At 35.9% G+C, this 72,089-nt stretch overlaps 3 protein-coding genes across 3 annotated transcripts in view; 1 reads left to right on the plus strand and 2 right to left on the minus strand.

The window, feature by feature from the left end:
- Window positions 1-1,203, minus strand: part of LOC114165212 (telomere repeat-binding factor 4-like) — a gene marked incomplete at its 5' end in the record, with an annotated part of 2,131 nt that extends 928 nt beyond the window's left edge. The window contains 3 exons of the mRNA XM_028049872.1: window positions 262-346; window positions 578-804; window positions 892-1,203. Of these exons, the coding sequence (XP_027905673.1) occupies window positions 262-346; window positions 578-804; window positions 892-1,203 (624 nt within the window). The remainder of the gene's footprint in view (window positions 1-261; window positions 347-577; window positions 805-891) is intronic.
- Window positions 1,204-27,928: 26,725 nt separating this feature from the next.
- Window positions 27,929-28,237, plus strand: LOC114165213. The gene has a single exon (XM_028049873.1). The coding sequence runs from the start codon at window positions 27,929-27,931 to the stop codon at window positions 28,235-28,237; it is 309 nt and encodes a 102-aa protein (XP_027905674.1).
- A 17,572-nt stretch (window positions 28,238-45,809) lies between these two features.
- On the minus strand, window positions 45,810-48,164 carry LOC114165763 (cytochrome P450 81E8-like). The gene is made up of 3 exons (XM_028050332.1): window positions 47,601-48,164; window positions 46,974-47,340; window positions 45,810-46,591 (listed from the first exon to the last, which is right to left on the minus strand). The coding sequence occupies exons 1-3, from the start codon at window positions 48,113-48,115 to the stop codon at window positions 45,986-45,988; spliced, it is 1,488 nt and encodes a 495-aa protein (XP_027906133.1). The 5' UTR covers window positions 48,116-48,164; the 3' UTR covers window positions 45,810-45,985.
- Window positions 48,165-72,089: the final 23,925 nt, after the last annotated feature.

Consider the following 72,089-nt stretch of genomic DNA (forward strand, 5'->3'; position numbering starts at 1 on the left):
ACTTCTCCAATAAGACTGCTCTGGTAAGTCAGAAACCTTAGAAAACAACTGGAACTAAAATCTCAAGATCTACAAAGCATGATAACGATAACAGGCATATGGAAAGTGACATGCATTCCCATTCTAGGTTTTCAAATGTAAAACCCTTATCATATATAATCTCAAAAATAAGTATTCTTCTAACCACTTTACGAATTATATATAGAGTAATATCATTGACAAATATTATCGAAACATTGGTAACAAAGATCTTCATCTGACCTCGATGAAACTAACAATGGCATTTAGATCAGATCCATTATTATCTTTTAGTGCTGATAAAGCTTCAAAAACCATTGCATTATACCTGATAAAAGAACAAAAGTATCGACAGACAGCTCCTCAGATTATGATCTTAATTGGCAGAATAAATAGCCACTCATTTTTCATATTCATAACAAAAGAATTCGAATTTGTAATTGGGGGGTCAATGAATGTGAACAACAATGATTGCAAGACTGCTAATACAACATCAAACACCTGCTAACCGGCGCAAATTAATAAAGAGCACAATACATACATAGTGTTACTTTCATACCTCGGGGGTTTTTTGACATCTTGGTCATTCAGAGAAGAATCAAGGGCAGCAACCTCGACCTGTGCGTTTAGAGGAGTAGGAGGGGCGTTTTGAGGAGCGGTGGTGGTGGTGGAGGAGGTGGCAGAAGTAGGAGGTGGAGGAGGAGGAAGAGCCTTGAGCTTGGGAACCCTAGGTTTGTCTTTGGAGCCTTGAGAACCGTTATTGACGCTCAAATTCCGCCATTTGTCCTGAAAGAGGGGGAGTTTTAAGAACCCTAACCCAATTGTAATAGGATTGAAGAAAAGAAAAAAAGTGTTGGTTGTTAAAGGATTTACCTTGAGGTCGATGTTGGAACGAGAAGTGAGAAAAGGGGCGAATTGGGGATCTTTGAGAATGTTCTTCCACTTTCCGGGACTGTGCTTTTCAACTCCGGCGATGAGCGCGTCTTCTTCGTCTTGCGTCCAATCGAGCAAATGAGAACGGCGACAATCGTGGACTGAGGCGCAAATGGAGGTGCAAATGGAGGCGAAGGAAGGAGAAAGGAGAAAGAGGTGAAACGAAAGAGGGGAAACGAAGAGGAGAAAGGAGAAAGGAGAAACGGAGAGCGAACGAAGACGTGAGGGAACGTTCTGAGAGAGTGAAGTGATTTAGGGTGAAATGAAGGATAAAGGAGAAAGAAGAAAGAGGCGAACGGGGAGAGATTGAACGCAGAAAGAAGAAAGTGGCGAACGGGTAGAGAGTGAACGCAGAGAATGAAGTGAGAGTGCTGGGTTTCAGTCATTTGGGTCTGTGATTTTGGAAACTTAAAATTTTGTTGAAAAGTTAAAAAAATATTAAATTGTTGAGTGGGAAAATGAAATAGAAAAGAGAGGGAATAAAGTTTTACAAAAAAAAAGTAAGTATCGAGACAAAAATGGGACAGGAAATAATTTCATAAAATTATAAAAATAATATTTTATATAAAGTGGTATTTCAAAATGACACAATTTTAAATATAATATGATAATGTAAAAGATGGTGGTTAGAAACGTCATATTATACATGTACATTATGGCTGTTATCAAACTAACGTATTATACTGCAAAAAGCGACAGTTTTAATTAACTGTCGTATTAAAAACATCGTTATATACATGATTTTTTGTAGTGTTATATGCCTCTGTTGGCCAGGGCCGGAAGCATATAATAGCGCGGTGGGATTTTTGCAATTTTAGACAAGTTTAAGGCCTCGGTTCAACTAACACCCGAAGCCAAAGAGTGCTATAGGCTTTGGTTCACCCAAAACCGGTGCCAAAGGCAATTATATGCCTCGATTCAAGAAGACCCGAAGCCAAAAAGGGACTGCATTTTTGAAAAATTGCACTAGCCATTAGGGGTGTATGGCCTCGGTTGTTAAAGGAACCCAAGCCATAGGGTTTATTTAGGGTTTTAATTTTGCGAACCCCCTTCTTCTTCCCCGCGCCTCTACAACTCTTTCCTCTCTCTCTCTCTCCGCTGCAACCTCTGCCACCAAAGTCTCCGACCACCTCAGGCCACCTTCGACCCTGCAACCACGCTAAGGCGCACACGAACGTGAACCCTCTCTGTGTTGCACCTCCCATCACCGTCGCGTCACTCTTTCGTGGCACCGTCGCTGCCATCACCCTCCTCCGTCGCTACCACCACGCTCCTCCGGCCATCGTCGCGACGTCACCCTCGCTAGTGTTGCACCTCCATTTCGTGCATGACTTTCTCGTGCACCTCCTTCTCGGTTTTTTCAACAATTGTCGTACCGCGGTTCTTCCCAGGTAAGTTTCTAACTCGTTTTTATTTAATTTTCCTTTTTTTATGTATTAATTTTCAATTTTGATTATTGCAAGTATTGATTTTCATTGGAATTGAAATTGTTTGGATTGTTTTTATATACTATGAGTTAGCCTTAGTTTCCTGTTTGAGATTCAATACGAAAATTATGTATTGTCCCCGAGTTTTCATTCTAAAGAAACCACATTTTTTTTAAATTAGATATAAGGGGATACAATACTAATAATTTAAATGTATTGAATCCTGAATTGTCTTATTGGACAGTTTAAGAAGATTAATCACTTTCTAGTAGTTTATTAATGTCTTTCATGAATATTTGTCAATTGTGTTTGTATTGATCTTCAGGTGCATATTTGATTATGGTTTATAATCACTTTCATTTCGTGTATCTTGAAGGCCAATGCGAAATGCTGGCAAAATTTCGTGAAATTTAAGATATGTATTTTAAAAGTAATATGTACCAATAAAATAAAGAAAGTGAATCTTCTTAAATGGGATAAGGTCACACCTTGATTACGACGTGAGCATTGATTCAAAGATTACTGAAATTGTTCACGCAATTTCAGTACGGATCGAGATTGGATTAATTTACCACGTATCAACGCTGAGTATGAGAATGGAGTAGAAGAATTTATAAAATTTGCGCAACGTTATGAGGGGAGAAGTGATGATGAGGTGAAGTTCATATGTCCTTCTGTCAATTTTTTGAATGAAAGAAAATTGAATGCAACTCAAGTTAGGGAACATCTTATTTGTGATGGTTTCCTTAGAAGTTATACAATATGGAGATGGCACGGCGAATTAATAGACATTCCAACTGTTTCTCGAATTGAACATGTTGTCCATTCCACCATGAAAGAGCGACGGCAAGAGCGATGTGAAGAGCGAGTAGAAGAAGACAATATGGAGGACATGATATAGGATGTTGGCGTAGAAGCTTTTGCACAAGCACATGTGTATGAGATGATGTCTGCTGATGCGAGAACTCCGTTGTATGTCGGTTCAACAAAGTTCACGCTTATGAATTTGAAAGCAACCAATGGTTGGACAGATAAAAGCTTCACAGAATTGTTTGTGCTCTTGAATGAAATGCTTCCCGAGGGAAATACTCTACCCATTCGAAACTATGACCCAAGAAAATTCTTTGTCCAATGGGTATGGAGTATAAAAGGATACACACATGTCCTAATGATTGCATATTATACAGAAAAGAATTTGAAGATTTGAAAAAATGTCCAAAGTGTGAGTCATCACGGTACAAGCAAAAAAGAAATAGTGAAGAGAGTGGTCAAAAAGAGAAGGTAGGATCTGCTTTGAAAGTAGTCTGGTACCTTCCAATCGTGCCCAAACTTAAGCGTTTGTTTGCAAATCCTAAAGATGCTAAAAACCTTAGATGGCATGCAATTGAGAGAAGATGTGATGGACTCCTTCGTCATCCAGCTGATTCAATGCAATGGAAAAATATTGATCAGGAGTTTCCCAAGTTCAGTGAAGAATGTAGAAATATTTGTTTTGACTTAGCTACCGATGGAATGAATCCATTTGGTAATTTAAGTACAAACCACAGTTGTTGGCCTGTTATATTATTCATTTACAACTTATCTCCTGGACTCTGCATGAAGCAAAAATACATGATGTTGTCTATGATGATATCTGGTCCAAAGCAGCCTGGAAATAACATAGATGTATATCTCAATCCTCTAGTTGAAGACTTGAAGTTGTTGTGGGTTGATGGTGTTGAAGTATTTGATGTTATTGCTTCTGAAACTTTCATGATGCATGCAATGTTATTTTGCACCATTAATGACTTTCCAACTTATGGTAATTTGTCAGGGTATAGTGTGAAGGGTCATAAAGCATGTCCTATATGTGAAGAAAACACTACATCTCATCAATTGAAAAACGGAAGGAAGACCGTGTATCTGTGCAAGACCCGTGGAATTTAATTAATTAAATAATTAATTAATTAATAAATGCGGGTGGGAAAATCATTTATGACATTAAATTATGATTGGTATGACATGGAAAAGTACTAGCTCAAATGGCTGAGAGTACTTTGATTGTGTGAGAGGACTTGGATTTAAGTCCTATGTATGCTAAATTTGTGTTATTGATTGTTATTATTTTAAATATAGGTTAATCATGCGGTGGATAAATATGATACTTGAATTATGTTTGTTTGCATGAAATATGAATTGGCATGATGGTTTGGTATAGACTTGGCATTGCATGGTTAGGGGTTCAAATCTTGGTAAACCCAAAGTAAACTTTCTCTTTTTTGCCAAGAATTCTTTTAGCATAAAGGTGGAAGGACATAGAAAACCTAGATGGTTAAGGGGCAGCCGTGGGTAGTTGAAAAACATATTATAAAGGCCAAATAAATGGTAATTAACATTATCATTATGTAATTTTCGTTTTTGAGCAATTAAACTCTACTAAAGTCAAGTTTAAAAGGGTAAGAAATGGTCACAGTGAGGGTTTTGGCAAGCTGAATTAGAGCACGAAAATCACAGAGATTGGTGAGGTTCTGGAGTCAAAGTGAAAGCACATCAAAAGGGGGAACATTGCTGATCATTGGAGTCTCTCAAGCAAACCAATTATAAGCAAAAGGATCCACGTTAGGGGAGTTTGACTCGCTAATATATATGTGCATAAATATATGTATGATTGAATGTTTATTTGGATGTCTCTGTTGGGTTAAAAACTATACAACTTCACGTTTCTGGAAATTTTCCAGAAACTGCCTGGTGGGTCTTCAAAGCCGCCAGGTGGCTCATACCTTTTTGCGCAATTCTGGGTTCTTGGAGAAGGAACCGCCTGGCAGCACATACCTGGCCGCCAGGCGACACATAGAAATTCTTCAGTTTTCTGGGTTTGGATGGAGCGCACGGCGGTAGCAAGTGAACAGCTAGGTGGCGCGAGCAGGTTATGGCTCGAATCAATGTTTTTGGGGTCTGGGCTGTTTCTGATCGGTGGGAAAGCTACTCGTATTTATTAACGAATGATTTTGATATCGTATGATGTACATTTTTAAGCATTAGTAGGTATAAGTGAATGAAACAGTGGTTAAATGCCAAGGGTCAGAACGTGGGGTACAATTGAGGTGTAATTGTTGTGATCCTTGCTGGGTACAGTAGTATTGAATTGGAGGGCTGTATTGTTGGATTTATTGTGCCAAGATGGGAGAGATTGGATCGAGAGAGGTGAGAAAGAGTGAAAGGGAATGTTGGCAGGGGTGATAGAAACCATGTTTTTTCCAGGTCTTATACACCGCCTGGCTGAAGACAGGTTACCGCCAGGCGACAACGTTGCACCAGTGGTGTTCTGGGGTTTGGTTGGATTGGTTTGGGCTGGGTGTGTGATAGTTCGTGCTGATTGTGTAATAGTTCGTGGGCGTGAAGAAATTGGGGAATGAGATAAATTGGACACTTAAGAGAGTGGAGACTTAAGTATGGTTAATGAGATAAGGTTTGAACTATAGTGTAGATAGGGAAAAGAAATCTGTCAGATAAGGTTTATGACTGAAATACGCATGCAGTGGTGTTGGGTACACTTTGATCAGGTTAAGTATCAAAATAGGGTCACATGCTTGTGAGAGCTTAATGGATGAATTACTCATAATATGGTCAGGTTATGATATATAATGTATATGAGTTGTATTTGGCTGTTTGGTGAATTGCTAATTAATCTTAATTAGAGTAACTCACTGGTAAGATAGGATAAAAGGGCTCATATTCGTATAAACCAATCTTAGTGTTCTAATATTCATTGAAAACGTGTACTATGGGAAGTACAAATGCATGTATTGAGACTTAACAGTGGAGTGGAGTGTAGAGAAATCAGTACCTGACGAGCTTCTGGTATGGCGCCTGGCGGCGGGATTCAACCCGCCAGGTGATAGCAACAAAATAGGGAATCTGCATGGCGGGAGGCGCCTGGCGATGAGATGTATTCCGCCAAGCGGTAGCGAGAATATCAGTGGGGTCTAGAGCGTTGGCACCTGGCGGTAGGGGCTAACCTGCCAGGCGGTGGCTACTATGTTTGGGTGTTTTGAGGGGCTTGGCGCCTGGCGGTACACGTCCCCTGCCAGGCGGTCTGGAAGCTGATAGCGCCTAGCGATGCGTGTCCCCCGCTAGGCGATTTGGTTGTTGTAAGTCCTAGTTGTTGGACTTTTTAGACGAGATCTACAAGGCTTCTAGTAATACTTTAAAGGTGGGATTGCTGGTGTTCCTTGAGTTGTGTCTCGGAATAACATCTCTTGAGTTGTGGCTTGGGATGGCGGATGAACACAAGGAACCCTTGAGTTGTGGCTCGGGTTGGCAAGTGTTGCCGGTGTGAGTGTGCTGGTTGTGGCCAGTACGGATGGGTCCAGATAGATTGCCCTCCTCAATTGTTGGCTGACGAGTTTGGTAGTCTTGGGATGATGTAGACTATGTTCGTTTATGGGAAATTTCTCGGATTTATGTTAACCTAGTGCGGTATAGAAGCCAATCCCAAAAAGTGCAAGGCAATTATTGAAATGTGCAGTCCCACTACCATCAAAGAGGTCCAATGCCTCACAGGCCGCCTTACAGCCATTTCCCGCTTCCTACCCAAACTGGCTGAAGAAACCCAACCCATAGATTGCCCTCCTCAGTTGTTGGTTGACGAGTTTGGTAGTCTTGGGATGATGTAGACTATGTTCGTATATGGGAAATTTCTCGGATTTATGTTAACCTAGTGTGGTATAGAAGCCAATCCCAAAAGGTGCAAGGCAATTATTGAAATGTGCAGTCCCACTACCATCAAAGAGGTCCAACGCCTTATAGGCCGCCTTACAGCCATTTCCCGCTTCCTACCCAAACTGGCTGAACAAACCCAACCCATAGTCCAACTCCTCAAGAAATCCGCCCGGTTCACGTGGACAGACGACTGTGAACAAATATTTCAGAAATTAAAAACCACTCTCACCTCACCACCTATCCTCCACAAGCCGGACACTCACCAACCCCTGCTAGTGTACATCACTACCACCAACCACACTGTCAGCGCCACGCTTGTCCAAGACATAGAGGGCACGCAGCATCCTGTCTACTTCGTTAGCAGGACACTACAAGATCCTGAAACCAGGTATCAAATGGTGGAGAAGTTAGCCCTATCCCTGGTCCACGCCGCTCGCCGCCTACGCCCATACTTCCAAAACCACAGCATCACCGTCAAAACCGACTACCCAATCCAAAAAATATTGCAGAAACCAGACCTAGCAGGACGGATGTCATCCTGGGCCGTCGAGTTGTCGAAATTCAACATTCATTACGAACCCCATGGCCCCATCTAAGCCCAGTGCCTCCTAGATTTTGTTAACGACCTCCAGCAAACACCTATAGAGGACCAGTGGACACTTCATGTAGATGGTTCCTCAAATCTGAAAGGTGTTGGTGCTGGCATCGTGTTAGAAGGGCCTAACGATATCCTCATTGAGAAATCCCTCCATTTTGCCTTCAAAACATCCAACAACCAAGCCGAATACGAAGCCATCCTCGCCGGCCTTTTCCTTGCCCGCGAAGTTGGTGTCAAAACGTTAACGTGCAAAACCGACTCTAAGCTTACTATAGGACACCTCAATGACGAATTCTAGATTAGAGACCCCATCTTTCTACAATATTACCATCTGGTCCGCGTAGTCATTCAATCCGCCTTTGAACGAGTCCGCATCGAACACATCCCAGGATCGACAACATCAGAGCCGACATACTCTCCAAATTAGCCAACACCAAATTAAAAAGCTGCCACCGATCCCTATTACAGTAGACATTATCTACACCCTCCATCACAAATACATGTCAAAACCTAACATACTCTGCAACCGACAATACCACCCCTCCACAAACCCACAATTGGACCACCCCCAATATCCAATACCTCCAAACCGGCAACCCACCCCAAGATGCTGAAAAAATTTGGCTGGCTAAGGCCGCCAGGTATATCATGATAAGCGATGACCTCTACAAACGCGGATACGGCCAACCGCTTCTTAAATGTGTCACTGCAGATCAAGCGCAATATATCATTAAGGAGTTACACGAAGGCATTTGCTGCTACCATTCCGACACACGCACTATGGCCACTAGAATCCTTCGAGCCGGCTGCTTCTGGCCGACTATAGAAGCAGACTGCCAGGACTACGTCAGAAAGTGCAAACCATGCCAAAAACATGGCAACCTTATCCACCAGAAACAAGAACAACTCCATTCCATACTATCCCAATGGCCCTTTGCTAAATGGGGAATGGATATCCTTGGCCCCTTCTCCCCCGGCAAGGGGCAAGTGAAATTCCTAATTGTAGCCGTTGACTATTTCACCAAATGGATAGAAGTCAAGCCGCTGACCACTATCACGGCCCAGCAAGTTCAGCAGTTCGTTTGGAAAGATATTATATGTAGATATGGTGTTCCGCATACTATCATCACCGATAATGGCCGACAATTTATAGTAAGGAGCTAGCCAAGTTCTACATTGGTCTGGGCATCAAACACATCACAAGTTCCGTAGAGCACCCACAAACAAATGGACAAGCAGAGGCGGCCAACAAAGTTATCCTAGTGGAATTGCGCAAGAGATTAGATAATGCGAAAGGCCGATGGCCCGAGGAGCTGGTAGAAGTGCTATGGGCTTACAAGTGCACCCCTCAATCATCAACAAATGAGTCCCCATTCAGCCTAGTTTACGGTACAGACGCCATGATACCGGTAGAAATTGGCGAACCATCCCTACACCGAGAACTGTACGACCCAACCCGCAACCACCAAAACATGGCCACTCATCTCAACCTCCTACCCGAACTTAGAGAAAAAGCCCAGATACGCAACTTAGCCGCCAAATGAAGAGCTGCCAGAAAGTATAACGCAAACCTATATCCACGATCGTTCGTAAGCGGAGACTTAGTATGGAGAATGGCCAGCAGTGCAAGAAAGAAGGATGGCAAGTTCTCCGCCAACTAGGATGGCCCATACCGCATACGTGAAGACATAAGAGGAGGAGCTTATCGCCTGGAACATTTATCTGGGGAAGAGATATCCAACACTTGGAATGTGTCCCACCTCAAATTCTACTTTAGTTAAATGTGTACTGTATTGAACCGAATACTTGTAACCCTGGGTGTACTCTTTTTCCTCACCTGTTTTTTTTTTCCCTAAGGAGAGTTTTGGCCAGGGAGGTGTTAACGAGGCACCCCAGATTCAATGAATAAAACAAAGGGTTCTCAACTCTACGAATATTCTCTATTTAACTTTCACATTCGTTTAAGTTCCCCACCCTTACCACAAGTAAGCGGCCTGGGTCGAACACCCTTAATTCGTGGTTTACTCGTTTAAGTTCCCCACCCTTACCACAAGTAAGCGGCTTGGGTCGAACACCCTTAACTTGATGTTAATTCGTTTAAGTTCCCCACCCTTACCACAAGTAAGCGGCCTGGGTCAAACACCCTTAACTTGATGTTAATTCATTTAAGTTCCCCACCCTTACCACAAGTAAGAGGCTTGGGTCGAACACCCTCAACTTAATGTAAATTCAATTAAGTTTCCCACCCTTACCACAAGTAAGCGGCCTGGGTCGAACACCCTTAACTTGATGTTAATTCGTTTAAGTTCCCCACCCTTACCACAAGTAAGCGGCCTAGGTCGAACACCTTTAACTTGATGTTAATTCGTTTAAGTTCCCCACCCTTACCACAAGTAAGCGGCCTGGGTCGAACACCCTTAACTTGATGTTAACTCGTTTAAGTTCCCCACCCTTACCACAAGTAAGCGGCCTAGGTCAAACACCCCTAACTCGTTGTTAATTCGTTTAAGTTCCCCACCCTTACCACAAGTAAGATGCCTGGGTCGAACACCCTTAACATACAATAGCGTACACAAAAATTCCATACATACACTAATATAAAGAGCAATTAAATCACAAGTAACTGGCATTCATAGCAAACATCAAAATAGAGCAATGTACGAGTTATTACAGACTTAGAATCATTAAACCAGATTGGAAATATTAAATTAAAGATTCTAATCTGCCTTCTCCTCGACGTTCTCTGCCACCACCTCGTTACCACCAGCATCGGCGTCGACTGCCTCCTTCCCCCATCCTCTTCTGGGCTAGATTCCGCCTCATCTATAAGCACACCATCGACAACATCTTTATTCACATCAAACCTAACGTCATTAACATCAACATTCTCATAAAAAAATGACGCTTGCCGAACACCCTTCTGAAAGCCATTGATATGTTCTTGCATTATGTAGCTCTTCAAGTCCTCTAGTTCACCCTCCAGCCCATCATGTTTTTCCTTGATATCATCATAGTCGGCCTCGAGCTCTGCAATTCAGCCGTACAGCTTTTCCTCATAATCAAGGCAGCGCACCCTCCAAGTAGCAAGTCTCTTCCTCTCCACTTTCCACACCTTCTTTTCCTTCTTCCAAGCCTCTTTTTCTTCAGCATGCTAGTCCACCTTATCCTGCAACTCTTACACCTTAGTCCGATTTCCTTCCTTCAACTCCCTCTCATATAAAGATCCCACACGTCGACTAAGTAGCAAGGTCTTACTACTAAACTCCACCATAGTCTTCACCAAAGCTTTCGGCTCCATATTATCAATGGAATCCATCAGCGTCTCCAGCACATTAATCTCGATATCCTTTCGAACGGTAGTCTCTGGAAGCTCAATCAACCCAGCTTCCGGCCCCTTCACCCCACTTGCCAAGCCTGCTCCCATCACAACAGCTCGTACTTTCTTCACGTCTTTACGTTTGCCTGGCCTAATCTGCAACTCTGCTTTTCTTTTGGTGCCACCATGCACGTGGACATCTACCAATGATTCTTGCAGATTGGGAACCTCAGTGTTCCCGGCAGCTCTAGCCTTCACGGCCTTTTCTTTGCACAAGGTTTGGAAAAGTGTCAAGTTTTTCTTGCCCAGTTGTGCCATATGCCCTGAAGTACACAAACACATAAATCATCAAAATACTCAAACGTATAACAATGCTCAAAGTTATAAAAAAATATCTTCAATATCTATAATTGGTGAACCGAATTATACACCCTAACTAAGCCCTTAGTGGGCATTTTATCGCTAAATTGCATCAAAGTATCCACCACATCCTTCTCCACCACCGACAGATACTCCCTCGATATCACCTTATATCTCCAAGGGTTGCTGGTCCAGAAGAACAGAAATTTAGTATTACCATCAGCTGTGTAGAAGTGTGACCGACCAGCCGGTTTCACTACAACCTTGAAGAATCCATCTTTAAAATACTTGAATGATTGAGTGAAAGCGTATAATTTGTTGAGACCAGGCCGGCTGATTAACGACAACCATGTTATCGGACTCTTCGGCCTCGTAACGAAAAAATATAGGAATGCTCGAGGAGACGGTTCCAAGTACAGTCCCATGCACAATAATCTGAAAGCTTGTAAGTACACCCAGTTGTTCGGATGAAGCTGAGTAGGGGCGACGTTCAATAATCGCAGCACTCCCATGGTGAATTCATCGAACGGTAGCTGGATGTGCAGCTGCGAGAAATGGCACATGTACATATAAAAGAATTCTTCGGCTGCTCCTTCTTGACCATGGCACACACATTCCACAGCGGTAACCCGCTTTGGAGCAATTAAGTCCCTTCGCACCCCTTCTCGAAAATATGCGTGCAGTTCAACCACGACCTAAATAAACGCGACCACCGGAACAACGATCGCTGTGTTCGCACGTTTGCTGCCACCCATTCGTATTCGGCCTTTGCCGGCCAATTGCTCTCCGCCAACTCCTCGGGCGGATCTTCTCTAACTTCAACCACCCTCTCCATTGGAATTCCCCCTATACTACCCGTCTCTTCCCTATCACTGATATCATCTCGACTACTTCCACTATCCCTAGACCGCTCACTACCCGAATCTGACAACGAAACCCTATCGCTACTACTAGGCATACCTGATTCTTTTAGAAAAGATGATGGAGGAGGAAGTGAAGATATCGGACAGCTCTAAAACGCACGCGAACAAATTTTTTGCAAATGAGACAAAGTGAATGCACTGCCAACGTTATCTTCATTTTTACACACGAATCTCAAACGTCATAACCCTTCCCCGCCAAAAACATAACCCATTTCAATCATCACGAAGTATCAAAATGGCACTGCCAAACCTCCCTAAATCAGCCTTCTGACACCCTTTCACATGCCACAAACCCTTTCACCTACCAAAAGTCCTTTCGCCTGCCAAAACCCCTTCACCTACTCGATACTCCCTCATATCTTTTAGCCTTAACACTGTTCATCATACTTAAAGGTCGGGGGACTGGTGTATCACACCTAGCCGGTCACGACTAGTACATCAGCACATATCATCCTTCACCAACATACTATATCGGCAAAGGCTAGGGGACTGGTGTATCGTACCCGGCCAACTTAACTGTACCATACCTGGCCAACTTAACCATATAAATAACGACCCCCACATATATGCCAGAAACAACCCAAGTACACACCTCGAGCCGGCATAAACCTAAACTCATAACAAAATGGCCAACCTAGGACAGTGCACGGGCAAAGACGACATCAGCCAACTGGAGAAGTAACCGGATCAGACCGTTCTTAAAGACATAGCAAAATGAAAGCCCCCTGACATCCAATAAGCCCACAATGATCGAACTAAGGGCCTGGGCCAAGGTCCAGGCCCACCTACAACCCAAACTAGGGCCCAGCCCATGACATAACCGAACATAATTAATACTCTATAAATATGTGTGGACCCCAATAATTAAAGGTACGCATTCATTACTCCATTAATCACCTGATTTGAACTTTTGAGAGCTTTGACTCACTTGAGCTTCGGAGTCCCTTCTGCAGGTAACCCCTCCTGGGTCCAAGACGACATGTATCAACCGGGAAGAGGCCAATTGAGGAGATAGCGGACTACGTGGGTAAGGTGATGCTTGTGCCTAACTTATCTTGTTTGTTCTCAATAGGAACATCGCTCTTCATGGAAAAAAAATATATTGATCCTAATGAAGAGAATATGAGTGATGTTAATATTGTTGTCACCTACCCATTTAGAAGAACGATAAATGTTGATGAAATCCATCTAGTTTATGATGTACATGCAATTCGAGAAGATCACGATGAAGGAATATACATATGACCAATCAATAACTTTATGTATGAATTTCATGTTCTTGTTAAAATTTAGGTGTTTTGTTAAATAATGTTTTATATGTTGCTTATTAATGTTTTTTTGTGTTTTCATTTCATAGATACATTGTTGAACATCACACTTCATCATAGGATGAAGCACCTACTAAGAGACCCACCAGAGGAGCCACTAGGTTGAGACAACTCTTAATTAGAAGAGCTAGAGGTGAGAAAACACATGTTGATATCAACGTCGACACTAGAATGCCTAGTGGTCATTATGCAAACGTCTTCCGAAGCTATTTAGGAATGTTGGCACGAGAGAGAATATCAATCCTTACTCCATCTTTTGATCATGTCACTGAAGTTGATCGGAAAATGATATGGCAAGATTTATTGGTAAGTAATATTAATGTTATTGATGACATCTTCTATATTGCAGCTAACATTTGATATTCCAAATGTGGCGACGCTTAAACAAAAATGTTTATCATCAGTGGCTGAGAAATTTTGTGGTTTTAAGACCAAGTAGACGTCTAGATATGTTTTTGGATATAAAAAGGATGAAAATCCATTGTTGAAATACACTTGGATTGATGAAGACACATGGCGTCAGTTTCTTGAGCTTTAGACATCTAAGGGATGGCATGTATGTTTATTTGAAATCATCAATAGCACAATTGATAATTAAGCAAAATTTTAACTAATTCATAAAGTGGGTTTTATATGTTATAGGAAAAGAGAAAAAAGGCTTAAAGCATAAGTGCTCAAAATAAAAACCCACACATATTATCTCGTGGTGGGTATAGAAAACTTGAAGAGAAGATAATGTCAGAAAAGAACAAATCTAGGCCCCCACCTTCTGAAGGTGAAAATACTGAGCCTCCTTCACCACCATCGTCATCAAAAGTGGAAGTTAGCCCGTCTACGCACATCGGGAACTACACTTCTAAATCTGCACGAGAAATCTCTAAGAAAATTGTAAGATATAATTCTTGTGTAAATAGCTCGTTCATGTTTTATATTGTATTTTTTTATAAATGATTTTTAAATTACAGGATTCTTTGGTTGAGCAGAGCTCTGAAGGAGGATTCATTCCAAAAGGTCGTCATGACATACTTGTTGCTGAAATTGGACGGCCTGAGCACCCTAGACGTGTGCGTGATGCTGGATCAGTAGTCGGCATACGCCAATTTTTTAGTTCCTCCTCTCGTCAGTCTTCATGCAGTCATGGTGCTGATTATGAACAAAGAATGAAGGAAATGATCACTGCGCAGGTGAGAGAAGAACCTATGCACTAATTTGAGCATTATGGCATTCGTTCACCAGTGTATCCTCTGCCAGAACTACACCCATTTGTGCCTTCTACAGGTAAATTTGTTTTCTATAAGTTATGAATTGAATAAATGATATTTAATAAAGTAATTGAATAACATTAATAAATCATTGACTCTAACAGGTAGAAGCGGAAAGGGGAGTTGTTCAGCTCAATTTGGGGATGACATAGATGACACTCATCCATGCCAACTATATATTTGGGATGGTACAGAGAATACACTAGTGGCTCATGGAAAAGTATTTTAGGCAGCCACAGTTCTTCATGGCATGGAGTTATCAGAGGATGAGGTTAAGGTCACGGTAGAGGAGGTTCTTATGCCGTTTACTTTAGTTCCTGTGCCAACAGATGAGGTATATACTGTGGCACAAGCATTCCAATGTTTCCTCGCCTGGCCTAGAGATTTGGTTGTTTCTAACCCCTCGGTACAGACTCTTAAACACACCAATATACTAAATTTTTAAGTTTACATGTTTATTATATTCAAACTTAAATTATATTCCATTTTAACTGAAATTGCATCAGTATAGGAAAATCCTCAACCAAAGAAGATTCTTCTCTCTTTGGACGATCCTCTTGGTGCATTGCTCCAACTTGCAGAAATGATAGCTGATAAGCCGATGTCGGTTCCTTGGGATGCTAAAATTTTTGGGAGAGACCTTGACATCCCACTTTACTTGCATTCCCAAGATGTCTTGGAGCTTGCACAGGGACAAGAGGAACTGAATATTACCATTATTTAGTTATGGATGATGTAAGTCTTTCAGTTATTATATATAGTTATTTGATATATTTATCTATTTACTTATATCAAATCAATTTTATGTTTAGGTATTTGTTTGGTGTCACTGAAACTATGGGACTGAATGATGTATATGGGTTTGTAAACCCCCAACTCACTCATGAAGGCAACAAGTTTGATGACATCCAATCATATGTGACCGGATGCTTTCAACGCGGAAAAGAAATTTATTTTGTCCCTTATCTTTCTGGGTGAGTCATTTTTGTTAACTTATGAATATAATTTGTCATTTTAATGCATAACAATGAATTTATTTTCTTCTAAGACATCATTGGCAATTACTTGTGGTTTCCCTAAGGGAGAACCTTGTTGTGTTGTTTTGCTCTTTGCACTGCCCAACCCCCAACCATCTTAGACAAGTGATAGATTGGTAAGAAACCACAATCTCAATCTTATGAATATGACATGTTATATAAAAGTCTGCTAACTTATTCCCATTATCATAGTTCAATTATTAGACATAACATGTTGTTAGGGAGATCAACGGCTAAGGCAAAATGTCTTGCATGGTGCTCCCTCCAGTTTGATATTTCTATCCATATATTTATAATTGTTTCATTTGATTTTCTACCTTAATTAATTTTAATGTTTTTGATATAATGTAGTGTAATAGACAAACCGGTTCATATGAGTGCGGTTAGTATATAATGCAATGGATGACAACCATTGTGCGTGCTCGTATTACAACTAATTGGGAAACAGTAATATATATTTGAATTAAAACAATTACTTTGCAATATACTAAAGTTTGGTAAACTAAAGTTGTCTTTCTATATACTAACTTAAGTTAATGTTAATGTCTTATTTTGCATACATTCAAGTGTCATTTGCCAATTCCCGTGAAGTCCATAAACTTTGGTAGGATAGCATGTGCAAAATTCATAATTCAAGTGTACAATAGTATTGCTTAGGACATATGTATTTTGGATTGTGAATATTCCAACTATCTTTTAAATGTTTTTGGATTGTGGATGTTTGAGAAAATACTTTGTTCTAGTTTGTGCTGTTCTGTGAAAAATATGCAGCAGAATAGGCCTCGGTTCTTACCAAAACTAAGGCCAAAAGTGGGTATATGGCCTCGGTTCATACGATAACCGAGGCCAAAAGTCCTGCGAAATTTTTTATTTAAAAAAAATATTGAACACCTATGGCTTCGGTTCTCCCAAACCCGAGGCAGAAAAGAGCCTCTACGGCTTCGGTCCCTCTGCAACCGAGGCAGAAAAAGAGACTCTATGGCCTCGGGTGATAACCGAGGCCAAAAGGAGGTGCCTTTTGGCCTCGCCCCAATATGCCTCGGTTCTAAAATCGAGGCAGAATCACGAAAGTAACCGGGGCCAAAAGCCCTTACTGCACTGGTGAATTACAAGAAAATATGTATTGTCTATAGGGGTATTGGACACAATAGAACATTCTGCCCCCATAACACTCAGCCAAAGGAGCCTCAATCAATACAATCTGCAGCAGGACCATCCAAGCAGACACGACAACCCACGCAGTCAGGACCACCCACCCAAACTGGCTCAATCAACTGTAATGCTACATTATGTGGACCAAAACCAATTGCATCAACACCCTCAACCCAGGCAACACCATACACCAAAGCAGAAGCATCCACCCAGCCACGACCATCATCTCATCCAACATCATCAAGATAGCCTACACCCACACCACAAATGAGGGAAAACTGAAACCTAGGAGGGGTCCTGTTTGAATCACACCAACTGCAGCTGTGTACTAGAAGTGCCTTTTTTTTGGATGAGTCTCTTTAAACCTTTATTTTGTAGCCATTTCTTTTGTTTTGATGCCTTTATTTTATGCGTCTGTTATGACGTCTCTTTTGTGGGATTTGATTAATGTATTGTATTTGGTGCACTTTCATGTTTAAGTACAATTGTTGGTTTCAAAGCATTGACAGGATGAATGATTATGTCTGATGTAGTACTGGAAAGCCATATTTCAGTTTGGTAGGATGAAAGAAAATGGTTATGTGTAGATCATGTGTGATGTTTTTTAAAATCAAGTTTAACGATGAATGATTATGACTATTAAAGCACCTGATTTTATGAGTTAACCAAACTTTAGTTTTCCTGTCATACAAAAAACATGACTCATAATGCATAATTCAGAATCAAATCTATGTAATTCATTTGGAAACATTAAAAAACACAAAAGTTCAACCAGCCCATTACAACATGTGACTCCTTTACAACAATAGTGATATAACTATCACATTCATAACGCATACAACAACCATCATCCCTAACATCAACTTCATCCACTTTTGCAAACTAACAATAGCCTTATCTAGTTTCTCAATTATGATCCATCCACCATCTCTTTCTCTCATATTCACCACATCTTTTTCTTCAGTCCTCTCTAATTTCAGCACTTTAATCCCTTCAGAATCTCTTTCTTCCATCTTCACCACATTTCTTTCTTCCATCTTCACCACATCTCAATCAATTAGGTTTTTCTTCATTCACACTTCTTCTTCGATTTCTTCTTGAATAAACCATTGGAAAAAATTGCAGCCACCCAAATCTTGAGACCCACTTTGTTCCACAAAATACCACAATCACATTATCATATTTTCTTGCCAGAAAAGTTAAATTGAACAAAAGAAAGAATTTTCCCCACATCTTACCTTAAACTTAGGGCATCCCTAAAATTGTTTGCCCCTATTCTTAGGGGTTTTTTTCCATTCTCAATACAATTGTCTGACCACAGTAGCACATGGACCTAATACCAAAAATCCTCGTGCCACAAGCATGGGAAGATCCACCACCATGAGATGAACCACCACCATCAGAAGACCCACCACTAGATTGCTTCCCCCCACATGTTCAAGATCCAAACGAATTTCAAAATGACATAGCTACTTTACTTCTTCTTTCTTCAAATGTTAGGGCAAAGTCATAAGCACTGCCTCTTCCTATATACACGTCAACAACCGTGAAATTTATAAACAAATTACACGTGCACTGTTCAATATTACAACACAGTAACATCAAACATCGTTTCACAGTACCTGATGGAAATGGTTTATTTAATACAAATTTTCGAAATAAAGGACTCAATTGGGACAACTTTGAAGCTAAGGACCCAATTAAGATTTCTTAACCAAAACGAGTACTTAGTGTGTGATTAAACCTTTTTTATTTATAATAATAACTATTTTAATACTCAATAATTTTTTATTTTGTAAATTGTATTTAAATTAATTACTATAAATTAAAATTTTTTTATTATTAAAGTTAGTTCTTAACGAGAAAATTTGGTAGTCGAGGAAATTTTGTAATAATGATAAATATCTTTCGAAATCTAGTGTATATCTTGATGTGTCCCTTAAAAACTAAATCTTGTCCTAGCGACAAGAATTGTTATCATTATCATAAAGGGAGGATGTAAGACCTGTGAAATTTAATTAATTAATTAATAAATGCAGATAGTGGGAGCTTTTATGGGATTTGATTCTGATAGGTATGATGTGGAAAAGTATTAGCTCAAATGGTTGAGAGTACTTGATTGTGTGAAGGGACTTGGATTCAAGTGCTAAGTATGCCATTTATGTGTCAATTAATTTATTATTATTTTAATAATATGTTTGATCGTGATGCGTGATAATATAAACTTAGAATTTTAAGAATTATCACAAAACATGAATTCGGTGAATGGTTGTGCATTGAATTAGACATTGATGTGGTCATGGGTTCGAATCTTGGTAAATATAAATTAACTTTCTTTTTGCCAAAATTAGTTTTGGCATGAAGGTGAGAGGATAGAGACACCCTAGCTGACAATGGAAAGCCAAGGGAGGTTGGAAAACAATCACTAAATGGACCTTGAATGGTAATTAAACTCTAGTTAATGACAATTTTCGTTTTAGGAATTTATGGTGATTAATCAAGTAAATTTAGAGTAAGTGAGAGAAGGAAATATAGGGAGAAAAACATAGGGCAGCTTAGGGAATCATCTGGAATCCCAATTCTGAGCAAGAGAAGCTGCATTTTTGTGAAAATTGATGGTTTTTAGTGGAAGCGCCAAGGGAAGGCATTATTGACTAAGGGGGAGCTTTAAATTCTCAAGTTTTAAGTAAGGATTTCAGGTTAAAGGAGTTGAACCCGTTCTTTCTGAGTTGTATTGTTTAATTTATATGAAACGTATGTTTAATTGGATGTATATAAATTGTTCATTTCATGAAATTCGCGTTTCTGGAAAATTTCCAGAAATCACTTGGCAGCACACCCCTGGATGCCTGGCGACAGATGCCTATCACCCAATATTCTAGGTTTTCGATAAACTGTTTTGGTTCGATTTTGGTTCGATTTTTGATGTTTTTCATGTTCTAAGAAGATTCTGATTGAAGAGAATTCATGTTGTACTTAATTATGAATGGTTAGACATTATATATACTAGAAATTCGTGGAATTGGTGGTGAAATTGGATGAAATCATATGAGTATATTTTAGGGTTTTGCAAATTGGGAGTTTTGGAGTATTAATGTTTAATGTTGGAAAATGCGTTGATAGTATGTAAGATTCGACTCTGGTTGGAGAATATGTACCCCTAGTAGTAATAACTGACGACGAAAAGTGGGTAAAAGATTAATGGAGGGTGGTTTAGAGTTAGTGGACATTTGCAAGTGCAGTGAAAAGCTGGAATGTTTCCAGGCTTTCATGCACCGCTTAGCGGCGCTTGTATGTCCACCTGGCGCTAGCGCAATGGATGTTGCACTACGTGGCTGTATGGCTGCATTGAGTGGATTTTATTGCAGTCATAAATGGAACTAGAAGGATGGATTTGGTGATGTTTATGGATAGTTAATAGTGGAAATATAATGCATGAGCTAGGGTAGTTGGTTAAACTTAGGATTGATTGGATATAGTAGCAAAGAGATGTGAAAAAGGTGTAGATGTGGTTCGTTAAAGGAGGACTAGAATGAATGCGGCCAAATCTGTTGTGGTATTGGTTATTTGAAGACTTAGCTCTGGCTGGAGTATAATATACTGTAAATTATGATCATGTGAAAGCTATGTGGGGAAAGTCCAAAAACTAGATCATGATCTATGACAGAAACTAGATCATGATCATGTGCAAGCTATGTGGTGAACACTTGGGTAGTAGTGAATGGACATTTGATATGAAGATAGTACTTAGAATATACGTGGTTTGGGCGCATTATGCATGAATAAGATTGAACTTAAGGAAGCATAATCTTTATAGACTTGGGTGGTTGAACTTAAATGGAAGTAGGAAACTAGATATTGGGTTAGCCATTGGACAAGTAATACCAATAAATTGGTGTAGTTAATTATAAGCCTTGATGTCTCGAATAAGGAGTAGAAACAGGTCTGAGTGACTCTAAACTAGTACTATGCAGGTATTGATACGGCGCCTGGCTGTGGTGTTAAACCATTAGGCGATAGCAGCCAATTCAGAGAGATATTGGACATGTGGCGCCTGGCGGTGGAGATCGTCCCGCTAGGCGACACCTACAGGCAGAGTGGTAGCAGAGGCGCTTGGCGCCTAGCGGTACGTGTCTCCTGCTAGGCGATTTGGATATGAATTTCGCCTGGCGATTCTTGAGTAGCGCCAGATGATAATACGGAGACCAGACTTGTGTTTTGCTTGCTTTGGATGTGCGTGGTCTACAAGGCTTATATGATATCTCCAAGGTCGGCTTGCTGGTGTTCCTTGAGTTATGGCTGGGAATATATTCCTTGAGTTGTGGCTCGTGATAGGGGTTAAGCACGTGGCATTCCTTGAGTTGTGGCTCGGAATGGCATCCCTTGAGTTGTGGCTCAGGATGACGGATGAAGACGAGGAACTCTTGAGTTATGCCTCGGGTTGGCGAGTGTTGCTGGTGTGAGTGTGCACGTTGTGGCATGTACGGAAAGGTCGAGATAGATTGCCCTCCTTAGTATTACGATGGCGAGTTTGGTAGTCTTGGAACGTTACGAAAGTTATTTGTATTGTGAATTCCACCTAGCATTACGGTGTGTGATCCGTATCATGGTTTCCCATACGGGTTTTACCAGTTGTAGCTGGTAGGTGTGGCAGCAAGACACTTGACAGTATTCATCAAAAGATGTAGAACACGAGTAACAAAGTGGTGGCCATGTGATGTGGAACCAAAGGATATGAATTCCTTTGGTGTACTTGTATGATTTATCTAATGTAAATATATTGTTTATATATATATATATATATATATATATATATATATATATATATATATATATATATATATATATATATATATATATATGTTTGTTTAATTGTTAGCTCACCCTATTTACTTTTGTTTGGCGATGATCGTGTACGCGGTACACGAGAGTAGATGATGTTACATGTGAATCTGGTGAGGCATAGAGTCTAGGATCAAAAGATTTATTCGATGTTCTTAAGCTTATGGTTTTAATTGATTTGTAAACTTTCACATTATTACACTTTGGTTATGTATTTGAGTTTTATATATATATAATTATGAATTGATGTATTTCATAAAGACGTAATAAAGTTTCAAATTTTCCGCGTTTTTAGGAAATGGTATTTCATTAAATGCGATTTATTTATTATTTCGCTATTTTATAATTTTAAATTCATAATATCTAGTGGGGATGTTACATTTGGTATTAGAGCCAGGGTTTTCAAAATGATTTTTGGGGTCTTTGGGGAGTGAGCTTGTCGTGTTTCGCTTGCGAGACTATTATGTGCCTGGTTGTTAAGTTTTTCTTACGTAAGTCTTAACTAGAGTTGTGTGGTGTGAACAACTGAAAATGTGGCGTGCTCAGGCTATGGCTAACCAAAGGAGAAGGAATAATGCTGGAGTGGATGAGATCGCACATGCAATTCATCGGATAGTGGATGCGATGCAGCCTATTGCAGCGTAACCCAGAACCGTTGTAGCACCCACTCGCCCAATATCTATGGAGGATTTCATTAGGCACAAGCCCTCTAAGTTCATGGGCAAATCCACTCCTGATAAGGTAGATGCTTGGCTTAGAGAATGTGAGGAGATCTGCTGGTGGCGGATGCTGAATATTGGTGGGTCGGGATGCAGCAGTTGATGCAGACTCGAGAAGAAGCGATAACCTTGACTTCTTTCAAGACGAGATTCCTAGGGAAGTACTTCCCTAATAGTACCAAACATGAGAGGGAAGTTGAATTCCTCACCTTCCAATAGGGGAACTTGACTGTGCAGGCATACACAAATAGGTTTGAATATCTGGCGAGATTCTACTCACCCGCTGTCACAGAGGAATGGAGGTGCAGGAAGTATGAAGGCGGGCTAAAACATGAGCTACACAGATTCTTGGTACCGCTCAGGATCAGGGAATTCCCAGTCTTGGTGGAGCGGGCCAAGGTAGTTGAGCAACTGGAGATGGGGTCCAACAGAGTGGCACGATCACAGAAGGCCACTACAGACGCACGACAACAGAAAAAGCCCTATAATAGACCATAATCTTCGGCTAGAAAACTATAGTGCTTTAACTGTGGTGGGGAGCATTTGAGGAGGGACTGTCCAAAACCCTTTGACAGCTCAGGTGGTGGTGTTAGCACTGTTAAGTGCTACGTGTGTGATCAGACAGGACACTTTACTCGACAGTGTCCCAATAAGAAACCAGCTGAAGGTGCACCAGCAAAGAAGCCAGTTGGAGAGCGACCTAAAGCACCAAGGCGTGTGTTCGCATTACGACCACCGAGGCGACCTAGTGGTGTAGAAAACTTGTATGCTTTTTGGTAACAATGTGGTGGTGTTGTTTGATTTAGGAGCCACCCATTCATTCGTGTCTAATGAATACATGATGAGGCTCAGACTTGTATTGCGAAAGTTGGGGTGCGAGCTGATAGTTGTGACACCAACATCTAGCGAGGTATCCACCACTACTATTTGTGTGGGATGCCCTATGGACATGGCAGGTCGCAGGTTCAAGGTGAATCTCATCTGCTTCCCTAGGAAGGGAGATGAGTTATTATTTTCCTCCATTCCACTACCCTTTGTGTACCCATTTGATAGTTTTTTCAGTGCTTAATTGTTTATCTTTAGCGTGTTTTCATCTGTTGGGCTTTATTGGGCCATTGTTCTGAATTTGGGTTAATTTCATATTATTTGGCCTAATTTTCGTTTTTAATTATTTTTAGGTATTTGGATGAAGCCATTTTGGAGCTTGGACATTAATATTCAGTTGAAGAGAGTTGCCACATCAGTACCACATGATTTCCTCGTCATTTCTACGTCATCTGAGTGAATGGGCCAACATTTGAGGCCCAATAATGGCATATTTGTAATTTTGAGTAGCAGAGTGGCAATTTTGTAAATAGTGGTGGCAAAGTTGACAAGACCACGAGAATTAGGTTTCTTAGCATGCACCAGTTGCACTTTTTCTTCTTTACACTTCCCCAACCTCCAGTTTTTCACTCTTTCAAGCTTTAGTGGGTGTCCATGGAGGTGCTCCTCTCGATTTTTCACGTTTTTTTCCTAGTTTTTACAGTTTTTATGCACATTTGACAGCTCCCAATGTGGGTTTTACATTTTGAATTTGTTTGCTAGCTTCGGCATCTCATTTTAAGGAATGTATTAACTTGGAACAACACCCATTGATGGGGTTTTCGGTTTTTATATGATAGTAGTGATTTTCATTCATTCAAAGCCTTAAAATTTCTCTTTTGCTCTTGAATTTGTGTTTGAACAATTTGTAGGTTAGGGTTTTTGTTTTTTCATGTTCTGTTTCTTTGCATTCAGATTTGAAGTGTTTAATTGGCCTATTTCCATGTCTAGCTAAATTCGTGTATTGACTCCTTGATGAAAAATGCAATGAAGCTTTGAGGTTGTGCTTGTTTTGTAAAATTTGCCATGTCTCTTTGTTCTGAATTTCAGGGAATGCATGTGATGAATCTGTTTGTGCTTAATTTACAGAGTAATTGCATATGTTTGGGTAAAGTTATGTTCATGCTTAATGTTTGTAGCTTGGCTGTCACGAATTTAAGGATGTGTGCATTACTTAATTGCATAATGAAGCTGGATTGTAACTTTTGCTTAGTGGGTTCTTATCTAGTGGATTGAGAGAAGGCAGAGGTGTTAATTTGGTGGCCTAAGATAAGTAAAATTGTGTTTGAATCAAGGATGTCAATATGTTTTTAATCACTGTCGCATTTAATTTAATTTGTTGATTAGCATATTGAATATGCCAACCCCCCTTGTGTTATAGTGTTGTGTTCATCTAGAAATTGAAGCTTTGGACGAAAGTATTGGTCGTTGGGAGACGACTTGGTTCAACTTTCACATATTGTATTTAACTGTTTTAATTTGGTGGGGTACGACCTCTATTAGAGGGCCTGGACGTGATTCTGTGAATGGACTGGCTGTCAAGCAACCACATTGTCATAGATTATGGATGACGCAGCGTAGTATTCCCAGATAAAGAAGGATTGGAGATTATATCGTCCAATCAGGGGATGAAGGAGATAGAAGCTGGAGCTACCTGCTTCATGATAGTGGCTCAAGGAGAAAAGAAAAGTACAACTGAGTACATCAAAAGCATACCAGTAGTGGATGAGTATGCAGATGTCTTCCCAGATGAAATTCCAGAACTTCCGCCAAGTAGGGATGTGGATTTCACTATTGATCTTATCCCTGGAGCTGGCCTAGTCTCGATGGCATCGTAACAGAGTTAGATGAGCTGAAGAAGCAGATTGAGGACCTGCTTGAGCAGAAGTTCACCTGACATAGTGCATCACCCTGGGGAGCACCTGTACTCTTGGTGAAGAAGACGGATGATAGTTTAAGACTGTGTGTTGACTACCGTCAGTTGAACAAGCTGACCATCAAGAATAAATATCTACTACCACGAATTGATGATCTGTTGGATCAACTAAGGGTAGTAGCAATGTTCTCAAAATTTGACTTGAGATTTGGATATCATCAAATCTTAGACAAACTTGAGGATGTACAAAAGACAGCTTTCAGGTCACGATATGGACACTACGAATATGTGGTGATGCCATTTGGGGTGATAAATGCTCCTACAATCTTCATGGACTACATGAACAGAATTTTTCGATCGTATTTGGATCAGTTTTTCGTTGTATTCATTGACAACATACTAATATATTCTTAGAGTGTGAAGAACACGCAGATCATCTAAAAGTGGTACTAACTGTTCTCAAAGAGCATCAATTGTACGGAAAGTTGTCAAAGTGTGAATTCTGGTTAGATGAGGTGCAATTCTTGGGTCACGTAATCTTAGCCCAAGGAATAACAGTAGACATAGCAAAGATTGCGACAATGGGGAAATGGGAGAGGCCATAGACAATCACAAAGGTGCAGAGTTTCCTGGGTCTAGCAAGTTATTGTAGGAGATTTGTGGAAGGATTTTCCAAGATGGTTCAGCCGCTAACACAACTCACTAGAAAGGATCGGCCTTTCTCTTGGACGGATGAGTATGAAGCTTGCTTCGAGGATATGAAGAGGAGGTTGACCACCGCACCAGTGTTAGCTATTCCAGACATGACTAAGACGTTTGAGGTGTATTGTGACGCTTCATACCAGGGTCTGGGTTTTGTGCTAATGTAGGATAAAAGACCAGTGGCTTATGCATCGAGACAGCTGAAAGTACAAGAGAAGAATTATCCGACGCATGACCTGGAGTTAGCTACAGTAGTATATGCCCTCAAAACTTGGAGGCATTACTTATATAGGTCCCAGTTTTAGGTGTTATTGATCACAAGATCTTGAAGTACTTGTTTGATCAGAATGAGTTGAATATGAGACAGCACAGATGGATGGAATATTTGAAGGACTACGACTTTGAACTTTTATACCACCAAGGTAAAGCCAATGTCGTAGTAGATGCCTTGAGTAGGAAGAGAGTCCACATGTCTGCTATGATGATGAAGGAGCTGGCACTGATTAAGAAGCTACGGGATATGAACTTGGGACTGAATATGGATGTTGGTCACATAAGGTGCAGCATGTTGAGAATCACCAATGAGTTTCTAAACGAGATTCGGGTGGAGCATGAGCTACAGAAGATCATTGGATGGTTAGGCACTGATAAAGGAAAGGACTTTAGGATGGGCAAGGAAGGTATCCTACGGTTCAGAGAGAGGGTTTGTGTGCCTAGGAAGCCGGTACTGAGGAAGATGCTCTTGGAGGAAGGGCATAAGAGTCGTGTTAGCATACACCCAAATATGACTAATATGTATAAAGATTTAAAAGCAACCTTCTGGTGGACTAGTATGAAGACAGATGTAGCAGATTATGTGGCATCGTGTCTACTATATCAGAAGGTAAAGATTGAGCATCAGAGGTCGGGTGGTACATTGGAGCCTTTGGACATTCGTCAGTGGAAATGGGACAACATTTCCATGGATTTTGTTACACACCTGCCAAAGCCAATGAGAAGGCATGACTCAATCTAGCTCATTGTAGCCAGATTGACGAAATGTGCTCACTTTTTGTCGATTAATCAAAAGATGTCCCTAAACAAACTGGCAGAACTGTATGTCAGAGAGGTTGTCAGATTACACGGTGTGCCGATGAGTATAGTGTCAGATCGCGATCTGAGATTCACCTCGAGGTTCTGAAAATCACTACAGGCAGCTTTGGGTACACAATTGAGATTGAGCTCAGCTTATCATCTGAGACAAATGGTCAGTTTGAGAGAACCATATAGTCTTTGGAGGATTTGCTGAGAACATGTGTGCTAGATCACCTGGGGACGTTGAGTGGTAGACTGCCATTGGTGGAGTTCACGTACAATAATATCTACCATTCCAGCATCGAGATGGCACCATACGAGGCATTGTATGGCAGGAGATGTAGGACTCTTTTATGCTGGCAGCAGGATGGAGAGTCAATGGTGCTTAGGCCATAATTTCTACAGTAGACAACTGAGAAATTGAAGGTGATACAGGCTCAGATGCATGCAACTCAGAGTCGGCAGAAGTCTTATGTAGATAAAAGGAGAACGCCATTTGAGTTTGAAGTCGGTGATCATGTATTCCTCAAGGTTACCTCGACGGCAGGAATTAGAAGAGCTCTCAAGTCGAGGAAGTTGATGCCTTGATTCGTTGTTTCGTACCAGATCACGAGAAGAATTGGACAAGCAACATATGAGATAGCCTTGCCACCTCACTTTGCAAATTTGCACAAAAGTGAAGGTGATACAGGATCAGATGCGTGCAACTCAGAGTCGGCAGAAGTTCTATGCACATAAGAGGAGAAGGCCATTTGAGTTTTAAGCCGGTGATCATGTATTCCTCAAGGTTACCCCGATGGCAGGAAAAGGGAGAACTATCAAGTCGAGGAAGTTGACGCCTCAATTCGTTGTTCCGTACCAAATCATGAGGAGAATTGGACAAGAATCATATGAGATAGCCTTGCCACCTCACTTGGCAAATCTGCACAACGTCTTCCATGTATCACAGCTAAGGAAGTACATTGCAGATCCTACTCATGTGCTGGAGGAGGGTGATGTTCAGATGCGCGAGGACCTGACGATTGGAGTTGGACTGGTGAAAATTCTAGATTCTCAAGTCAAACAACTCAGAGGAAAGGAGATTCGAACGGTGAAGGTTCTCTAGGATGAGGCGACCCAGGAGATGACATGGGAGATGGAAGAGCTCATGAAGAAGGCATACCCACACCTATTCCATGGTAAGTTTAATTTTCGAGCACGAAAATTTTATAAGGTGAGGGGAATGTAAGACTCATGAAATTTAATTAATTAATAAATGCGGGTAGTGGGAGCCTGTGTGGCATTTAATTCTGAAAGGTATGATGTGGAAAAGTACTAGCTCAAATGGTTGAGTATACCTGATTGTGTGAAGGGACTTGGGTTCAAGTCCTAAGTATGCCATTTATGTGTTAATTTATTTATTATTTTTTTAATAATATGTTTGATCGTGATGCGTGATAATATAAACTTAGAATTTTAAGAATTATCATGAAACATGAATTGGTTGAATGATTATGCATTGAATTTGACATTGATATGGTTATGGGTTCGAATCTTGGTAAACACAAATTAACTTTCCTTTTGCTAAAATTAGTTTTGGCATGAAGGTGAAAGGGTAGAGAAACCCTAGTTGACAATGGGCAGCCAAGGGAGGCTAGAAATCAGCCACTAAATGGACCTTGAATGGTCATTAAACTCTATTTAATGGCAATTTTCTTTTTTTATTTTATGGTGATTAATCAAGGGAATTTAGAGTAAGAGAGAGAAGGAAATATAGGGAGAAAAACATAGGGCAGCTTAGGGAATCATCTGAAATCGCAATTTTGAGCAAAGAGAAGCTGCATTCCTTGAGTTGTGGCTCAGAATGGCATCCCTTGAGTTGTGGCTCGGGATGGCGGATGAAGACGAGGAACTCTTGAGTTGTGGCTCGGGTTGGCAAGTGTTACCAGTGTGAGTGTGCACGTTGTGGTGTGTACGGAAGGGTCCAGATAGATTGCTCTCCTCAGTAATATGCTGACGAGTTTGGTAGTCTTGAGACGTGTTAGCTTATCCTATCTGCTTGTTTTTGGCGATGATCGTGTATGCGGTACACGAGAGCAGATGATGTTGTAGGTGGATCTGGTGAAGCATAGAGTCGGAGCCGGGCTAGTCTAGGATGAAAAGATTTATCCAATGTTCTTAAGCTTATCGTTTTAATTTATTTGTAAACTTTCACATTATTAGACTCTGGTTATGTATTTGAGTTTTATATATATAATTATGAATTGAGGTGTTTTGGAACACCCCATTTAATTAATAACCCTAATTAAAGGAAATGTCACACAAATAATATAAGAGGCAAGGTCCTGGAGTATAGACACTACTCCTTACAGTTATCCAAAAGAAACAAAAATAGAAATTAAGGCACACCACGATGCCAGTAACCAAAATAGTGTAAGGGGTCGACAATATACAAAGAAGGTGTAAAAAACAAGACAATACATGGGTCATAGCCCACAGAGGCTACGCAGCGGAATCACCATTTTCCTGTTGACCACGAGAAGTTCTCGCATCTGCGCACATCAATAATTTGATGATCATCGCAAAAAAGAGAAACTACACACATTACAATCAAACAAGCACTGGGTAAGCTAGAGCAAAACATGATTTATCATACAATTACTTACAATTTCATAGTACAAGATACACACGTCAACCAATCATGTTATGACTTACAAACAATACACTAAGACTCAAGACACGACTCATCCGGATACATATAATTAGTCAGATTCAGCAGATGCTTGCACTTGTGGTAGCCTTTACTACTCTACCAAGCTAATTGTTATAGTGTTTCATTTCCCGCAAGCACAAGGTTAGCCCTTAAAGTGTTCCAAACCTCTTGCTAGTGTCACCACTTGAGTCAGTACGCTTTGTGTGAGACTAACTAACTCTTTAGAGTGTCAGGATGCAATCCTTACCTTGAATCCTTACTAAATTATATAAATGAGGCACCACCATGAACTTCCACTAACTGGTGTCATGGAATTATGTCCTGACCAAATGAGGCACCACCATGAGATCTCACTTAGAGAGATTCATTGAATTACGCCTTGACCAATGAGGCACCACTACGAAACTATCATGGAATTGCGTCCTAATCATACCGACATCATGTTCCACCAACCAAGTATGTAATTATCATGCATACCAATCTCATGCCAACATTTATAACCAATCCTTCATTCATAATGCATACCAAGATCATACCAAACTCATTATTTCCAGCCCAAAAACCACTTAACACATGCATAGTTAACCAATTCATGCCTTAACAGGGTAATACAATCATACAAGTAATCACCAACCAAAGACAGAGGAAAGAACAGGCACAGAGCAAACCCTTGCAATAGCCTCGCTCAAGCCATGGACCCTGGCTCAACCGAAAGGGAACTTTTGCTTAAGCGACAGGCCCTCGCTTAGGCGGGACTGCCAACATGGAGGTTTGCTGATTTTGCGAGTTCTCGCTTAGGCGAACCCTTCTCACCTTAGCGAGACCACCCCTCGCCCAAAGGTGAGGTTCCTCACTGGGCTAAAACTACAACGACGCATCTCAAGTTCCCACGGGTTCTCGCTTAGGCGACCCCCTCTCGCCTAAGTGAGATGTCACCTTGCTCAAAACGAGAGCCCTCCGCCTGAGCGAGAGCTCGAGTATGAACATCGGTATGTTCCTGCTAATCTCACCTAGATGAGACAGGCTCGCTTGGGCGAGAGCATCAGTTCTCGCTACTATTTTCCCTGCATCAGCCCCACATACAAATCCAAACAATATAACCAGGAATTCCACACATTCACGGTAGCATACAATCCATAAAAAACATGAAACAAGGCTGAAAACAGGTAGATTTACGGAAAGTACTAAAGACCCTAGCTTCCCTTACCTGGAAAGATCTAGTACGAGACTTTGACACCAAACAATGGTGTACAACAACTCTAGGAACGGATTAAGAAGGTGGAGGGAAAACGAAGTTGAATTAGCTTGAAGATGAAGGAGGTCCAAACCCTAACAGAGAGTTGCAACTACTCTAGGAGAGAATGACGGAGACTGATTTCTGAAAATGAAGGGAATGAGTTGGGTTAGGGCAGTTTAGGGTCTTTGTCTCCCTATGGGCCAGCCCTAGGCCCAACTGATTAGAGGCAGTCCAAAAATATAAGGGCAGAAAATAATTGGGCCTTACATATTTCATAAAGATGTAATAAAGTTTTAAATTTTCCGCATTTTTGGGAAATGGTATTTCATTAAATGCGATTTATTTATTATTTTATTATTTTATTATTTTAAATTCATAATATCCGGTCGCGATGTTACAGAGGAAAACGTTGAAAAAAAATTAATCCTAATAAACTATGAAATAAACCTAAGAGGAATAAAAAACGCAAAGACGAGGCAGAAGAAGATTGACCACGACTAAGCATTGAGACAGATATTAGCATACATGGAAATCTGCAAATGAGTAAAATTATGACCAAAGGATTTTCTCGTCTGACTACTGGGCGCTACTCAGCACCTAACCATGTGCAAAAAGTGGTGCTCAACGGTGAGAATTGTCGCTCAATGCCACATCAATTCATAGCAAATAAAAATTATGATTTTTGGGAAGTCCGTGCCTGTTCCAAATAAAAACAATTTCCAAAACATAGGAGCTAGTACCAATTTGATCAATGACTAAGATTCTACTTTCTCCCAATCAGTGGCGGATTATTATGGTATAGGGGAGCCATGCCCCCCCCCCCCCCCCAAAAAAAAAATTTGAATTTTTTTATAATAGGTACTTTGATTTTTTTTATTATAGATATTAAGTATTTTGATTTTTTTTTTGATATAAATATTAAATAAAATATTTTATTTCTTTTATCAACATAATAATTAATACTAATAAATAATCAAATATAATAAAGAATAAAGATTAAAAAGATTTATCATGATATTTTTTATTATTTGTTTTCATTATAGTTTGTGTTTTTCATAAATTGTTCTCGTATTTCATTCTCATCTGTTTTCTTTTGTTTCTGAAAAGAAAAATATCTAATATTTTTTCTCTTATTTCTCCTTTGTTCTCTTCCATCCTCGAGGAAGAAAAGAAGAAGGTAATTCCTTCGTCTCACTTGATAGTGAAATATTAGTTCAATAATTTATTTAATGAGCCTCTTTTATATTATTTTTTATTTTATGAACATAGAAGAAAAAGTATTGTACTATTTATTTTTTATAACCATATTTTAACTGTGGTTCCATTGTACGTCTATACTTTGAGTTTCTTACAAATTGTTCTCATCTTCCATTCTTACCTAATTTCTTTTGTTTGTGAAGAGAAAACGATCAATTATTTTGCTCTAATCTCTCAACTATTCTCTTCCATTCTCGAAGAAATAAAGAAGAAGGTAATTCTCTTTTGTCTCACTTGATTGTGAAATATTAGTTTAATAATTTATTTAATGAGTCTCTTTTATATTAATTTTTTATTTTACGAACATAGAAGAAAAAATGATTGTACTGTGTGTTTTTTATAATTGAATTTTAAGTGTGGTTTGATTATAATCGAATTTTCTTTTAGTATTTATGTCTCTCAATTTTTTATTAGATTATGATAAATTATTTTTTAGTGTTATTTTTTTAAATAGGTATATTGATGAAGAATAAAAGAATATATTCATTTTTTAAAAGTGATAAAAGGGAACCTACCCGTGAATATGAAAACATGACAAATTCAACTCTTCCAAATATTTTGAAGCATGATACTACTGATCCAATTGTTCAATTAGAGGAGCCCCTTTTTAAGGTTCAAAGAATTATAGGTGAGGAGTTTCATAATAATTCTTTGGAACGTGATCCAGGAAAACGTCTTCAAATATGGAAATATCCAATGAGCCAAAGAGATGAGATTCGAAGAGCTTATTTAAAATGGGGTCCATATCAAAGGCAACTTCAAAACTATCCTTATTCTAAGAAAAAACATCCAAGGAGATTTCAATCTAATTAGTTTAAAATGTTTCCTTCTTGACTAGAGTATTCCTCGCCTAATGATGAAGCTTATTATTTGGCATGTTATCTATTTAGTTCAAAGCCAGATGGTCGTTTTGGGTCAGATGTGTTTACTAAACAAATATTTAAATCATGGAAAAAGGTTAATGCAGGAAAAAGATGTGCATTTCTCAACCACATTGGAGATAATCTTTACTCACCGCATAACAATGCAATGAAAGCTTGTGAGGACTTGTTGAATCAATCTATGCACATTAATAACATTATAAATATTCAAAGTTCAGAACAAATCTGCAAGAACCGTTTACGGCTCAAAACCTCTATTGACACAATTTATTGGCTAGCATTTCAAGCTTGTGCATTTAGAGACCACAAGGAAACACCAGAGTCAAGTAATAGAGGTAACTTTCTTGAAATGATTAAACTTCTAGCATCATATAATAATAAAGTGGCACAAGTTGTGTTAGAAAATGCTCTGTATAATACTAAGTATACTTCTCATCATATTCAGAAAGAAATCTTGCACATTTCTTTAGAAAAGTAAGAAGTCACATTCGAGAAGAAATTGGAGAGTCTAAAATTTGCATAATTGTTGATGAAGCACATGATGAATCTAAAAAAGAGAAAATGGCTATTGTTTTGAGATTCGTAGATAAGGATGGTAATATAAAAGAACGATTTTTTATACTGTGCATGTTAAGGATACAACAGCCGCCACTCTAAAAAAAAGAATTGATTGTCGATCTCTCTAGGCATAATCTTGATGTTTCCAAGATCCACGGTCAATGGTATGATGGTGCTAGTAATATGAGGGGAGAATGGAATGGATTGCAAGCATTATTTCTCAATGATAATCCTTATGCTTATTATGTGCATTATTTTGCTTAGAGACTACAACTTGCTTTGGTGGCTGCTTCAAGAGAGGTCATTCCAGTCTCAATTTTTTTCAAATTTGGCTTTTATTGTAAATATTGTGTGTTCCTCTACTAAACGTCATGATGAGTTACAAGCTGTTGAATTAGATGGAATAACTCAATTGTTAGAAATGGGTGAACTTGAAACTGGTAAAAGAAAGAATCAAATTGGCATCTTGTAGTATGATGAAGCTATATAATGCATCTTGTCTGGTTCTTCAAAAAGTTATTCTCAAAGGGGTGATGTTGATGCTGCATTTAATATGTTTTCTTTATTTGAGTTCATATTAATTTTACACATGATGAAAGAGATTATGGAAATTACTAACGGTCTTTGCCAAGCTTTACAGAAACAGTCTCAGGATATACTAAATGTTATGCAATTGGTTTATTCTACTAAAATTTTGATTCAAAAGTAAAAGGAGGATGGTTGGCAAGATCTATTGAAAGGTGTGGTATTCTTTTGTGAACAACATGACATTGATATTCCTGATTTTAATTCTACTTATGTTGCACGTCATGGCCATTCTCGACATCAAAAAGATCATGTCACTATGGAACATCATTTTAGGGTGAATATATTTCTTGTTACAATGGGCAAGCAGTTGCAAGAATTAAATGACAGGTTTAGTGAGCAAACAATGGAACTTTTAACTCTAAGCAATGCTTTAGTTCCTAAGGATGCTTATAAACCTTTTAACATTAAGGATATATACACTCTTGTGAACAAATATTATCCTTTAGATTTTAGTGAGCAAGAGAAGATTAGTTTAAAATTTCAACTTCAACATTTTATTATTGATGCTCCTAACCATCCAGATTTGAAGATTTAATCAACTATGCTTGAATTATGTCAATCTTTGGCAAGAACAGGAAAGTCAAGGACATTCTACTTGATTCATCATTTAATTCGTCTTATTTTAACTCTTCCTGTCTCTACCGCTACAACTGAAAGATCATTTTCTGCAATGAAGATTATCAAAACAAGATTGCGGAATAAAATGGAAGATGAATTTCTAGCCGACAATATGATTATTTACATTGAAAAAGAAATAGCTGAAAAATTTTAGTTCTGATTCAACTATTGATGAGTTCAAGGATCTGAAGGAACGAAGGGCAATCTTTTAGATATTTGTGATTTCTTTTTTAGTTATTGTTATACTAAGTTATGTATTAATTTTTATTATATTAGTGACAATAATGAAATGTATAAATTTTGGATGTATTATTTTGGCTCCCCCAACGTTGTTGGTCAAGATCCACCACTACTTCCAATTACCACATGATTAAACAACAACATGCAACAATTGATCAAGCAATCCAAAATACATCAATCATACATGCCAAATAGATTCACCATATTAGCTCAATTTTATCATCAAATGTAATCAACCATAGACACGTAAAACATCAAACTCACGCATACAAAAGACAACTAGCTTCCCTTACCTAAGCAAGCGGTTCTAAAGACCCAAACAACTCTAGGAACACCAGAACACCTTTAGCATCACATAATGTTTTATTTATACCTAGAAACAACACAAAAACGATTAAGACATATCGTTATGATTCAAAAGACGCATGCAAGTGGACGAAGGCTCACATGCAACAAAAAAATAGAAAATACAAAGAAAATGGGTTGAAAGTCAACTTACGTAGATGAAGAAATTGATTGGTCCGAATTGAAGAGCTCGCCCTAAGCATCAATCTTACCGTCTTTGTTTGATGAGGTGTCTTAAAATAATAAAACTCGTTTATAACAAAACTATTTATAATAAAGCCTTTTAATATTAAAATAATTGAGTTTCACTATTTTTAAATCACCATCACTCCCAAAATATTCGACTTGAAACCAAAAACTAGACATGTCAATATTTTACCAATAAACAGGTTTAACTCACTTAACTCGCGGGTTATACGGATTCGAGCAGGGTTATTGTGAGATGACCCACCAACCCACCCATATTTAAAAAAATATCCTAAATTTAATAATTTAATTAATCAGTGAGTGACTTGAAATGAAATTCCTAATTTTACTTTGGAATTTTGCTCTTGTGTCTGGACTAAGGAAAATAGGAGTCTAGGTGAGGAAAAGGTGAGACTGGTGTTGTTGAAGAGTTCAAAAAGGTGTAGTATTATGGACAATGTATTAGGAATCCTGGAGGAGAAATCAGGACATTTCATGTTGGTGGTCTTAAGGTGGATGAGAGGTGATGATTGTTTCACAAAACCATTTCCCAATAAGTGTACTAGTACGTAGTAGTATCAACAAGTGTCATATCCACAAGGATTTAGTAAGTATATTGGTAGTTTGATTTTTGGGTTTTTGGTTTGTGATAAAGAATGCAAGTAAATATAGATAGTAGTAATTAGATTAAGTGGAGTAGGGGCTATGAATTGATTTCATCTCATCTTCTTCCACTATACCATTACCATTTTGTTAATTTATTATGCAAATCATTCAATGTCCTGGGAGTACTCTTTCTATGTAGATCAAGGTTCATCCTTCATACACTAGAACCTGAGGACTTCAAACTCAGTGTGATTCCTAAACTCTTGTAGAATGAATCCTTGCTTTAATGTGCAAGACTCTCTCCAACATCCTCTTTGGATACTAAATAAGCATCAGTACAAGTATGATGATTGATTGGACCTTAGTTTGAGATCATTCTTTCAACTCAATCCAAACCAGTGAAATAGGATGAGTCCTCAATTCCTCTACACAAGTTGAGACCAATCTTCCAACTCAAATCAAACCCGTGAAATAAGATGAGTGATCAAGTCATCATTAAGCATAAATCAAACTATAAACAATTGAATGAAAGCAAAGATAAATACCCAAGAAGTAGAAGTATATGGAATCAGAATTAATTACATCAAACTTGGGCACGAGAGAGTTCAACTACTCATAGAATATTACAATGTAATTACAGCAGCATCTACACATAAGATTTACACTAAGAGTATCTCCATTTTTCCTAACAAACCCTATTCTATACTACTGCTACATTTTTTAGCCTCCACTTAATGCATCAAATGAGAACCCAAGGTCTATATTTATAGAAATTTTTAGGCAATGCTCAACCCAACTTTTAGCGCTCAGTCATGCACCGCCTTAAGTGCTAAGCACATTTTCGTATGGCTTAGTTATGCACCGCTTTAAATGCTGAGCAAATTCTCTTGTGGCTCAACCACGGACCACCTTAAGTGTTGAGCACATTCTCTTGTGGCTTAGTCATGCACTGCCTTAAATGGTGAGCACATCTCTCGTGGCTCAGCCATGCACCTCCTTAAGTGTTGAGCACAATGTTCTAGATCCTTCCCTGACCGACTTACTAGAGCTCAACTATGAATTTTGGGGCAAACTGTATCATTTTTAATTCTTCGAGAAATTGTTGCAAAATCATCAAAATTCATCAATTTATTAATTTTCTTCTTTTTAGTAACTTATTCTGTAATTATATGCTAAAATGGGTTGTTTACTTACAAAATATGATCAATTAAAGCATGATAAATATCAAGTTTATATGGAAATTTTACGTATTTTAGACACTTATCAAGAGGCTACTTACCATGATTGTCATTGGTACCTCGTGGCAACAATTTTTCAAACTTGAATGAGGGTGATTTGATTCTCATGTACCGCATCCAAATCCACATCCAAGTGGATTGGACTTTCGTGATCCGAGACTACATGATAAAGGCCAAGAGGCTCACAGACTTCAAGATCCCACAAGTGGTATTGATCTCCAAATTCATAGAATATTTTGGTGTTGATGTAGAAGATGAGTTGGAGGAGTGCACTAGGATTTATTAAGGCTGGCAATGTCTAAACAACATGAGGTACTAGTGAAGCAACAACTGGTGGAGAAAATGACCATGAAGTTGGCCCAAGTGGGTCTAATCAAGAGGATGAGGATGAACCCACTATTGAACCAATAGAGATTGTTCCATACAAACCTTTAGAAGATAGAGGTCGTGCTTATTCCAACTTTAAAAGTTTGGCTCTTCATCTATTAGAATCACATAGAGGAATGTTTGGGTGTGGAAAAAACCAAGAGGAGTGAATTGGTTTATTTAATAAAAATTAAGAATTTAAAATTTTTCCAAAAATTTACCGTTTAAATTAAAAGATTCTTTAATTTAAAGTAACTACATATTAATAAATAGAGTAAGGAAGAAGATGAACATAAAATATTTATACTGGTTTAGATCAAAAACCCTATGTCCAGTTGTTATTATCTTAAACAAAGAGATTAACTAAATCACTAAAATAAACCATAGTACAATTAGGTAAGAGAGGTATAGGGTTTAGAGAACACCTTTCTTGAAGACACAGGAGATGAATAACACCTCTTCTAAATCATACAAAGGATGAATAGCTTTCGTACCAACAACAGTAGTTCTCAATCCCCCAAGACCCACTTGGTGAAAGTTATCGCTCTATCCACACTATATTTTTAAAAGCCCATTTTTAAAACACTTAAGTAATTTCTTTGCAATCACACCACTAAACTTTTGATGCTCAAAAAGGTTGATTTCAAAATGGGTTAAGTGCTCTATAAATAGATTTCTTAAAAACTAGGTTAAGGAGCTGAAAACACAAGTTACAAATGCCAGAGATAATCGATTTTCATTTATGATAATCGATTATTCTAGAGAGGTTTTTTAAAATCAAAGTTTCGTGCTAATAATTGGTTATCTAGGGGATAATCAAAGCTAAAAGTGCTTTTCTAAATGGATTTATTAAAGAAGATGTGTATGTTGAACAACCCCTTAGTTTTGAGGACTATAAGTTTCCTAATCACATCTATAAGTTAAAGAAATCATTTCATGGATTGAAACAAGCACCTAAATCCTAGTATGAAAGATTAAGCATGTTTTTGTTAGAAAAAGATTTTGAGAAAGGAAAAATTGAGTCAACTTTGTTTATTAAAAGAGTAGGTGATCACATCTTACTTATTCAAGTATATGTGAATGATATATTGAGTAGATAGAATCAAGCATTAAGAACAGAACAATAATACCAATATTGAATAGAAACAGAAATGCTATATATAAATATCACCAGATTACATCCAAGTTTGAATTGATTACATTCAATCCCAAGAGAGAAGATTAGTTACTCATGACAGCCATTGAAATCCTAAGAGCTAAGAAGAAAACTCAAGAAAATATGGATCTTCTGCGTTTCATGGATCTTTTGCGTTTCATGGTTCTAGAGCTCGGGAACATGATGCTCAGACGAACCTGCCCGCTCGTGGTCCTGCCTCTACGAACCTCCCCGCTCGTAGTCCTACTCTACGGACCTGCCCACTCGTAGTCCAACACATGTGATCCACCAGCTCCCGTACCTCCCCGCACGTGGCATCTCTCAACGTGAGCACGAAACATACGAACCTACCTCGCTCGTATCCCCACGTGAGAGTAACTAGATATGAACCTCCCCGTTCATATCATCACATGTCAAACACCATCCATGAACCTACCCGCTCATGGCACAGCATCTCCCGATCCAAGCAAAGCATCATTATCAGTTAAAAATGACACACACAGCTCATAACTTGCCACGCAATGCGCGTGGTGCGTCAACCAGTGCCGCCTGGCGAAACATGTTTAGGCCGCCTGGCGATTTACGTCCCACCGCCAGGCGCTATGGCCTCCAACAGAAGCTCACTGTCTCACGTCCGCCTGGCGGATCTGGTCTCACCGCCAGGCGCCAGCCTCTACAGACTCCCTTTTTGGGTCTTCGACCGCCTGGCGCACCCAGTCCAGCCGCCAGGCGCTGTGACAGTACCATTCCACTCTCTGTTTTCGCCTCTCTTGCAGATTAGCCCACACTTACCTACTCTCTCTAAGGTAGCCAAACAATATTGATTAACCCCACTCCCATTCTGGTTCCTGAGCTAACCTCTTGACAGATCGTAGTACTTACAACTTCCATTCCAAACTTACTATCATACCTACAATGCACTAACTTCTTCCAACATTATGCCATAAGCTCTTCTATTTTCTAGTAACAACCACACAGTACACATTTCCACACTACACTCTCCACTCAAATTGCTTTATCACAGTACCACACTCCCTTACAATCTTACTATTTTATGCTCATGCCTTCATACTTAATCCAACTACCCTAACTCTATATTACAGATTATTGATCTATCACATATTTATCAATATGTGTCTAAAAGCATAAGTCATCCCAATATTACTCAATTCCACCCCCTTATCCTCATTTTAGTCACGCAAAAATTGTGTTTGCACTCATCGTCGCTTGGCGGCAAGCGGCGCACCGCCAGGCGGTACACCACTGTTCTGCAAAATCACAGAATCCTCCACTCCTATTACGCATTCGATCCCTTTTTTTCAATTTCCATCCCGACCAGTTCAGTCACCATGAAACAACCATACCTGCATCACTTACTAGCTTCCTACCCTCAATTCGTTTCATAAAAGTGGCTCTATACTCACCTTCATGTGCAACCCAAATCAATTCACACATGATCATCCCCCAACCCTTTTCATTCCGCAATTGAGTAATCCATTTCAATCCAGGAAGGTGTCCAATAAAACCCCTTCACATCAACCACAGAAACACATACGCACTAGCACGAATAGCAACAAACATCAACAAAGATCGCGAACGGAGTCGTGCCGCCTGGCAGGAATTCATCGCCGTCAAGCGGTTCAAACCAAAACAAGAACAAAAACTCATCACTGATGTGCCGCCTGGCGGTAGGGATTGAACCGCTAGGCAGTTTCTGGGAAAAACCCAGAAACCTCGATAAAACAGTGCGCAAACTGATAGATTACATGCAATTTCGATCATGAGGCACAGTGTAATTGATATAACTAAAAGAAAACACACAGAGCAACTCCCCTTACCTAGATTCCTTGCCAAATTCGAATCTGTATGCCTATCCCTTCACCAAAACCTTCCTAGCCTTTTGCTTTCCACTCCAACCTTTGCGATTTCAACCTCACCACCTCACTCTATCAGCCCCAATCCTCTGGAAAACCCTTGCTTATCATTAACACGAACCCACAATGCTATTTTTCTCTTCTTATGACCTTGTCTCTCACTATCACTCTAACTTAATTGCTCCTTTAGTGTCTTACACGAATTTTAAATGACAAATGATACTAAGGCTAACCAAATGTTTAATTAACCCTCTGTTTTCCAGCCCTTAGGTTACCTCTCCCTTGGCTGCTAGGTTTCTAACCCTTTCACATTCATGCACAAGGAAAAATTTGGCAAAAAGAAATTATTTAGTTCTCAACAAGGTTTGAACCCACACTCATGCACATACCCAACCAAGGCCAAACCATTCAACCAATCCATATTTCATGATAACTCCTACCATTCTAAGAATTTATCATCACATCACGCATTCAATATATAATTACACAAAACGCATAATTTAACTAACATCCAAGTGACACACATAGGACTCGAACCCAAGTCCTCACACACACATAAAGTACTCTCAACCACTTGAGCTAGTACTTTTCCACGTCATATCTCCTCACATTTATTGCTTTAAATGTTCTCATTACCCGTCCTAATTAAATAATTAATTAAATAACTATTTAATTTTCCCAGGTCTTACATGTGTTAGATTTCAGGCTAATCCTAAAGAATCACATCTTATTGGAGTAAAAATTGATAGGAAAATTGATTATGATAGTTGTAAAATTGATAGGAAAAGTACTCGTGGTACTTGTCATCTCTTAGGATTTTCACTAGTTTCTTGGCACTCCAAGAAACAAGCTTGTGTGCTTTATCAACTACTGAGGTTGAATACATTATTGTAGGCAATTGTAGTGCTCAAATTGTATGGATGAAAGAAAAATTGGAGGATTATAAATTTGACAAAAAATCTTATAATGCACTCTAGGACCAAGCATACAGAGATTAGACATCATTTTCTTAGGAATCACAAAAGTAAAGGACATTGTATAATATAATATGTAGACACTAAGCATTAATTAGCAGATATTTTCACCAAACCCCTAGCCAAAAATAGGTTTTATGAACTTAGGAGAGATTTGGGAATACCAAAAGTGTCCTAAGAAAGCAAAAACTTAGATTTTTGAATTTTCCAAAAATTGACGTTGTGATAATCTATTATCACAAGGAATAATCGATTATCCACCTTCATACATAGTTAAAAATTCCTCTAGAATAATCGATTAAATAGAAGATAATCTATTAAAATGACTTCAGTATAAATTGTTTAAATTTCCTTTGGAATAATTAATTGTCCACTTAAGATAATCGATTATATGCTCATCAAAACTTTCAGGATTTAAAAATTTTGAAACGATAATCGATTATCATCTTACAATAATCGATTATCACGCGATGTTGGACGAAAAATTTGGAAAACTAGTTGTTGTAACGACTAGATTGTGTTGAAAACTACAATCTGACCATTGGGAACATTAGGGTATAAATCTACGTTGTTGAAATCGATTAATTCCTTATCCAATTCTCAGTTTTCACTATTCTCTCTTCGTTGAACCCTAAACTCTCTTCAAGCTCAAATTTCTCTCAAATTTTCATCCACTCCCCATTTCCTTTTCATTTTCCATGGCTGAACCATCTCGTAGGAAGATCCCTAACCAGAAGAAGAAGTGCTCATCCCTCCACTCAATCTCCATCCAGAAATGCCTTCATTGAAGGATGGATTTCTGATGAAGAACAAAGAACAAAATTTATCAATCTATTGAAAGACAAAGCCATAATCACTCCAAGTTCATCAACTCTCGATGGTTCATCGCTTCTATGTTCCATTTTCCTTCTCTTTTTGATGTTCAAGACATTAAATATTTTGTGGAAATGTAAGCCACATACTATCTTGATCTAGTAAGATTTTTCTTCTATAATTTCAAATACAAAGATGGAGTAGCCTTCAGCAAGGTAAAAGGCGTCAATATCATTCTAGATAATGATATTTGTGAAAATGTAAAAATTTCCCACCAAAGAAGATGATTTGCAAATTCTCACAAGGATTGAAGGGTTCAATAGGCTACTAGCTTATAGATTGCTCTTATGCAATCCTCAACATAACGTAAGAAAACAGCTCCTTGTAGGTGGCCTCAAGATGGATGAGAGACTCGTTCACTATCTAATTGTTTGGATTCTATGTCCCAAAGGCAGTAATCACACCTAATGCGCAAAAGTTGAACCTTTTATAATTTATGGGTTGCTCAACCATGTACTCATTTATTGGTCTAGCTTAATCATTGACACCATGCTCAAAGCCAAGATATTCATCATATCATCTGCCTTACCCGCTCCTTATCTCTAGGATTTGCAAGTCCAATAGTGTAAACAAAAGTGGTGAATATGCTCAAAGGACGACTAAAGTAAATGGGACCTATGGTTGCTCACTTAAGCAAATGAAGTTTGTTCCCTTTGGGGATTAGTATGTTCATAAAGATGAAGTGCCCAATTATGAAGATGCAGATGAAGTCTCTACTACAGCTCTTGTAACTATTGTTGATACTCATGTTGGTTCTTCACGTGGTGTTGTGGGATCCTTCTTCTCCTTAGAAGTAAGCATTCTGTTGCACCATTCACTGCATAAACTCAATCTTTCTCAATATACACGTCCAACTTTTGCAATGAAAGGTTCCATGAATTGGATGATCAAATTCATGGCATCCATGATCTATTGACCTTATTCCCTACCAAAAACAATCATCAAGATGACTGATTGGGTTGGTTTTCAGGATCGTGCATTACATATATGGTGTTGCATTGTTGTTTAATTGTTTTGCTATTTTTTCAGTCAGATATTTTTAAAATTTAGCATGTTGTTTAATTCTATTCTGTTATGAATTTTGGTCTCTGTATTGTGGCTTTCACTTAATGAAACTACTTGTTATTATTCTCATTCTTGATTGCCTTAATTCTATTTGATGAATCCAAAAGGGGGGAAATTAAGGAAATGAAAAGAAATATTAAGGAATTGAATTGAAAATTAATGAACCAAATTTTGATATGACAAATCATACTAGTGATAGGGGGAGCATGTGCATTTGTGTGTGTTTGTTATCTTGTGTGCACTGCTTTATGTTATATATTTCAAATTCACAAGCTTAATACTCAATGGAAGATCTTTTCATAAAAATAGATGTTGATTCATCAATTCAATGGAGACTGGCTTCACCAAATCAGGGCAGATTTTTAGCACAAATGACTTTTATGCTTGAAAGTTTGATGAAGATATTGCATAAACAAATTTGATAAAGATATGGAGTCTTAATAGATTGATGAAATGTGTTGATCAAGCTTGGTATGTGTGTTAAATTTGACTATCACATAAAGATCTCAAATCTTAAAGATTGGAGCTTAACTTGAAGATAATTTGACATAGTATACGTGTTTTGTGTCCGATTACAATATTTTTGCCTGTTGAATGGGTTTTTAATAGATTAATTGGTTTGTTGCTATAGTTCTGTTATTAACATATTCAATAAGATGAATTACCTTTCAATCAACTAATTTCACTTAAGTCAAGTGAAATCAACAGATTGAACAGATAAATCAACCTATTGAATATGCTAACAAATATACTATAAAGTGTGATTTTTTAGATAGAGCTGCAACAGTTGCAATTTTGAGCGCGAAATTAGTGTGAACTTTTGAAAACTTCTCTCTCTTTGGAATATACAAATTTACAACTATTCGTGTTGTAATCTTTGATTTCTTGGACCATTTTTGCTTGGTGTAGGGACTTGGAGAAAGATGTTTGGTTCATCATCCAGGTTTAGTCTTTCTCAAGTTTCTAGGTGTTTCTTGTTGGGTTTCCAGGTCTGAAAGTTGGAGTCTTGTTGTGCTTTGTTGAGATTATTGTTGAATTCAAGAGTTTTGGTGTTGTTTTGTATATTTTGAAAGTGTAATCTTGGTGGATTGTGATCTTTTGAAATAGTGCAAAGTCAAGCTAAGGTTGCCTGGACTAATTATATGTAGCTCAATTTTGAGTAAACCAGTATAAAATTATATGCGGAATTGTTTGATCGCTCTCTTTGTTGTTTGATAAAAAGTTTCAAGAAATCTGTTTTTAGCAATCTTTGTACGATATTTGTGTGATTCTATATAATCTGAAGTTGTAACTTTGTTTTTATTACTGATTGGAATCAATTTTGATAAGCAGCTAAAATTGTTTATGAGTTTATCATCAATTTTGTTTTTCTGCATAATTTCCCATTATTTCAATTGGTTGTTTCTATGTTTTAATCTATTGAAAAATACTATTTTTCTAGTTGACTCTCTATTTAATTAAATCAACCTGTTAACTTTGATTTCAATCGAATGATAATGCATGTTCCAAACGTAATTGTATATTGAGTTGTTGGTCATTCCGATTCAATCAAAAGTGTTTTTACAAGTTTCAAAGGAACTAAAGTTTTAAAAAAGGTCAATCTAACCTCCCTTCTTGGCTAGTTACTTCTTTCATTACTTATAATGCTGATAGTGGAAAATCAAATTTTCACATTTGGATATAAGTGATCTTAAATCATATTTTTGTGTGAAGGAGAAAAATTGAAAAACTTTGTCTATACATTGGTAATCATGGTGATTTCTATATTATTAATTTGTGTTAGTTGAAGTTTGTACTAATGAAGGATAAAATCAAAGACAATATGATCTCTGAATTAAAAAAAATTAAATTAAAGTGGCATGAATTAAAAGACTTGCATGAGTAATCGGTGTTTATAAAAGACAACTATTATAATAAATAATATAAAGAAAATAAGAATTTATTGTAAAACTAGAACTTAAAAGATATTACACTCAATGGAATCACATTTAATTCAACCTCTTACAAATCATTCCATAATGTTTATTGCATACATATTTATTCTCAATAAATTACGATATGTTTATTCTTCAAACAACACCAAATAACATCATAAATTATTACATATCCTTAACTGTTGGTGCTTGACGAAGTTGACACATAGCTTCCAGTGGATTTTTTCTTGATATGGTAATTCCATTTGCTTCAGACATATCAATTTTTTCCTTACCAATTCGTTTCCACTCAAAACATTGAAGTAGTAAGGCTATGGATAAGCCAACTGTACGTTGAGCCAAGTTTGATCCAGGGCAAGCCCTCCTTCCTAACCCGAATGAAAGTAACCTATTTATTTCACTTTCCTTTTCAAACCTTTCAGGCTTAAAGTGTGTTGGCTCATTCCACATTTTTGGATCCATATGAGCAGCCCAGGCATTCACCAACACAATTGTGTCTTTCGGGAGATTATATTTTCCTACGGTGCAATCTTCTGAAGACAAATGTGGTGACCAAATTGGAGCCGCAGGATGCAATCGAAGTGTCTCGTAAACAATGCACTGAATATAAGGGAGTTTTGACATGTCAGATTCCTCTACGAGACGATTTGATCCTACATGAATGTTTATTTCATTTGTTGCCTTCTTTATAACTTCTGGATGGTTCAATAAATTAGCCATTGTCCATTCTAAAGTTAAAGCTGATGTATCTGTTCCGGCAAGTAGCAAGCTCTGTAAAATCAATAAAAAAGAAGATTCAATACACCACAAAAGCGAAAAAATCTTTCTTAGTTTCTTTGAAATTAATTACTAGATAATGGCTCTCCCAAAAACAAATTCTTTTTGTTTTGAATCTAAACAAAATGGGAAAAAAATTGTTATGTAAGTAAATATACTTATTGTTGTTTTAATATTCATATTTATTTTAAAGCTATAATTTAAATTACACTTTAGATTAAGTTATGAAGATTGACATACATATTGCAACTTACATATTTCTATTTATTATTTGGATAACTATGACCATCATGATAATTTTTATCATTTTCAAAAATAAATTAGTGTTCTATACATAAAAATGACGAAAGTCATATTTAAAGAAATCATTAATTACCAGAGAAAGTCCTTTGATGATTTGATCAGTGTATTGTTCAGGTTGCGATCGTTGTTGAGCAAGGAGATGGTCTATCATAGTATTTCCATTGTTATTTCCATTACGACGCTCTTCGATGAGTTCTTGTAAGAATGCATCTGTTCTTTTACCAAATCCTTTTAGCTTCTTTTCCAAATTATCAAAATCAAACCATCTCACGAAAGGCAAGAAGTCTCCACGATTATTAACTCCCGCTAATATCACCAACTCTTTAATGATAATTTTGAATTCTTTTGCTTTCTCCACATCGTTCACATCACAGTCGTCACCAAAGAGTCTTTTACCAGCTACGATTCTCGTCATAGTGTTAAATGACGTTTCCATAAACCTTAATTTAGAAATGTTAATTAGATATATGTTAATATAATAATAGAAGTAAGAGAAATGTGTAATTGAATAAACTAGTTTTGCTAATTATAAAAGATAGAGCATATTTTATTTGTTACTTCCGAACCTTGAGGAGACGTAAATAATTATCTCTTATTTAGTCCATTTTTAGCCTTAGTCTTTGATTGTGTTTTTATGGAGCACCCTTTAATAGTTTAGAAACATGATATGGACGTATGTTTTGAAATGACAAAAACTCACATGTTTTTAAGATCCACTTTGGTAAATTGGTTGCGTGAGAGGTTAGCGAGCTTTTGCACCAGCCTCATGATCTCGTCTCTTCGGACTTCGTAGAAGGAGGTCAAACGGTTGTTTGAGACAACCTCGAGCGACAAGATGCGACGGAGGTGGCGCCAGTGGTCGCCGTAGGAAGAGTGAAGGATGGTGCTGTTATCGTAGCTGATGTATTTGCCAAAGAGAAAGTGAGGTCGGTTGGCCAAGACGATGTCGTTTTTGGTGAAGCATTCTTGCACCGCGGATTGTGAACAAACGACGACAACGAGTCGGGAACCGAACCAGAGAGAGAAGACTTGGCCGTATTTTTGTGACATTTGAGCGAATGTGCGGTGGTAAGGCTGTTTCAGTTGTAAGAGGTTTCCGATTATAGGGTAAGACATTGGTCCTGGAGGAAGGTTTCTGAATCTTCTTGTTTGGAACAAGAGCTTCAGGGAAAACAGAAAGAGCAGAATGAGCAAAGCCAAATACAACATAGCCATGCTTCAAGCTTTCCTTCTGCTACTGATTGATTCTTGGTTGTCATTTCTCATTCCCATGCATGTCAATTTATAAAGACCGAAAAATGGTAAGCTCGACAAAAACAAAATAAAAAAGTCAAGAAAAAATGGCGGAGCTAATGGTCGTTCAAAGTAGCTGGCAAAAAACAACTCCAAATTGAAATAGGGGATTTCGTAAATACGATTTTAATTAATTGATTTTATAATATAATCAAAAAGGTCCGCACCAAGCCATACCGCCAGTTGGCTTCATATGGTGCATGCGTCTGTAATGAGATTTCACATTACCTAACTATTTAATCTAGCCGGAGGCATAATAAGAAGAAATAGTATTTTAACAAGTTTAATGTTACTCTACATTTTATACATTCATTAGGCCGACAACTGAATGACTTCAAAGAACTCAATATCTCAAAACTTGATTTCTGTTTTCATTACTTTTATAATGAAATAGTATTTTAACAATTAATATATTTTAATAGGTACAACTATAATATGAATAATTAATATTGGTCCACGTGTCTTACATATACATTAGGCCAACAATTAAATTAAATGAATTCAAAGAATTCAATATCTCAAAACTTGATTTTGTTTTAATTGTTAAAACCTTTGTAGTGAATTTCAATTTTAAAAACAGTATTTTCTCTCAATATTATCATTAGTTAATTATTTTAATACTAAATAGTATATATATATATATATATATATATATATATATATAGATATATTATATTTCTGAAATCTTCTTTTAAGAGAATCAACTGATAGATTTAATATAAAAAATAATGAATCTTAAAAGGCTTTTGACCAAATTCAAAGTTCGATTGTGTGTATTTAGATGGATTTTTATCATGGTATACTTTTTCTTATAATTTTAAGGTCTTTTTATTGCTATAGCTCAATAATAATTTGACTCGTCTAACTAGTTTACATAAAATTAGAAACTTCATAGGTGTATCAAATAGTGAGTTTGGTTCATCTAATTATTTTTACATGTTTCTTGGTTCATAATAAGCATAAATATAAGTTTAAAATGTATTATATGGATTAAGTTGACCAATTCATCAATTTAATTTCACATTTACAAGACAAATGCAAACCAATTCAGTCAAGATCACAAATTCATGCACATCCCATATCTAAATTTAACTCAAGCATCGTACAATTCATGAGAAATCATCATGCAGATCAACAAAATTGTAAACAAGTATAAAAATAATATTAGCTTCCTTTACCTACCGTACGAAATTTTGACTCAAAGATTGTTCCTAGATCTACACAGTTTTAAAGATAAGAGATTAAATTGATTCAAAGTTCCAAAACAGACTTAATTCTAATTTTCACTAAAAGTTAAGGAGATAAAAATATATTTAAACCTAATATGTTTATATCTTTTAAAACAGAAAAAAGTTAAAAAGGAAAGTATAGTGTGTGAGGTGGAACCCAAAGTAAAATCGTAAATAAATAGAGTAAATATTATTATATCTTTTAGAACAATAAATGGTTAGAAAGGAAAATTAAGTACATGCACAAGATCCCATCTACAGCTACCGGTTGTGTATATTGACTTCACATTGTGCAATTATATGAGTAGAACCTTCACTGAGATTTGGTTTTATAATGTTATCTGCAGCTAAAGAAAAAGTGTTTTCTTAATCATTTGGCTATAGTTTTGTAATATTTTTTTGAACTTGTAATTAAAAATTATAGAAGAATTATTTAATCCACCTCCTATCATATAAAAATGTAAATCGGATTTTAGTAATAATCTTGTTGTGATTAATAATCTTAGTCCTCATTAATAATAACATTTTAAAAGAAATTATGACGAATGGAATCGTTTCAACTATTAATTTTATATTTAAAACAAAATAATAATAAAGAAATCCCCACGTGGAATTTACAACATGCATTTAGAACGTGGAGGTGTAAGATATAATAAGACCCCATATGGAGACAAAAACCACCTAAAAAAAATTGTGCGTGTAATCCGAGAAAGTATTCTATGAATACATTTGGAAAAAGCATATTTTTAACAGTGTACTTACAAAAATGTTCTCCTGCAATGCGATTTTATTCCAAAAACAATTATAATTTAACGCAACTTTTCGTTAAGAACATCCATTATACATCTATTTTCTTAATAAAATATTATTATAATAAATTATTAATTATAATAAAATATTATTAACTGTTTTAGAATACTGATCATCTTTCTTTATTTTATTATGGACAATGTTTAAATAAAATCAACTTTCCCGTGACCAAATTTTTATGCATGTTTTTCAGCTTTGTTTATAAATATAATACATAATATATAAATATAAATTTTTAAAGGTAAATATATTAAGTTAATCAAATTTTTAAAATTAAATATATAAATGCTATCCAATATAATTTTAGAATAGGTCAATATAAAATAAACATAAATATTTAAGATTACAATGAATGATTACTTAAATTTAGATTAAATATTTTCGGTATTAGAAATGTTATAAACTATAATTATGAGTAATAATAGTAATTAATAATCCTAACATTCCATTTACTAATATAAAACTAATAAAATAAAATATTTCATAATTAAAAAAAGAAAAAAAACATGCATCTTCATCTTTTATCACCAAAATGGTGACCAAAGAAAAAAAAAACAACACAAGAGTACAATACAAAGTGAAAGGCTAAACTAATTTAACAAAAAAGTTATCCTAAAATCATTTAAATCATATCAATTATAATATATATATATATATATATATATATATATATATATATATATATATATATATATATATATATAAATCAGTGGTGGACTATAAATCGCGCAGGACCGTAGTCTCCCAAAAATTTTGATTTTTTTTAATTTATCTATTTAAAATTTTTTAAGTTTTTTAAATTATGTATGCTCAAAAAATTTGATTTTTTTATAATTTATGCAATCAAAAATTTTGAAACCTTTTAAATTATGTATAGTATTTAAACTTTTTTAAATTTTGTGTAGTATATCAAAAATTAAAGAAAATCAAATTAAATCTTTTTTATTTGATTTATAAATCATAATATTTAAAATTAATTAATAATAAAATTTGAAATCAAATATAATAAAGAATAAAAAAATTAATAAGATGTTTCTTATTTGTCTCCTGAGTTGTTCACGTATTGTTCTCATCTTTTACTTTTACTTGTTTTTTTTTTATATTTAAAGAGAAAAATAATCGTTGTCTGTACTCTTATCTCTTATATCTTCTCTTTCTTTTTTGAAAAAAAAAAATATTTTTTTGTCTTACTTGATAGTTAAATATTAGTTTAATGGTTAAAATTATTTTTTATCTAACGAGCTTTTTTATATTCATTTTAAGAATATAGAAGAAAAAAATATTGTACTATGTATTTTTTTATAACCGATTTTTAATTATAGTTTAATTATCATGAATTTTTATTTTAGTATTTATGTCTCAATTTTTTATTAGATTATGACAAATTATTCTTTAGTCTTAGTCTTTAAAAAAATATTATTGGTAAAGAATAAAAGAACAAATTATATTTTAAAAATGATAAAAAAGGAAACTGTGTGAAGATGAAAAAACAAGACAAATTTAACTTTTTCACATATATTCTGAACCATGATACTACTCATTCAATTGTCCAATTATAAACTTTTTTTTCTTAAAGTTTAAAGAATTACAGGTGAGTCATTACTATAATAGAAAAATTGTTTTTTGTAATGAAGATTATCAAAACACGATCGTTGAATAAAGATGAAAGGTGAATTTTTTGCTGACAATTTATTTATTTACATTGAAAAAGAAATTGCTGGAAATTTTAGTTCTGGTTCAATTATTGATGAGTTCAAGAATATGAAAGAACAAATGACAATAGTTATTATTTCTTTATACAGTTATGGTTATACTAAATTATGTATTCATTATCTTTGCCTTAGTGACAATAATTAAATATATAAATTTTGATTATCCCCTAAAATATTAATCAAGATCTGCTACTAATTAATATATATATATATATATATATATATATATATATATATATATATATATTATTTTGAGGCTTTTGAAGAAACTCTCATCCAATTTTTTATTATTTGCAAACTTTTTTTAATTTCATTTACAATAGTTAATTATTCAAACCAAATAATTATAGTAATTAAAAACTAAATGAACTTCATCGAATGAGAAAATACAAAATAGCTAAATTGTAACACTCTAAAATAATATTTAATTTTAGTGGTAAGAGTTTATAATATACAATAAAACTTTTAAATAACGATCAATTTTAATGATAAAAAATATATTTAGAGACCGATTTAAAGATCAATTTCCTAATTAAAGATAAACGTTTTTGGTACCCAAAACCTTGATGATAACTAATGTTAGTGACAGATTATAAATCAATTTATAATATAGAAACTATTTTAGTTACCAATTTAGAGATCAATTATAATTTTTTTAAACTATTTTAGTCACCAACAATTTTTAGTTTATAAAAACTAATATAGTGACTAATTATTTTTTTCAGTAATTGATCATTATTCAAATATTTTCTTATAATGAACGCAGTATTGGATATAATTAATACTCTAGAATTTATATTTAATAATTTTTCTCTCTATGAGTTTTCGAATAAATTTAGAATATCATATGCATTTTTAAAATAATAATGAAGTTTGTTTATTTTATGATTTATAATATAAAATGTAAACTTTTATTTTCGTGCTATTCTAAAGTAAATAAAAAGACACTTAAATATAAACAATAGTCATAAAAGATAAAATATACAACCTATAATAGTAATACGATTACAATATAATAGTCTAACTTTAAAAATCGTATAAAATAATTTTATAAAAATAAACGTAAGTGAATTATATAATACCTTCTTTAACAATAAAAAATATAAATAAAAACTATGATAAATTAACTCATACTAAATACTAAATGTAAGATCCCTATTGAAAATTATATAAATAAATAAAATATAGAAAAGTAATCGACAAAAATTTATTATTTCCAAATGCGGGAAAATTTAAATTATTTTTCAACGCGCCATAAGTTAACATAATTGTATAATAATCTTTGTACAAGTTTTCAAAATCCAACATAATGGAATAACATAATAAAAAAATCCCTATCTCAAAAGCCTACAAGCTAGCCTTCTTTCCGTCTTTATGTATCACCAACATCACCTGTAGCATCATCTGCTCCCGTGTAACGAATCACACGATCATCGCCAATCACAAACAGAAAGGGTAAGCTTATAAATAAAAAAATAACATATGATAAAACAGAATAAAATCAATACACCCATCTGATTTATCCTAGTTAGTTCTTGACCACGATCTTAATCCCCAAGGCCTTTCAACCTTCACAACACACAAATAGTTAACCTTGGATTCAGGATTTATGATGCTCACACGATCATGCCCGCTCGTGGTCCTGCCTCTACGAACCTCCCGCTCGTAGTCCTGCTCTACGGACCTACCCACCCGTAGTCCAACACACGTGATCCACCAACTACGTACCTCCCCGCACGCAGCATCTCTCAAGTGTGAGCACGGAACATACGAACCTACCTCGCTCATATGCTCACACGAGAGTAACTGGATATGAACCTCCCCGCTCATATCATCGCGTGTTCAGCACTATCCATGAACCTACCCGCTCATGGCACATCATCTCCTAATCCAAGTCCGCATCAATGCGTACAAACAACACATGCAAAACTACACTGATCTCGCTTAGGCTAGAAGCCTTAGCTCAAGCGACCAGGCTTGTCTCGGTTAAGCTAAGCTCTCTTGCCTGAGCGAGCGCATTACATTGGCTTAATGCGAAGTCTCGCTTAGGCGAGACCTTCTTGCTTGGGCGAGATCTTCTCGCTGGGGCGAGATGGCTCTTCGCCTAGAAACAAAATCTCTTGCCTAGGCGGCGAGTCAAGAAGAAACACACGACATTCCATAATTTCTCGCTTAGGCGAGGATCGCTCGCTTGAGTGAGATGCTCTGTCACCCAAAACAGAACTCTCTATTTGAGCGAGATGCTCGAGCAGAACCACAAAATCCTCACGATTTCTTGCTTAGGCGAGGCACGCTCGCTTGAGTGAAATGACTTGTCGCCCAAAACAAGGGCTTTCCGCTTGAGCGAGATGCTCGAGCAGAACCAGGTTCGGGTCTCTACTATTTTCACCTAGGCGAGCCTTGCTTGCTTGAGCAAGAATAGCAAACGTCTTACATGTCTATGTCTTCCATGTCCATGCACGTAGACACCAGAAACAATGCCCAAAACCACATTCAAACATTACCAAGCAATGTATTACAACGAGTAATTCTCATGGACATGTTTTAAACCCAATTGGGCCACCAAAATTTTGAGAATGAGCCATAAACAATCATACAACACAAAAACCCCCATCATATTCATGCCAGAGTATAAGGTATTGTTCAAGGAATGATCAAAATAACAATCCCTCTAATTCACATCAGATTGAGCACGAAATTTCATAACAAACAAGCATAAAATAATGCAATTCAATCGTAAACATAAAAATCAACACGTAAAGCTCCCCTAACTTGAAATTTCTTACAATTCAATCCATAAAGGCTGCGGGAGCATTAGTTACTCCAAATGGCATTACTACATACTCGTAATGTTCATATCTTGATCGGAATGTTGTCTTTTGGATGTCCTCTGGTTTGACTAAGATCTGATGGTATCCAGACCTTAAGTCGATCTTAGAGAACACACTTGCTCCTCTCAACTGATCTAACAAATCATCGATCCTCGGCAATAGATACTTGTTCTTTATCGTCAATTTATTCAACTGTCGTTAATCTACACATAGCCGAGAACTCTCATCCTTCTTCTTCACCAGTAACACAAGCGCTCCCCACGGTGACGCACTAGGTCTGATGAATTTCTTCTCTTGCAAATCCTCGATCTGCTTTTTCAATTATGTTAGCTCTACCAGTGCCATTCTATAAGGAGCCACCGATACGAGGCCCGCTCCAAGGATAAGATCAATTGAGAAATCTATGTCCCTACTTGGTGGTAACTCGGATATTTCATCTGGAAACACGTCGGCATATTCATCTACAACTAGAATACTCCTGATCTGTTCTTCTGTGCTTTTCTTTTCAGTTTGAGCCACTATCACAAAACAAGTAGCTCATTCCTTCATCTCCCTCACAGCTTCCTATGTCGATATCAGCCCTACTCCTTGCGTCAATGGGAACACAACTCTGCGCTGTCCACAATCAATCACGACATGGTTGATAGACAGCTAGTCCATTCCCAATATTACATCCAATCCCTCCAGAGGCAAGCATACAAGATTCACCTTGAATCTTCGGCCCTCCACTTCTAGCGAGCATCCAACACAGGAAGAATTGGTTGAAACCTGCCCAGATGCTGAGTCGAGACTATTAACTCACATCCCAAGTCACGAGTCGACAATCCCAACTTCTTCACACAATCGTGAGATATGAAGGAGTGTGAAGCTTCTGAGTCAAATAGCACTAGCACACTGTTACCAAACAATAAGCAGTAGTCTAGAATAAGATTACCTGACCAGGTGGGTTCAGTGCTGGTCATGGCGAAAACTTGGCCCGCTACTCTCGGCCTATCTATCGAAGATGGCTGAGGTCGTGTTCCGATAGTAGTCTTCTTATTAGGACACTTGTTAGCAAAATGCCCTAGTTGATCACAAGCATAGCACTTGCGAGTGTTAGCACTACTTCCCCCACTGGCTGCTGGCTGAGTACAATCTCTCCTCAGTTGCTCTCCTCCACAGTTATAGCACCGTAACTTATGCGAAGCTGACTGGGGTTGACTTTAGGGCTTTTTCTACTGTCTGCCCTCAATGTTGGCCTTCTGGGGTCGACTGACCCTGCTGGGCCCCATTTCCAGCTACTCGACGCTCTTAGCCTGCTCTACAGAGACAGGAAACTCCTTGACGCTCAGTGGTACAATGAAGTGCCTCAATTCATGCTTTAGGCCGCCTTCAAATTTCCTACAAGAAACTCCCTGTGATTAAAACCTCGCTAGATACTCAAATCGCTCTACGTATGCTTGTACTGACATAGTCCCCTACTGCAAGGTAAGGAACTCAGCTTCGCATCATGTCTAACGTTGTCGGGGAAATACTTCTCTAGGAACCTTTTCCTGATGTTGACCCAATTCTCCTCCTCCTCGTGGGTCTGCATCTGTTGTTGCATCCCACCAATACTATGCATCTGTCACTAGCAAAAAGGTGGCAAAAGTAAGCTTCTAGGCTTTTGTGCACTCAATCACCCAGAATATCTTCTCACATTCACGCAACCATGCATCTGCCTCATCTGGGGTGGCTTTGCTAGTGAACTTCGTCGGCTTGTGATGCATGAAGTCCTCCATCGTCACTGGTCTCACAAGTGGAATTGCATCCTCGGTTGCGCTGCAACAGGCTGCATCGCGTCCAACATCCTATGGATTGCATTTGCAATCTCATCAGCCCCAGCGTTATTCCTACGTCTCCTATTTGCCATTGCCTGAACACGCCACATTTTTCAGCTATTAACATTAAACAACCCTAATTATATAAGAAAAACAAGCAATTGTTAACAATCAATAACACGCAATAGTTTCACAGAGGAAACACGATTAGCTCACTCCCCATAGTTCCCAAAAATCTTAAAAACTTTTGATCTAATACCAAATGTAACATCCCTACTGGAAATTAGTTAATTAAAATAAATAAATAAGAAATAGAAATCCACATCGTCACTTTTATTATTCCCAAACGCGGGAAAATTTAAAATATTTTTCAACGCGACATAATTTAAACATAACCAAATAACAATCGTATTACCAGTTTTCAAAATCCAGCATAATAAAATAACATCATAAAAAAATCAATATCTCAAGAGCCCCCAAGCTAGCCCTCTCTCCGTCCCTATACATCACCAACATTACCTATAGCATCGTCTGCTCCCGTGTAAAGAATTACACGGTCATCGCCAATCACAAACAGAAAGGGTGAGCTTATAAATAATTAATAACATATAATATAACAGGATACAACAATACACCCATCTAATTCATCTGGTTAGTTCTTGGCCAAGACCTTAATATCCCAAAGCTTTTCAACCTTCAATTCACATAAAAAGTTAGTCATGGACTCAGGATTTATGATGCTCACACGAACTTGCCCGCTCATGATCATGCCTCTACGAACCTCCCCGCTCATAGTCCTGCTCTATGGACCTACCCGCCCGTAGTCCAACACAAGTGATCCACCAGCTACGTACCTCCCCACACGCAGTATCTCTCAAGTGTGAGCACGGAACATACAAACCTACCTCGCTCATATCCCCACACGAGAGTAACAGGATATAAACCTCCTCGCTCATATCATCATGTGTTCACCACCCTCCATGAACCTACCCGCTCATGGCACAACATCTCTTGGTCCAAGTCCGTATTAAAGCGTACAACAACACACCAAACTGCACCAATCTCGCTTAGGCTAGGAACCTTAGCTCAAGCGACCAGGCCTGTCTCGCTTAAGCTAAGCTCTCTCGCCTGAGCAAGATGCTCGAGCAGAACCACAAAATTCTCACGATTTCTCGCTTAGGCGAGGCATGCTCGCCTGAGCGAGATAACCTGTCGCCCAAAACAAGGGCTCTCCGCTTGAGCGAGATGCACGAGTAGAACCTGGTTCGAGTATCTCCTATTTTTGCCTAGGAGAGCCTTGCTCGCTTGAGCGAGAATAACAGACGTCCTCCTTGTTCACGCACGCAAACACTAGGAACAATGCCCAAAACCACATTCAAACATTACTAAGCAATCAAAATCAGTGCACAAATCTTATGAACATAATTTAGACCCAATTTGATCATCAAAATTCGAGATTGAACCATAAACAATCATATTGTACGAAAACCTCCATTATATTCATACCAGAGTATAAGATGCTTTTCAAACAATATCAAAAACAACAAACCTCAAATCCCAACACATAGAGCACGAAATTTTAGGACATGCAATCATAAAATCATAAACATCTTTGCTCCAATTGTCTTATAACCTTAGCTTTGTGATACCCAAGAACCCTCATATGCTCTTCCAAAAGGTGCAGTTCTTTTCTCAACCCAGACTAAATTTCTCCTCTTATAAAATAAAGAAGTTAATTTCGTTCTTAAGAAGGTTTGAACCCACAACCACTGAATCACAAAGCAAGTGCACAACCAATTCAACCAATCATGTTTCATGATAATTCCTAAAATTTTAGGATTACATTATCACTAGTCATATTCAATCATAACCTTAAAACAATGCACAAAATAAAATATCATACAATTGGCATACATAGGACTTAAACCCAAGTCCTCTCACACAAACAAGTACTCTCAACCACTTGAGCTAGTACTTTTCCGCACCATAACAATTAACATTAAATGTCATAAAGGCTTCTACTACTCGCATTTATTAAATAATTATTTTTTAATTATTTAAATTTCTCGGGTCTTACACATCGAGCTCTTGAAATTCTAACTAACCTACACTAATAATGGCCCCATGAAGTCACATTTCCTAGCAAATTTCCTCATTGAACTCCCGACCAAGGGAGAACCCTTGATTGGTAGTCTTTTAGCGTTGATAGATCCTCCAACAAAAAAGGTAGTCGAGCAAGTATCATCCTGGAAGGACCCATCGACCTCATACTGGAGCAGACCATTCGTTTTAACTTAAATGCCTCAAACAACCAAGTTGAGTATAAGGTCATAAACAACTCCCAACTAGTCACAAGTCAAGTAAAGGGGAGCTACCAAGCAAAAGAGCCCTCACTACTCAAGTATTACCATATGGTAGGAAACCTAGCTGAGCATTTCGATGAGTTCAAAATCAACCACATACCACAAGAAGAGAATGACAAAGCGAATGTGTTGTCCAAGCTGGCTAGTACCAAGAAGCTCGCGATTAGCACCAAACACTCATCCAACAAACCCTTTCCAACCCAAGTTGGGACTGCGAAGACATCTTGGAGATCTCTATTGGATCGTCGAGTTGTATGACACCAATCTTCCATTATCTGACAACGGACGATCTCAATAGATGATGATAAGTAATGTGGCCCAATAAGGCCCAAGTAGTCTCATTTATAAAAAGACTACAAATTCTTCTAAGATACATCTATTGGAAAAATATTCACACATGAACAGTAATTATGATAAATCTTCGTAGTTTGCTTACGTCTTGATATCCCTTGATACCATATATCTACAAAATATTTGGTATGTTTGGTGAGGTGCCACGTTATTATTATTGTTATTATTTATTCCAGGTAAGTTATTATTTTATTGATTGGTTAATATTACATTTCATGTTTTATTACATAGATCCAAGGCCTTATAAATACATATAGTATTTCACCAAGAATTACACACTCTCATACACACATATGGAGAGTCTTTTACAGGTGGTGGATCTTTCCCTATGTCTCAACCCTTGGAAGCTTCTCATCAAGGTATGTCAAAGTCATTCAGATCTTGTCACCTGTCTAAAGGTTCGCCTCCAGGTCCCGATAAGAACAACTACCTAAGAAATTGATTTCTAAATTGGTCTCTGATTAATTTCTGATTAATTAGTGACCAATTATAATTTTATATTCATAATAGTGACTATTTCCGTAACCAATAAGTTTTTATTTTGTAAATTGGTATATAAATTAATCACTATAATAACTAACAATTTTTTGTTATTAAAATTGGTTGTTAATGCCTTCTTGAAGTGTTGATATTCATATTCCATGTAGAAGTTAAAATTAATTATTTCAAAATAACATAAAAAAGTATCCATACATTGATTTGAGTTTATATAAAAATTACTTTTAACGTTTTGTTTTACATTTTAAAACAAGAAAAGGGAAAAGAAATCTACAAGTGCGAGGTGGAATTCAAGGCAAAATTATAAATAAAGAGTAAACATTATTATATTTTTTAAGAACAATAAATAGTTAGACAGGAAAATTAGGTACACGTCAAGCGTGCATATAAAAGAAATACAGCTACCGGTTCCGTATATTGACTTCTCACGTGGTGCAGTTATGAGTAGAAACTCTACGGAGATTTGGTTTTATACTGTCATAATAATACAGCCAAAAAAAATAGTGTTTTCTTAATCATTGGAGTATAGGTTTTGTCATATCCTTTTAAAATTATCATTAATTTTTTGTAATTAAGATTATTTAAAAATTAGTGGAAATACATATATGTGCTTACTTTGTTTTATGATAACATAGAATAATAAAATATTATTAAATTTTATAATTTTATTGTAAATAATTTTTATGTATTTTGCAGATAATGTTTTTCATTGTAAATATTTATTCTAATTCAAAAAATATTTAAATTTAAAAATAAGGATCAAATAATAAAATTGTTAAATTAAAAACAAAAAGATTATTTAAAAGATAAAATTGGTAAACTTAATATAAGAAAATAAAGATAAAATGTGAAACAAAATGTAAACACTAAAAAGAAGAATCCTATATATAATGGAAAAGATATATTTTGAGTAGAAATTAAAAACTAGAGCAGAATTAACTAATCCACCTCGTGGGATACAAAAATGTGAATAGGATCTTGGTAGTTTTAATTTTGAATTTCTTGTAGAAAATGCAACAATAATAGGAATAGTTAATGTTATAGAGAAAAGATAAACATAATAAAGTAATAAAATTATATAAATAATTGTTATTAATGATAAATAATACCATTTTAAAAGGAACTATGACTAATGAAATCGTTTCAATTTAATTTTTTATTTAAAAACGAGACAATAAGAAAATCAAAATTTGGGTGCGTTTCACGTTGACCTTCATGCATGTATAACATGCAATTAGAGCGTGCAGGTGAAAGCCATGTGGAGCCAAAAACCACCTCAAATAAGAGTGTGCGTAGAGGCGAACACATAACCGCAGATCGGTTTCACATGGTAGACGATTTTTTTTTTATTCTTTTATCAGCTCATGGTAGAGGCGTGTGAATGAGTGTTGCACCTACTTTCTAATTATTTAAATGTACTTGTATATTAAAATTACTGGTGGAAAAGTTTTTATTTTGAATAATCGTGATCGAAGAAAATATTCTATCAATACATGGGATTATTTTATGCTGGAGACAATGCACGGTAAGATACGTACTTATTTACTAAGGATTATATTTTATTTCTCGAAAGTTTGATAATCTATTAAGCTTTTGCTTTATGTTATATTTCTGCAAAACTTTGTTGGTATATGAAAATGCTTGTGTAAATTTGATTTGTTGATTGAAAATATCTGTGTTTAAATTTTATTATTTTAAGTATTAGAAAAAGGAGGAGATTTTAGTTTTGATTAATACTTTTTTACAACAAAGTGTAAAACGTGAACAAGTTTTTATCTATTTTGAAAAATAGCAAATTATGTAAGATGCAACCTTATATCAACTCTGATCGAACAATATGCCGCGTGCAACTTTTGTTTTTATTTCATCTTTTGCGTGGTTATATTTAATAATTTTAATTTAACCTTTTAAATTATAATTATTTATTACATTTTTAAAAATTAACTATTATTTTTACTTGTTTTTTTTATAAAACTGTCTATCTTCTCTTCTTTTTTTTTTATTCATTAACATTTATTTTTTTATCTTTTTTCTATTCATCTTATTTTATTTTTCATAAATTTATTTTGTATATTATTTTAATAATATTATAATATCATTATCTATTATATCATGTATATTTTAAAAGTGAGTACATGTTTTTACGTTAGTATTTTTACGTTAGTATTAAGTAAAAAGTTTTGTAATCTATATTTTCACCTATCAAAATATTACTTGAAGAAAGAAATAGCATTTGATATTGTGTTAAAACACATGTAATGCATATGTACATTCAAACTAAAAGATGTAATATATATATATATATATATATATATATATATATATATATTAATTTTACAATGTAGAACACAGCTTAAATTGAAAACACATATTGATTATATATAATATTGAATAATTTTCCTTTACATGAGCGTTTTTGGATTTATAAACTTGAAACAATTTTACTTAATAAAAACTATTTTAAGTAAATGAATTTTATAATATAATCACAAAGGCACGAAGCCATGCCGCAAGTTGGCTTCAAGTACTGCATGGTTGAGCGAGGTGTGTACAGACTGTGACATAATAAATACAAATGGTATTATAACAATTTTAATTTTAAAAAAGTTCTTTTAATTGATGCAACCATAATTAATATTAGTCTACATGTTATACATACCTTAGACCAACAATTAAATGACTTCAACGAATTCAATATCTCAAAACTTGATTTTGTTTTAATTATTATACCTTTATGTTGAAAACAATATCAATAATAAATGTAAAAACTAATAGTAGTACAATGATACTAATATAATAACGTAATAAAATAATAAATAATTCTTTTAAAAATAAAACAATATTATTATAAATTAACTCATGTTACACATTTTATACAACGATTTCAAGATGAAACAAGTTAAATAAGACGAAGTAGTCAATTTTGTTACTTCTAATTTATGAAAAACTTAAAATTAATTATTTTAAAATTATATAAAAGAGTATCTATAAATTAATTTGAATTTATATAAAAATTAATTATAGTTTTTTTTATTTTTTTATTTTAAAATTATATAAAAGAGCTTTTATATATTGTAATTAATGAATTTTTGATAAGAATAAAAGCACACGTCAAAGTAGAGTGTGTGAGATGGAATTCAAAGCAAAAATATAAATAAATAGAGAAAGCATTAATAGATTTGTTGTTGGCATAGATAGAAAGAAAAGAAAATTAGGTACATGTCAAGCATGCATATAAAAAAAAGGCACGGGGTTCTGTGTATATTGACATCACGTGGTTCAATTATGAGTAGGAACTTCTACTGAGATTTGGTTTTATATTGTCATCATGCAGCTAAAAAAATAGTGTTTTCTTAGTCAATTGACTATAGTTTTTGTAATATTTTTTTAAAACTAGTATTAAATTATTTAAAAACTTATTTTCACTAGAAATTAAAAGCTAGAGCACAATATTATTTAATCCACATTGTGGCATAGAAAACAGGTAAGTAGGATTTAGCAGTTTTAATTTTGAATTTATTTAGAAAATGCAACAATAAAAGATGTAATTAATGTTAGTGTCTTACATATATACATGGCAAAACTAAATATGCCTACGGGTACAGCAAATAAAATTCGCTACGAGTGATTACTTTAAAAGGGTAGACGATCATGTACGGATATTATATTATTAGTAATTGCGGGTGTCCAATAAATAATTAAAAATAAATTTCTTAGTTTAAATTTAATTAAAATTAAAAATTAATTTATATTTAATTTAATTTATATTATATTTTATATATATTTTTTAATTCTTTTAGATTTCATTTTAAAAATATATGAATTACTTTTTATAAAAACTCATAGATACTTTTTAAATGGGTATGACGAGTAAGGTAACAAGTTGGATTTTCTGTTAGGGATTCAGTAACGGGTAGGCACTATATGTATCTAACCTGATCTCTTGTCATCCCTACTCACATGGGACTTAGATGATGTAAGCCGACAAAGGACGACATTATCTTTGTAGTTAATCTAACTTAAATTAATTTGATAAGTAGAGTCAAGATGATTAATTAAGGATTACGAAGAAATCATATTACACTAGGCACCAGATAAGCTTAAACTTAGCCAGTACAGACCCATTCAGATAAAACTCCATAATAGAACTATAAAAGAGCATTATTTACGAGTGGAGATGTCAAAATGGGTTCTGACCCCGTGAGTTAACTTGGTTCATCACAGGTTTGAACTAAGTTAAGTTGAGAAATATTCAGTTTTATTAAATATGGGTTGAACTGAACACAACTAACTTAACCCACGGGTTAAACAAATTTGACTCAGGTTAAAAGTGGGTTGGCCTGTAACCCACCAACAACAACACTTTATTAATTTCTTTTACCATTTTTATTAGTTTTTTATTATAATTAGTTTTACTTCTAATTATATAGATTCACAATTTGATATCTTTAAATATTAAAATGTTATTCAATAATATTTAAATAGTTTTGTTAAGTCATATATGTTTATACTTTAATTTTCACTATTGTAAAAAAATAAATTGAGTCAATCCACTTTCATTATACACAATAAATATATAAAATAAATTGAAAAAACAAAATATTCATAAGCGAGATAACCCACTAACCCCTAATGGGTCAAGTTGTGTTACAAAATTTTTGACACACCAAAAAATGAGTCTGGTTGAGCTGACATTATATTAGTTCAACCCATAGTGAGCCAACTCGTGTGAAATAAGTTGACTCATTTTGACACTAATATTTACTAGATATGACTATTCACTTAATAATGTAAAATCTCTTTAACATAGTTGGTACGATGCTAACAAAAATGACCGAATTGAGTTATTTATTTTAAAAAATCGAAATTTAATTGAAACAAAAATATAAATAGAACCTACTTGAAACTTTTTAACTAAAATTGAGATAAGGAGCGGTTAAGTCTAAAATTTAAAATACTATACACACTTTTAAAATATAAATTGTCAAATAAATATTATATGCTTCAAACAATTATAAAGTAAATGATAATAATTAACACTCACATCACGAATATAAACAACAGTTATAAAATATAAAAACTAAAACTAATACAAGAAAATATTAATTGTTTAAAATATAGTGTAAATTAATATTATAGAGGAAAGATAAACGTAATAAAACTAATACAATAATTTTTATCATAATTAATAATAATACTTTAAAAAAATTAAGATTAATGAAATCATCTCAGTTTATTTTGAATGATGAAGAAGTTAGAAGATTCTCAAAACATTATAGATTAACTTTTTTTTAGTTCTAATCTATGTAGAAGCTAAAATACATATTTTTTAATTGTGATAATTTTTTTTATAAATAAAATTAATTTTAGTTTATATAAGAATTATTGTTATTTTTTAATTCCATATTTTAAAATGAGATAATAAAACAAATCTCCATGAAATTTCCAACATGCATTAAGATATAAGATCCCCTTACCTCAGAAGATTATGCGCCTGATCCAAGAAAGTATTCTATCTACATTTGGAAAATAATATACTTTTTTTACTGTTGACTTACAAAAAGGTTCTCCTGCAATGTGATTTTATTCCAAAAAGATTATAATTTAACGCCACTTCTCATTAATAACATCCATTATACAACTACTTGCCTAATAAATTACTAATCATAATAAATTATCTATAATAAAATATTAACTTTTTTTAATATTGATAATTTTCTTTATTTTATTATGGCTACAAATATGTTGGAATACAATAAACTTCCGAGACCAAATTTTTATGCACCGTTTTCAGTTTTTTTTTATAAAGAGAATATAGTAAAATGTAAATATAAAATTTTAAAAGTAAATATAGTTAGTTAATAAAAATTTTAAAAGTAAATATATAAATACTATCCAAAATAATTAGAAAATAGGTCAATATAAAATGAATATAAATATTTTAATAATGTTCTCCTGCAATGTAAAATTTTATTTTATTATCGTTACAAATATGCTATAAATGAAATCGAACTGGAGCCAATTTTTATGCACTGTTTTTAATGTTTTTTTAAATCTAATATAATAGTATAAAGATATACGTTTTTAAAATTAAATAAATGTAATTAACGAATTTCTAAAATTAGTAAAATATTTTAGAATAATATAATAGTATATAAATATTATTAAAAGTAATTTTAATATATGCTAATATAGTCATTTGTTGAAGGAGACAATGCACACGATATCCTTTCTATCTAGACTGATTTTGTTGGATTTTATTAAATTTGTTTTGAAGCATAAAAAATTGTTGATATATTATTCTACCCTTTAAACCAATGCTTTAAACTTTGTTTAGTATTGGTGATGCAAAAATGTCATAGCGAAAGTAGTACAGTATGAAGAGATGTTTGCTTTTTATTGCCCCAATAAGAAGTTTAATACACTTTATGGTAGAGGACTATCACTAGATTTCATATCAACGGTTTTCTTGCAGTGACGCATTGTGCCCAAATCCTAACGTATTTGATTAAGATAACAAACGTTTATGCATGGATATTACTGGCCGACGTATCCTTCAGTAATTACCAACAGACTGATCCGTCGATAATGGCATAACATTAACGTTTGTAGTTTCTGACGGATTAGGCCGTCGATAATTACTGAAGGATTGATCTGTCTGTAATAACCGATGGTTTTTGCGAAGGATGTGTTTGCCGATAAATACCAACGAATCTCAGGCATCCGTCGGTAAAATAGTTATCGACAATGCGTTATTTGACAAATATCTGATCATCGATAGTCCGTCGGTGATACCAATTTATAAGGTTCCTAATACTGAAAATATTTAATTTAAATTTTAGTAATCATTCATTATAATCTTACAGATTTACGTTTATTTTATATTGACCTATTTTAAAATTATGTTGGATAGTATTTATATATTTACTTTTAAAAATTTATATTATATATTATGTATTATATTTATAAACAAAACTGAAAACGATGCATAAAAATTTGGTCAGGGAAAGTTGATTTTATTTAAACATTGTAACCATAATAAAATAAAGAAAGATGATCAGTATTCCAAAACATATAATATTTTATTATAATTAATTATTTATTATAATAATATTTTATTAAGAAAATAGATGTATAATGGATGTTCTTAATGAAAAGTTGCGTTAAATTATATTTTTTTTGGAATCAGGAGAACGTTTTTGTAAGTGAAGTGTAAAAGAATATGCTTTTCCCAAATGTATTCATAGAATACTTGACTGGATCAGGCGCCCAATCTTCTTTGAGTTGGTTTTGTCTTCACAAGGGATATTATATCTTACACCTCCACGTTCTAAATGCATGTTGTAAACTAATAAAGTGAAAGGTCAAACGCACCCCAATTGTAAATTCCATGTGGGGTTTTCTTTATTATTTCGTTTTAAATATAAAATTAATAGTTGAAAGATTTCATCCGTCATCATTTCTTTTAAAATGTTATTATTAATTATAACTAAGATTATTAATGATAACAAAGATTATTACTAAAATCCTACCTACATTTTTCTATGATAGGAGGTGAATTAAATAATTCTGCTGCTATAGTTTTTAATTACAAGTTCAAAAAAATATTACAAAAGCTATAGCCAAATGATTAAGAAAAGCACAGTTTCTTTACCTGTAAAATAACATTATAAAACCAAATCTCAGTAAAGGTTCTACTCATATAATTGCACAATGTGAAGTCAATATACACAACCGGTAGCTGTAGATGGGATCTTGTGCATTCAATTTCATTTTTTTTATATGCATGCTTGACGTGTACCTAATTTTCCTTTCTAACTATTTATTGTTGTGAAAGATATAATAATATTTACTCTATCTATTATTTTACTTTGGGTTCCACCTTACACACTATACTTTCCTTTTTAACTTTTTATTGTTTTAAAATATATAGAAATATCAGTGTTAAATATATTTTTAGTTCCTTACCTTTCAGTAAAAATTAGAATTAGTTTCTCTTCGAAACTTTAGACCAATTTAGTCATTCATTTTTAAAACTGTGTGGATTTAGTCATAATAGAAATATTTTTGTTAAGTTTATTTGACGTTTAAAACACATGTCTTAGCTAACATTCAAGCAAAAATATGTCAAACGGTGTAAATAACTCAAATGATATCATGAAATGTAACGACCCATTTAATTAATAAACGTAATTAAAGAAATGCCACACACAAATGGTACAACAGCGCAGTCTTGGGGTCTTTAACCCAACCCCTACAAAACTAGGCACAGCACGATACCAAAAACAAAACGGTTGAAAAGTCTAACAAATACAAGTAGAGTAATACAGCTTATCGCAATACATGGGACAAAGCCCTAAAGAAAGCCCAAAGAAACTAAGATCCAACCCATGCAGATTATGCAGCGAAACTGTCGCAACCGGAATCGCAACGGGGAGGCGAACCGAAAAAAGAAAACGGGTTTAAAAAAGAGATTTGGAGTCGCCACCATAGTTATTCTGGAAAACTATGGAAAACCATAAAAATAAAACAAGTCTGCGAAAAACCAGATTTTGGATTCGGGAGTCGGTTACGCGTAGGGAAGGTGTTAGCACCCTACCGCGCCCGCCTGAGGGCGGTACCTTTAATTAAAAAATGCAAAGTTGATGTGGTGATGAAGGATTAACCCCAACCAAGGATGGAGGCACATGCTTAAGAAGACTAAGCATGTTTAGAAAGGAAGTTCACTAATCCTTCAACCCTTTCATTTGTGTTTGTTATTTTTTGATTCCCTAAGTTGGCTTAGTTGAATCAACTTTAGTTGACTTGTTGACCTTTGACTAGGTTTGACTTGTTGACTATAGTTGACTTGACTTAAGCCAACATGCTAATCTATGTTTATTTGCTTTGTAGGTTAATTAGGAGTAAGAAAGCAATGCTAGGTGGCGCATGGTGATTGGGGAGCATAAATGATGTGGAGGAGAGAGTAAAGCAAAGGCATAAAGCATAAAGTAAAAGGCATAAAACAAGTGTACCTATGTACCTTTGGTCTCCTTTGTTTTTAACACACTTTGGCCACTTTTTGGAGACATATGAGACACATTCTTTGTCTCCTTTTGTGCTAGAACGAAATTAGCCTTGCACACACCATAGTTGGCTCTTTTGTCTCTCATTTTTGTAACCTTATTTGACCTAGTTTCTAGAAGCTAGGGTTAGGTTTTTGTAGAGACATCCTTAGGTATCTTTTATTTGCTTAGAGGCCCCTAAACTCTTCTATATAAGGGGTGCTCCTAGACATGTAAAAGGGTTGAACATTTTGAAGTAAAAACACTCTTGTGTCTCAACCATTTGTGAGAGTTTCCTCCCTTGGGAGTGAAACTTGTAAGCCTTATCTTGCATAGCAAGTGGCAGCACACATCCACTCATCTTCAAGGTTGCCATGGCTTCTAGCCTAGCCTTGTAGTGGCGTGCTTCTCACATTTTTACCATTTCTTTCCTTTCCATTTTATGTTTTCTCCTTCCTTTAATTGTTCTTGGTTTTCTATGGTTTATGTGTCTTCCATTTCCTTTTTGTTTTGAATCAATCCATCATCTTCTTCTCTTGAGATTTGTGAAAGGAACCTTCACATCTAGATAGCTTGCTATCTTAATGTCCAGTGGGGATTTCACTTAGCTTTCTTAATCAACTCACACCATATTCAATAATCTTAAAAAGGAACAAGATAATCCTTCATCATTTGGATGATGAAGGATTAACCCCAACCAAGGATGGAGGCACATGCTTAAGAAGACTAAGCATGTTTAGAAAGGAAGTTCACTAATCCTTCAACCCTTTCATTTGTGTTTGTTATTTTTTGATTCCCTAAGTTGGCTTAGTTGAATCAACTTTAGTTGACTTGTTGACCTTTGACTAGGTTTGACTTGTTGACTATAGTTGACTTGACTTAAGCCAACATGCTAATCTATGTTTATTTGTTTTGTAGGTTAATTAGGAGTAAGAAAGCAATGCTAGGTGGCGCATGGTGATTGGGGAGCATAAATGATGTGGAGGAGAGAGTAAAGCAAAGGCATAAAGCATAAAGTAAAAGGCATAAAACAAGTGTACCTATGTACCTTTGGTCTCCTTTGTTTTTAACACACTTTGGCCACTTTTTGGAGACATATGAGACACATTCTTTGTCTCCTTTTGTGCTAGAACGAAATTAGCCTTGCACACACCATAGTTGGCTCTTTTGTCTCTCATTTTTGTAACCTTATTTGACCTAGTTTCTAGAAGCTAGGGTTAGGTTTTTGTAGAGACATCCTTAGGTATCTTTTATTTGCTTAGAGGCCCCTAAACTCTTCTATATAAGGGGTGCTCCTAGACATGTAAAAGGGTTGAACATTTTGAAGTAAAAACACTCTTGTGTCTCAACCATTTGTGAGAGTTTCCTCCCTTGGGAGTGAAACTTTTAAGCCTTATCTTGCATAGCAAGTGGCGGCACACATCCACTCATCTTCAAGGTTGCCATGGCTTCTAGCCTAGCCTTGTAGTGGCGTGCTTCTCACATTTTTACCATTTCTTCCCTTTCCATTTTATGTTTTCTTCTTCCTTTAATTGTTCTTGGTTTTCTATGGTTTATGTGTCTTCCATTTCCTTTTTGTTTTGAATCAATCCATCATCTTCTTCTCTTGAGCTTTGTGAAAGGAACCTTCACATCTAGATAGCTTGCTATCTTAATGTCCAGTGGGGATTTCGCTTAGCTTTCTTAATCAACTCACACCATATTCAATAATCTTAAAAAGGAACAAGATAATCCTTCATCATTTGGTATCTAGAGCCTAGGTTATTTTGAATATGGTGTTTTTCATGTGCTAACCTTGTCTTGTTGTAGCTATCTTTGTATGGTTCAAATCCACTTCCATTGCACACAAAAACAATGCTGGCAGAAACTGTTCACGATTTTAAAAGATTAAACTGCACCTGCTCAGTGATCCAAAAATTACATTCTTGATGTCAAAAGAAAGCTCTTTTAGTCTAGTTTCTAACAAAAAAAGAACCAATGCATTTGGAGTTCTGTGGAGAGAGTTATGATTGAAATAGTGAGCAAAGGTCAGAGCTGCCGAGATCACCGCGAATCAACGTTTTTCAGGTTATGTTGGGCAGTTTTGGCTACTGTTTTTGTTACTCTTCTTACTCCTAAATGTTGTTGGATAACATGTCTTTGTGTGCTTAATCATTGACCTTCATTTCCAAAAGTTTAAATGCATGATAGCTACATGTTTGAGTCTTTAAATGTGCCTAACTTTTGCTTGAGTCATATGTCATATGTTAGCTTGAAGTTTTCTTATTCTTGTTTTTCCAAGTATTTGAATCTTGCTTTCACTTTATGTCTTGCTTGATGTATGCTCCATGAAATTGATTTTGGCCTAAAACTTGAGGAACTAAGTGTCCAAGCCACCTAAAACTCTTTCTCACCATTTTATGAAACTAGTTGTGAAAGAAGAAAAATTTGTATCAATTTTTGCCTAAAAACCGAGAGCAACCTTGCTCCTTGGTGAACTAAAAGTGTGCTTTTCAATAGGTGTTATGCTACTAGTTTTCATAATTGAGAATTGGGTGATATTGGCTAATTAGTTCCATGCTTTAACTCGGTTATGATCTTTCTTGGTGCATGCATGATTTAAGACTTCAAGATGCTTGTCAAGTACTTTCCATAGAGTCTTAAAAATTTGCTTTTCTTGTGTTAGTGTTGTTCAAAGTTTTGTCACCAATATTTTTCTTTCCTTAGAGTTTAGCTTTCCTTGTTTTTGTGCTTTTCTTGCTTGTCACTAGGTGTTCTTTGTTTTGCCTTAGTAGTTTTCTTTTCTTGAAACTCTTGGGGTGTTGTGGCCGAATCACTTGTCTTGCATTTGAAGGTTTTGAACAAGTTTTTAAAAGTGTTTGCTTCAATCCTTTGGTGGATTTTGAGTGCTAGCCTTGCCTTGTTACTTTGGGAGTGTGATCTAAAACACTTGGGTTGCATTTTGGGTTGGATTTGGTCTCAATTTTCATGTTGTCTAACCTCTAATCCATTTATTTTGTCTCGGATTTGAGTGTTTTTGTTGTAGGAATCATGGCAAGTTCATCAAATGCATCTACACCAAACAAAAACAATACATTGATGAGATTGCTTCGGGATTTGGAGTTGTCTAGGAAGGAGACCTTTGAACAATTAAGAAAAGACAAGGAGCAAAGTGACCTAAGAATCCAAGAGCACATTCAAAGGCTTGAAGCTAAAGAGCAAGAAAGAGAGGCTAGGAAAAGAGGGCATTCTAGGCGTAACCCATCACAAGAAAAGCAAA

This window comes from Vigna unguiculata, chromosome 10 (genome assembly GCF_004118075.2).
Source record: "Vigna unguiculata cultivar IT97K-499-35 chromosome 10, ASM411807v1, whole genome shotgun sequence".
In the NCBI taxonomy this organism is placed as follows: Eukaryota; Viridiplantae; Streptophyta; class Magnoliopsida; order Fabales; family Fabaceae; genus Vigna; species Vigna unguiculata.

What these genes read in the sequence shown, in the direction of transcription:
- LOC114165213 (XM_028049873.1), top strand. Translation starts at nt 27,929, where the DNA reads ATGGCAGGAAAAGGGAGAACTATCAAGTCGAGGAAGTTGACGCCTCAA.
- LOC114165763 (XM_028050332.1), bottom strand. Translation starts at nt 48,115, where the DNA reads ATGGCTATGTTGTATTTGGCTTTGCTCATTCTGCTCTTTCTGTTTTCC. An exon ending in AAAGTGGATCTTAAAAACAT is followed by an intron (nt 47,341 to 47,600) that starts GTGAGTTTTTGT and finishes TTCTAAATTAAG; the next exon opens with GTTTATGGAAACGTCATTTA. An exon ending in TCATCAAAGGACTTTCTCTG is followed by an intron (nt 46,592 to 46,973) that starts GTAATTAATGAT and finishes TTGATTTTACAG; the next exon opens with AGCTTGCTACTTGCCGGAAC.